Genomic DNA, 64,610 nt, shown 5'->3' with positions numbered 1-64,610 from the left:
ATTTAAGATGAACACGAGTTCCTTTTATTCAACTAAAAAATTTCTGCTTTTTTGTCGTAGTTGAGTTGCTGTAGTTCTCATAAATTTAGGATTAGTTTTCTATAAATAAAGTCATGCGTTGATTGTTATCATTCAAATATTATTTATTGCACAAGTAGTACAAATTTCTAGGGTTATAGAATACATTATATTTGTCAGATCTCTTTTGTGCGATACACATTATTTTGTTGCAAGTGATTCCCTGCTCTTATGGTTGTTTCATCAACTCCTACACATATTTTCTTAATGCATGCTCTAACAAAATCAACTATGGGTTAATATTTCCAGGTGGAAATAGTATATGCTAGGGAAGAATGTTATTTATTTCCCAACTCACCCAATAATGCTAGAGTGCACTATTTTGAGGTAGTCTTTTAAGAGGCCTAAGAGCGAAAGAAAACGAAAATATGATGGAGTAGTTTTTAGAGTTCATGACATATGGAAATGTTTCATCTGGACCTATATATGTTTCATTCGGGAGAACTCAACATTGTTTGACCATGCCAACCATTGGATCCTGAACTAACAACTTTTGAATAATCCAATGATAGGAGTAAATACATCTAGGGCCAGCTAATTCCCATCTTCAATATACCCATTGAGACTTCGGGGCCAATTATAAGGCTATACTCCTTCTTCAGGCCCTACAAAGCCTAGGTAGGTTAACCTCAGATTCGTTCCTATGGTACCAGTTTCAAAGCATACAACTAAATCTAGAAATAGTAGATAAAACCTTTATTTCTCCTATAATTATGCAATGACAAAGGCATGCAATAGCAAATTTCAAAAACCTATGAAATCCACAAATTGAGTGAGGGCATCCTTTCAACTCTTAAACGGAAAGGGAAATGGATAATTGACTAAAGTTTGATATCAACAAAACCCAAATACAAAAACATGAACATGTTGATCTTGTAACTGATTAGCGCCTTATCTATTGAGAAATTCCATAGATCACAAACATACATCCATGATACCAATGACATATCCCATGCATCAAGATATCATACATTAGAGTTTATAAAAACTTCATACTCATGAAATATCCTTCTCATGTAACCAACAACCCTATCAAAATAAGTAAGCAATTATTTGGATCTTTGTTCTAGTAGAAAACCTAACAAGATATAGAACCTTAAGGAGCTGCAAACGGGTTTAAGTTCTTTGTTTTTAAACCACAAAACATTGCAAATAACAGAGATAGGAAACAGGAATCAAAATGAAACTAAGAAATTTGTTGTTCCTTGTTTTCATTTCTTCAAAACAACACAGTTAAGATGCATGTAAATATCTAAGAAATAGTTTCATAGACCATAACACTCAAAATGAAACTAAGAAATTTGTTGTTCCTTGTATTCATTTCTTTGAAACAACACACTTAAGATGCATGTAAATATTTAAGAAACAGCTCGATAGACCATAACTAGCTTATTATTGTTCATACAAGAGAGAATGTTGAAGAATGGTAGAAACTCAACTGAGAGCTTGCTCAAAAAACTTGGGAACCAACCCTAGAGATAGAAAGAAAGAAGAAAGAGATAGGAGAGCAAAGAAATCCCATTTTTTATCTGGAAGAGGGACATGTCCACTTGAATCTCCATCCCCTGCTGCTGTAAAACATTTCCCTTCTCTCTACAACCAAAATTTGAATGGAATCTCATTATTGTGTTTTAACAAACTCAAAATCTTCTCCAAGTGATGAGAAAACCTCATTCTGATAAAACAATCGGGTATGCATTTAAAAATTTGATAAATCCTTCACTAAACTGATTTGGAGGTGAAAAAAATCACATACAGCTCCACTAACTTTGGTGCACACCCAGTTCATCATTTCACCAAAAACCAAGTTTGAACTGCCATACCAGAATACAATTGAAAAATAAGCACCATGAACAAAACCTTGAATAGCTCACATAGTTTGCTTCTTGCACAAAAATAAATTGCAAATCTGGAAAGTTCATTTTGAGAACTTGCTGTCGGTATATGATAGTCATATACTAGCTTTTAGGACATGCCCAAGATGATCAAAAGAATTTCAGGTCCATGACTAGTATGACAGGCCTTTCAAATTTGCAAAAAATTAACATGTTCCTTAAGGTTAGAACTTTATTATATTACCTTAAGTTTATTTAAAATGACCCTACACGTACTTCCAAAGTTAAACAATTAAAATTTAAAATTTATGCAGTTTGAATTTTCCCTCTAGTCATGCATCAAGGTCAAACTTGTTTGATCGGACTTTTCGATCTGTTGCCATGGGATTGGTCCATCTCTGCTTTTTTATTGCTACCTGGGCACCACATGGCACCCTCTTAATGGTCAACTAATCGCCACTTATCATCTGATGCGTTGGTACATCACTGCCAAATGGTGTGATTTGATTAGTGGATCTATAACACTGCCAAGTGGGCCCACTACTACGTATCAACACGTCACTATGTTGCTTTGGTTATTCTTTGCACAACTTCAAAAAGTGACATAGCGACAACTGTCGTTCCTGTGCCACGTGGTGAAATCTTGTGTCTGTCTGGAAACTAACACCTTAGCCCACTTGCCACGTGGCGACGTGTCGCTTTGTCCCATGACACCTCATTCGATCGCCACATCATTGCAACATAGCAATGTCATGACACATGTCCCATTTTGCCAACTCATCACCTTAGAAAGCGCACCAGGGGTGGAAACATCTACCATGTGTTGCTCTGCTATTCTTTCTCGTGTCGCCACGTATCTACTTCTGATTCATTGCTCGGATCCACATCATCATCTTGTCACCAACATTTCCATTCAAAATTTATCCTCTGTGCGATCTAGTTATCCATTGGCCCAATGCATGCGTGTCTCCTTGTGTGTATATGTGCTCACTTTTAAGACACTTCTTTACTACTTGCTTGCACATAAAAATGACTAAGTTTTTACTCTAACCGCATGTCGGATAAAAGTTCATAACAATTCCAACATGTTCTTCATCTACCTCAACAGTGACTTCCTCCAAAGGTTCAAGCCTTTCCCCATTCTAAATTTTGTACATCACTTGTGGAGGAGACAAAGAGTTCAAAACCTTCACGATGCATATTTTCAATAAGTGTACCGAGTTGCATTTCTCCCCTATCTTGAACTTTGAAGGAGTCTGTGCCTGGAACCGCTAGAACATTTATAGCAAGGTTGCACTCTATTTTTGCTTTCAATCTCTCTCTGATTTTGGCACTAGTTAGCTGGTTCCCATCATGACTAACAAGTGAGGAGTCATTCACACTAAAAGGCAAGGATATTGTAGGAGGGTCCAATTCTACTCTTGGCAATGTAGTTGTCACCTCGACGTTGGATATTGTGTGACCAAGGGAAGGATTTGCTAAGCCAACAATGGAAATAATATCACCATCGCCAACATAATCATTCATACCTATACTTGTCCCCTTTTTTTTCATAACTTTGACAATCCTTCCCTAATCAATTTTTTGTGATCTCGAATCTATCTCACATAGCCCATGCACTTTATCTCCAACACGAATAGTGCCTGAAGTGACACGAACAGTTAATATTCAACCTAGAAAGACATCATGCTCCAACAATGAGACCAACATTCGGAATGGTGCTTCTTGATCTCCTTGTGGTGGAGGTATATATATCAAAATTGAATTGAGCAAGGTAGACATATTTCTCTGGTTCGCAGCTGGTTGTTTTGTGAAGGTTTGTGATGCCCATCATTCTTTGGCGGATGCATACAAGATTGGAAACTCCAATTGTTCTTGTGAAACACCAAGATTTGCAAATAAATCAAACATCAAGCTTTCTACCTCTCCACACTTTTCTTTAGACAATAAAGGTCAATCCACTTTGTTTAATAGAAGAATTGGATGAATCCCATGTTTTAAAGCTTTTGCAATAACAAATTTTATTTGTGCAAGTGGACCTTCACCAACATCTACGATTAAAATTGCTCCCTCCACCATGCCAACCACTCTCTCTACCTCACCTCCAAAATCTATATGACCTAGGGTATCAACCATGTTTAGCTCAGTTTCATTCCATGAAAATGAAGTAACCAATTTTTTCCTTCAAGTTTGCAATAGAAGGGAGCCGTTGTGTATCAGTGCCAATAGCTGTGCGCGAAAGCCCAAAACAACACAAAATAAAGACTTTCGTGTAGGGTATCTAAAAACATGTCCATGGATATATTCCCATCATGTCTCCTCTTGATCATCAACTATTTCTTTATTATGGGAATATTTGACAAAATCATTCTTCATAACATGCATTAGAATTGTTGCTAGAAATCCTATTAGAGTAGTACTGTCACACAAGAATTGATGATGGAAGACTAGTGGATTTCTAAATGCTGGGGCGAAGATGAAGACTTTGAATATTTCTCCACCTGTTTCTCAAAGGGAACCTCAGTTTCTGTCCACTTAACATAGTACATGTATTCAACTTCAAACTCCTCATCATTATTGATATCAACACTGAATCTTGGATCAGTGCACACATTGATTTCAATGACACCTTCTCTGTTATATAGGATTTCAAAATGGACATGTGTGTAAAGTATATATTTAGGCCCCTTTTGATTAGGCTTCATGTTCTTGTCAAACTTCCCTGTGAAGTCCCAAATTGCTAGATCATCACAATACATATGAAAAAGTTAATCAATCTTAACAGCTTCTCTAAACTTCACCAAATCCTCACTCGTCAACTTCTTTTTGCAAAGGGACTCAGACTCCTTGTTGACTTTAAAATAAAGCCTATATGGAGCAAATGGTGACCAAATGTTCATTGGAAAATGCTTGCTCGACTGATCTATACTGAAAGTCATCACATGAAAATGTGATGTCTTAAACACTCTTATTTGGCGAAAAACAAGTTGGACATCATTCCTGAAATATACGAGCATAGCACATTCTAAAACAGTGCATTTAGTCCTCTTGTAAAAAAGGCAATATCACTTCAAAATAATTCTTCAATCTCCATTTGAATGGTGTCTTTTCATGCCCATATTATCCTTTAAAATAACTCTACCTTATAAATTGGAATTCTGAATATTGTGACTCTTAACATTCTTCTTCCCCTTTTTAATTTGGAAAATGGAAGTGTCTCAAATGAAAATGAATAAGGCTTCCCAATGAGTAAAAACTTGGATTGAATCCATGGTCATCCATACCTACCATGCTTCATATTTACTAATCAAACCCGTTTCAGTCATTACAAACATAATCCTAACCATACCCACTTGACCTCAAAATGATCATATATACACACTAGAAATATGCAATCAATCATAATTGTTCTAACTTATTAAGATATATTCAATCCCCACAATGTCTTATTGTCTTGATGAGATTAGTCGAGCCCCAAAGTGAGGTCGGTTAAATATTTTTTTGAACTGAAATACCCAATCCTTTAAAATGATGAATTAATAACTTGGCACTGATTGGATTCATAATCAATCACTATTGCATAATTTGAAAACTCATTATACTTCTTTTGGCAAACTGTGATTTTCTAATAGAAAGGCCTATGAGCCAGCTTTAAAAATTGACTAAATCAAACAATTTGACTTTGAAACCAAGCATATTGATTACTTATTCCACATTCTTGTGCCGTGTCAGATTTCATGGCATGACGACATCTGGGTCATAAGATATTGATCGTCAAAGTTGCTCACTTGAAACTGCCTGGAAACAAACATGTTAGAAAATAATAAAGTGTGTTTGGTTTTGGCTTTGAAAATAGGTTAAATGGGCACTTGGGGGTACGAAAATTGGGGCATTAGTTCATTGTCACGAGGAGAGTATAGATTTGTGATTTGGGCTCCTGTCGAATAATTGGGAGAATTTGGCAAGAGGTCAAAGTGGGGTGCTTATAATTGTAGAACTAGGAACACTAGCATAAATACAATTTTTACAAATGGAATGGACCTGTGAAAGTGTGTAGACGAATTCGTTAGGACTTGAAAATTGGAACACTTAAAGAATTTTTAGAGTAGAACATTGTTGTAGAATCTATTTGGTCTCAACTATCACAATTTTAGAGTTATGACATCCCAAATAGGGGTTCCAATCAATTTGCACTTTTAGCAACCAGTAAAACTTCATAAATTGCATTTTGAATCGCATTTGAAAAATAGTCAAACAGATTCGTCATAGGCTCAAATTTAAAACATATCATCTATCTAACCCCTAGAATGCAATGCAAAAGAAAATTATTCATTTTGATCAACTGGGTCAAAGTTATAACTGGTCAAATAGGGCCTCCCAAAATTCTGAACAATTTACATCAGCACGACAATGATAAACAACAAACTTTGAGTGATTCAAAACCTAGTCAAACCATATCGAAACGACTTGAAATTTGAAACATAGGTTCTCTAGTATGCCTACTAAATACTCATGAAGCGGTGAGTCATGAAACTCTACTGGGTGCAAGATATTCAATTACAAACTAGGCTTCCTGTCGCTATTTGACACGTAGGCAAAAATGCAGATTTGAACAATGCTCAAAACGAAACTTCACAAAATGATTCAGAATGACAAATTGTCATTACCAAATGAATGCATATACTGAATGCAAAGTGTTAGAAACATTAAATTCTTCACAAGCATCAAAATGATGGTTGAGTTCACATGTATTAAAAGAACTCATAGGGGCTCAATTAAACTCAAAATTTATAATGGTACTCAAAATCAAGGCTTCAATTTTGAGTGCCAACACCAACATCAGATGTCTTTCGAGAATTCTACCAAAAGAGAGAAAATTAAAAATGAAAAGAAGCTTTTCTTTTTGTTTCATGATAGTGGAGAAAAGTTGATTGCCACATGTGAAGGTAGACATGTAAATTCTAGGGAATGCTATAGAATGAACTCATAGTGTAATTTTAAAGCAGTGTAAAAATCTAAGAGTGCAATCTTATATTGTGTTTCATGGTATATTTTTTCATAATATTGTATTTGTCATTTGAAATAGAATTGGAGAAAACCAATAGATTAGATATATCAATGTGAAATTATAGTGAATACTACTAGCTTGGTCTTATCTCTTTCAAATAGTAACTTGATCATCATTATATTTTTACATTTCAAACATATAGTCATTGGTACACATACACATGAGTTTCATAAGAATACACATAATTCAATGCTTAGTACATATTTTCATCATAGTCATCATAATATGCATACATTCCACAGATATAGTCACCATTACACATAAATACCTATGAATATGCACCAAAGTCTACAGAATATACATAACTATGCTAATATACATGTTCAACACCTTCAGATAGTAAGATGAGGGGAAAAATCACCATAAAGAAAAAAATAATAGTTCTTTCACAACTCTCATACACTTATTATTGATTTGACTAATCATCAACAAAACAAAAAATAAAGGTACATTCACACAAACACTAGATTTATGTGGAAAACCTAATGTGGGAAACACTACAGGGAGAATCTTGCTCAGTATATGAAATAAACAATTACAATTTTTTAGGCGAAGAGCCAAGGAACTCATTCTCCCTATAGTGTTAGGCATACTAACAAGGAACTATTCCAAGGAGAACTTGCCTAACAAATGTATATCTTGAAAAATTTCCATAGAGAGAATAATCTATTGTAGTAGAGACAAAGAAAATGATGAAAATGTTGAATCTGATGACTGACTTCTTTAGCCCTTTTGTTAGATATGACAATTTGGACTTTTGCACTTCCTTTAATTTATTCCTCACTCTTCACATTTGATCAATAATATTTTACAATAAGCTTAGATACCTTATATTTTAAATTCATCCATTTACCCATGCATATATAATATTTTTGTTATTGAACTCCCTAGTTAAGTGTGCTTGAGCTAGAGTAGTACTAAGATGCTTGACATCCCAAGAAGTCCCAGTGTGTCACATCTGTAAGCATCACTTAAATGCATCAGGTGCTAAGTGTTCCATTAATTTTCATGATAGACAGGTTTTTATGAACTACTACTCATGACAAATGGATTAATGAATTTGACATGAAAAACTACACAATTGATTGAGTAATGATAATATTATCACAATTTTGACTTGCTATGGATATATTTCTACTACTTAGAAATTATATTTTTGTTTAAAGGAATTTTAATAGTCACCAAGAGAAAAATAAGAAAAAATATAGCACCATTGGGTTGAGGTTAAAACTACCTTTTTGATGATATCATGTTTGTACATTTTTAACATTTACGATCAACTTATGGCCAAAAATTTGGAAGAAGAGGGAAGCATGAGGGTTCTATGGGGGAATATGTAAAATATTTATATAATATTCCAATTTTTCTAAAAAAACCCTTGCATAGGAAGAATTTAGTGAATTGTAGAAACTTTTAGGGAATGAATCTTTTTTTAGGTAGAATATGCTATTACAATATTTAGTGATTCAATTACACTTTGAAAAGCATTGATCTAGCAGCCACATGTGCAACCATGTACTATGTTTATGTAAGAAAATATGATTTTTAGACAAAAAAACACATGCCCACCAATATTTCACTTTTATTTTATATTATAAATTTTGTCAAACCTATGAAAATTAACCTCTAGAAAAGGGATTATAGGTTTTAACTATGTAGGTTTGAATAATATACTATGAATAGTAGTATAATTTATAAAATTATATGAAACTAAAAAAATCAACTTAATACTTTTTTTACGTTTCATGAGAAAAAATAGGTTTTGTTGGGATCCAAAATCCCTACAATAGAAACAAAAGATTTAGCATTAATGTGAGGCCTCGCCCCGACCCTTCGTAGCCTTAGTTGTTACTTTATCTTTTTGTTACTCACGACTCGAGATGTTGAGACATTATCAGATACTTGAACTTATTATATTATTTCATGTTATGTGATGTTACTTCTAGATATTTGATGTTCGTCATTTAAGGTGTTAGGTATATGTACGTTGATGAAATCAGTAAATGTAGGATTGATGCTTTGATTTAAGAGTTTTTAAATGGTTAAGGATTAAGTAGGATGAAGAAACCCTTATTAATGTATGTTTCAATTTATGAGAATTACTGATACGTATATATGTACATGTGATTTTCGGGGCTACTGATGTGTGCAATGAGTGTGCAGATATTTTGGTCGAGGAAACCGACGGAGGAACATAACTGATCCCTATGTGCTAATTTTGGAAACCTTGTTGTTCGTAATTCATGTATTGTGCTGTGAGATGTATGTATGTATCTTTCTGTGTTCAGTGAATGTTAGTATTCGTAACTGTGTTCTTTTAGTGTCGCTTGACACTCGTAGATTGGTTATGTTCTTCTGTATGCTGTTTAGGGTTAGTTGTGTAACCCATGGACCTAAGTCGGTTTAAGTTAGTGTCAGTTTGCTAATTGAGTTGTTAATTGAGTTTAGTCATCCCTAATCCGAATTAGTGCTTAATCTGCTTTTTAGAGTTGTTAGTTGGTCCTAATTTTATTCTTAGCTTTTGGATGACTCTAAAACTATTCCTAAGACTTCAAAACGTGTTATTATTATACCCAAGGGGTATGGGTATGGGTTGGGGGTCTTCTCCAACCCATAAGCCCCTTTTGTTGACTTTGGAGGCCACTCAAAAAGTCCCTTTTTGCCTTTGTGTGAAAATTGCTTTTTGTCATCATGAGTTACCTCACCTCACCTCCATTTAGGGTTTCACCATAGTGTAGGTTGAGTTAGGAGTTCTAGAATTGTAAGTGGGTGGGAGTAGTTATTGCTCCTTTTGGGTGGTTGAGTTGGAGGCTTATTTAGAGGCCTTCATTGGACTAGTGGAGGTTGTTACCCAATCTCTACATTTAGAGAGGAATGCTTGAAGGTTGAAGGAAGGAAAGGGATACTCTACTCAAATTTGTTCATTGCCATTACCTCTTTGTGAAGGTAGGAAATTCTCATCTCCCTTATTCAGTTTTTATGTTTTGTTTCATGTTCATGTTACCTTGTTGATGTTTCATTGTTTGTATGGATGTGGATATGTTGGGAAGATTTGATAACCATGTTATTTTGGTTGTTTTTCCTTTCTTGTTTATATTTGAAATTTTGAGTTTTCCTTGCATGGGTTTTGGTATTACTCACCCTTGGAGAGGGCAGAAGTGACCAATTTTGGGAAAGGTCTGTTTAGTTGGACTCCAACCAGTGTAGAGTCTCTTCTCAGGATGAGAAGAGGGATAAAGGGTAGGGTGTTATGGGCCCCTACCTGTCAGCACAAACCTGGTATGAGTATGGCATGTTTAAATGGAAGAACGGAAGTTCTTGGTTATTAGCCCCGATTGGGCATCTAAATTGGTGTTGTGCTTGACTTCTCCTGTTGGAAGAATCCACCTTTCCCTAGTCTTTATTCATTGTGAATCCTATTGTGTAAATCATGTATGAATTATGCATGTTTGATTTTCTTTTGGTTCTGCTTGGTTGTCACCCGATCAGTTATTGGTTTCCTCCATGGTTCTTGAAAAGAGATTCAGAAAAACATTACAAATTTCGTGATTTTGATCATGAGGAAAAATTTGATTTAATTGTTGAAATTTTGGGATTGAGATCCTATTGTAAATTGTATTTTAAACCTTATTGTAAATGGCAACGAAGCCAGGTTTTCTTCCTGGTTCTTTCCCGGCTGAGCCCTTGAATTAGGTTGTTAATGAAATAAGTGATTGAGTAAATTTTGCTTCTCTTGGAGTTTTCATATTTATTTCGTCATATGAATGTATATCAAAGACAGGATAAAATGAGGATGTTCAATTATGCAAGATTTCAAATTGTAAATGTATGATATCTCCTTTGGGTTTGATATGATTTAGTCCATGGTTGTTGTATTGAAAGTAAATTCGCAAGAAATTTGTGTGCTAGATACTCCCTTCAAACGAATAGAACATCATCATCCTGATCTCCTTATTTTCTCAATTGCCATAAGACTAGTTTAGTCACTATGTTATTCAAATTATGTGCTCCATCAGTTACAATAGACAGATAAATGAATATGTAGATGAATATACGAGGTAATATTCACATTTTGTTTTAATTGCCAAACTCTTTTAGGCCAGTTTTATACTTGATGTTTAGTAGCATTACTTTCAGATTATCAGATGTTGTTTTACACTCAATTTATTATATGATGAGATGACTTGGTACTCTATATTTCATGCATGTATGATGATTATTCAATGTTTTGAATTATCGATGATGATTAGTTAGATGGTTTATTATCACGTGTGCTTTCTTATGGATACTTACCCTATACTGCATGTGTATGGTGTGCGTGTTTGTTTTATTTATGTATGGTGTTTCTGATGTGGTTAAGGAAGGGAGTTGTAGTCACCTACTAGTCGGGATCTACATGATGCACCACTTCCTGCCATTGTCTGTTTAGCTTAGAATATTGTGTCTGTACATGCGTGGATTTTATGCAGGTTGTAGGTACCGGGTATCGACTTCCCTGAATTGCCAGGATGAGCGTACCCTATCGCATTATCTCAATGGTAAGAGAGGGGAGATAAACTCTTAAGTCCAATTCCTAAACCCTTTAGCCAATTGTCCTAATTGATAATTAGGGCAAGTATCTGAGTTAAGTACCCTCCGAATGCATCAAATGATGTTATTTCGTGATTATAACCCTTTTGTTTGATTTAGTATGTATTTTTCTATGATGGATTTTCGTATGTTGCTTTATGAGTCCTTGATGTATTTTCTATTAATTAAGTTTAATTAAAAGGATTAATTAATGATTTAATTTAATAGAAGATTATTATGATATTTTAATATTTGATTATATTTAATTAATTGAGAAATTAATTAAATAGAAAGGAATTAAATTTGGAGATACAAGTTTAAGGATAATTTAGAACATTATAATATTTATTTAATTTAATAATAATATATTTAGAGTTCATTTTTAAATAAATGCTAAATATTATTGTTATTTAAGTTAATTAAATATTTTATCAATTAAAGTTTCTAAAATAAAGTAAAAAGTGAAAATATATTAATTATTAAGAGTTGTAAGATTGCATGATGCGAGCATGTGTTGTAAATAAAGAAATAAATTAAAAGATAAAATAAGAGAAAATAATAATGTTATTTTAATTTCATAAAGTGCGCATGGGTTTAAAAGTAATAAAGATTAAAATAGAAGTCAAGTGGAATATTAAATAAGGTTATTTAATAATTCATTTATTGTGCATTAAAAAGCTAAAGCAAAGATTAATAAAAGTTAATTTGAGAGTTAACCGAGCTGAGCAAAGAGTCCTCTCAGGTGAACGCACAATTATTACCCCGATTTGAGGAGAAAACCCCTTATCACAACTTTGGGGTTCATTTTTGGAGGGAGAACGAATTTGGGAAAGAATTTTGGAGACAAGAATTTTGGAAGACATCTTTTGGACAGGGAATTTCAGAAGGAGAATTCTAAGAAAGTTTTTCAGAGGAAAGTTATTGAAGGGGAGCAAATTTTTCCTAGTTTTTCGAGGGTTTTGTATTAGCATCAGGATCAGGTAGGGTCTTGTGTTTTGATTACTGATTATTTACGCAATTTCTCTATTCCTTGTCTTCTTCGTGTCTGTGGATTGTAAATCCGAATTCTCTGTGATGGAAGTTTAAGCATTTCAAATATTGTGAATTTTTAGATGCTTGTCAATTAACTACTCTATACATAAGGATTGGAAAAGAAAAATGGAGAAACCCTCGTTTCTAGATTAAAGTATTATTGTATTCAATTGGGTGGGATCTGAAATTAAAAGGAAAATTCGTAGGGTTGGAATTACTTTCTCTATCAGAATATATTTACAATTGTTATTATATATATATATATATATATTATTGGAAAAGAATATTTTTTTGTAAAATTATATTAAAAGAAATATATTTAACTTCGAATTTTAAAAACATTACACATATTTGTATGCATTGGGGAAAGAGTTGTTTTAAGGTTTTTAAAAAAAAAATCCTAAATAAATAATTTTTTTTAAAAAACTATATATATGGGGTGGGGGATTTACCCACCCCCCCCACTTTTTCTTACCTTTTTTGCAGGCGGCTAAAGCTGCTGTTCGCAGCCGTACTTACGACTGTGGTCGCAGGATGACTGCGACAGCAGCCGTATACCGGCCTGCAGTGATTATAAATCGCGTAGCATGCGTTTCTTTTTTTATTAGTATTGTGTTATGTGAAAAAAGGTTATATTATATGTTATTAAATTGTAATTTTGTTATAAGGTTTGGTAACAGTTTGTTTAATAATAAATAAATTAAAAAATATTAATATATTAAAAGTTTATAATATTAAATTATTATATATTAATTTCATATAAATTTATTTAATATTTATTATTTTAATAAATAATAATTAAGTAACTTTAATATGATTATTTTCTTTTATATGAATTATTAATTAATTTAGTTAAATATAAATTAATTAAGTTTAATTAATAGTTTAGGATTAATTTATTGAAGTTTAAAATTTATTTATTTGTTAGTGTTAATAATTAACAATTTTTTTGATTTTAATAAACTTATAGTTATTTAAAATCAATAAATCGTTATTTTAAATAACTAAATAAATGAATGAGTTATTGGGTGGAGTTAACTGAGAACCTTATAAACTTGAAAACATACGTTCAACTGGAAATGGAAACATCACGTTAACTCATCAATATATTATCAATCAAATTGAACTATGAGACTATTTACTTGAACACAAACACTGGAAATTGAAACCTTATTATTTAACTTCAAATCAAACCTACTGTGAAACCATGATGTTTTCTATGTACTGGTTATGTCTGGGGTTTGGGTGGTCCTAGAGTGTTGGCCAGTTTAGGTTGTTACCAGAGGCTTGGGTGTTATGCAATTGTGATGTTATGATGATTTGGTCTCGATATTCTTAACCCGACCATGGTAATGTGATGGAGTGCTCTATGACATGTTTGCGATTATTGTTTGTTATTGCTTTCTAGTTTCCTGGCATGAAGCTGAAGTGTATGTATATAAGATACCTGACTTAACCATTTTTGAGTCATCGATCAATTATATTGGATAACCATTTTTTAGTCTCGATTAGTTATATTTGATACCATTTTTGAGTCTCGATCAGTTATATTTGATAACCATTTTTGAGTCTCAATCAGTTATTCTTGGATTGCTTTTTAGTCGCTTGAGAGGACTGAAGTGTTTGTTATGTTCTTGATGATGTCATGTGTTGACTTGACCATTTTGGAGTCTTTGATCAGTATTGTGTTTTATTATTGGAATATTTTCTGGTTGCTCATTGGAGAACCATTGGATTTTGTGATTTATCATTGATGCCTCCAGTTGCTGATACAGAACTGTTGTGATCATATGATTATTATTTGTTGCTTATCTGTTGCTCATGAAGAACTGATGTAATTTTTGTGGCTTATCTTTTATGATGTTTTTCAGTCGCTTGTATAGGACTGAGGTGATTTTATTATGATTGTTTAATTCGTGATTTCATGAGCCTAGGGTAGGTTATCTATGTGCAGTGTCGGGAAGTGGCTTGCAATGGGGATCGGGGCCCTAAGAGGCTGCTTGGAGTAACCCATTGTAAGTTGTTTTAACAAGTGAAAACATCTCACCTAAATACTGACTTAAATGAACCTAATAAGATAATTGTATGTTCTCTCCCATACCTTGAGTGCTAGTACAGGCTAGGATGGGGTAGAGAGAACGCTTGGTTACGACCTTGCATTCCGCAGTATGCCTCGTCAGTACGAGAGGATACTAGTGGCCGCAGGGATCACTAGGGACCCGGGATTCCTAAGGGATTGCTTGGGTAACTTCTACGTGACTTTTGCGATGACACTTTCCCGCTTGCATAGCAGGTTTCCTACGTGTCTTTGTGGTGCCTCTGGGTCTAGATGTCTATCTATGTTGAACCTTTGAGTTAGTATACTTTTAGGATTTCCCAGACTTAGAGAGTACTTGTGTTTTGTGTTTGATACCTTGTTTGGGACTTGAGACTATCTCCTCAGCGCAGTGGGAGTGGACCATTTAGGTTCCACGCGGTCGGGTGGTAGTGCTTTTACTCTTACCATTTGAGATCCGTCTGGTGCTACCATGGCTGGAGCTTCTTGGGATGCTTGTTCATAATGTTTACATGATGTGTTCTACTTTGGAGGATCATCTTATGCTTTATTCTTGCATGTTAGAATTCTTTATGCGTATGTGGTAGCATGTTAGATTTTTTTATGCATATAAGGTAGTATGTTTTAGGAGTGATGTCCCTATTACTATACTACCGATGATTTCTTCGGTGACTTGGGATGTTACGCGTGGGGGATGGCTAGGGCCCATGATGGTCTAATGATGTTATTGATGGTTGGGAGGAACCACACACTTAGATTAGTTGTGTTTTATGATGGATGGATAGTTGTATTTCATGTTGGATGTTTATATCTTTTATGATGGATGGACGTATCAAGTATGGTATATGGTTTCATTTATTTTACTGTACTTTGTATCATGGATTTGAGGATGATGTATTTCTATTTTTACATATGTATATTCTTTTAAGCCTTTCATACCCTGTGACATGTACAGTGGATGATTGGGCATTCCGAATTAATTTGCCAAGAGGCATTCGAAGTAAATGTATATTATGGACATTGGACTTTCTGATTATTCTTTGATATGTATGTGGTAGTTGTTAGACTTAGAATTAATTAAATTTAAATGTGACTCAACGTCTTGGGATCCTTAAGGAATGTAACTTGTGATGTATGTTTGTTGTTGATTACATGTTATTGCTTCCGCTACTATATGTTTGAGGTGTATGTTATACATTCTTACTTTAAAAAAAAAAATGTTTAGCAAACTTAGTGAAACTTTAGGTTAATTCTTTTGGATCCCTTGGCGGGGCGTTACAGGTAATTTGGGTTTCATTGAAATGCATGGCCATTTGAGGTTCATGGAAATAATAAATCAAAAATTCATAAGAGAATGCATACACCTATTGTTGTAATATAGTTGCAAAGAAATATACAATGAGTTTCAAGAGAGAGAGAGAAGACAAATTGTCAAATATCCACCTACAGGATGCTGGAGTTTGTATGAGAGAATGTAATAATTCTTGATTTGGAACAGAGAATATTCTTAATAGAGGAGGCAAACTTAATAGGTTTCACCATACCTCGTCTTAAGTGATCAAAATCGGTTTAGAAATAGGGAAATAACCCTTCACTTTCAAACCCAATCCATCCTCACTCTTAGTCCTATAAGAAATTAAAGGTTTGGATTTTTATGTTTTAATAGTGAGATCAAATTCATCTCAAATTTCTCGAAGTTTTTATCATCTATTCTATCTTTTCTTGGTTTTCATTGCTTAGAAGAAATCACTTGAAAACTTTAGCTATTAAGGTTTTTATGAAATGACAACCAATGTATAGGTTTTAGGATCTTGCAACATGACAAAAACCTTCATTTTATTTGAAAGCAAACAAAAAATATTATCAATGTTAGATCCTTAAAAAATATGGTAGGACCTTAGTAGAAGTTGAAGATTCATCCCCTTGAGTCCATGGATCATTTGTGAGCACACCAATCACCTCAAATCAAGATTTAAAAAGATAATTTTCTCAAAAAGCTAATAATTAATGTTGATGCATAAAAGAGTAATGTTATAAATAAATAAATAAATGCTTTATGAAAGACAAAATGAAATCCTATGCCAAACCTTAAATCAAGATTAAATTAGCTAACTCAAATTGTCACAATTATAGTGAATGAGACAACTTAAGCTATTATTAGCCTAATGCAATAAAAAAGAATGAAAAGTTTATCAAGAATAGATAAACCTAATTATGTAAATAATTTTAGTCAATGTCATAATTTATCCAACACTAAATAAAAGGGCTCCAGAATGGAATAACGATAGAGGGTAAATCTAGGACTTTGGGTTTTACTTGGAAACAACTTTAGTTAAGCTAGAAATGGTAGGGCATGTGGAACCATTGTGCACTTTGTCCAATAATTTTCTTTTCTTATAAATGTGATGAATTTTATCCACATAAGGAATCTCCTTTATAATAACATTCCCCATTTATACAAAATTAATGAATACTCACCATGTGGGGTTTGCATTAATTTTGGTAGCAATATGATGAATGGTTCTCCCCTTAATACCACAAACAAACAACAAGAATAGAGAAAAACTATAATTTTTGTAAGAATAGAAAATGGGTTTTTTATTATCTCCAATGGCATGAAATCACATATTTTTCAAAAAAATAATATACAAAGCTACACATGTAGTTTCTTTATAATATTTTTCAAGATAGAGCCATGAAGTGCGACCCCCAACCTACGTAGACAACACTACAAGACTACCTTATATAGATAATGTTTCATCGCTTGGGAAGGCTCTAGGCATTTAGCCCTAACCCTTAAGGTCGATCAACCCCAAACAAATATTATCTTCATATTTATAACATAAGGTCAACTCAAAATAATTACAAGTTGTACTTCTATGTAGCCCAACTTCTTGAGGTCATAACTTTTGTAAATCAACTCTAATTGGTTATTATAAGTAATTTTCAAAAACATTAGTTCCTGATCTACAATGACTTGACTACATAAGCATTGTTAGGCAAGATTCAACCTTATATTGGAGCCGTTTAGACCTTCAAAATTGAGCTCAAATATTTTGTACGCAAAAATCGCAATAATTTTTGCAATACATATGGTATGACAATGAAGCTTTACTAGCAAGATGATGTGACTAAGATGAACCTCGAGCTCATATGTCCTACTTACTAAAAATAGTTCAGTTTCCACAAATAGTAATCTTGTATTGAAATAGCCCTTATACCAATTTTTTTCAGGGTGATGCAAGATTCCCCTGACACTTGCAAGGATTCTCTAGCATGAGAAGTAACCCTGTCAAATCTCAGATGTTCAAATGAAAGAGAAGATGGTTAACCTCCTCCCTTGTTATCCATGATGAATCTTTTGCATGTCTCCCCTTCTATTTGACCAAATATTCTTCATATTCTATTCCTTGTACTTTTGCCAATATGACTGTCTAGTATCTCTTCAATCTCCCTTGTAGATGAAGTAGTTGCTTGAATACTCCACTGTGGTTATGTGACCTCATCTTCATTGCCTCCTTCATGATACTCTATCAAATATAAAATGTTAAATATTGGTGAAATATTCAACCTAGTAGGAAACTTAACTTCATAAGCATTCCCTCAATCACGTTTCTTCAGTATCTTGCATGGTCCAAGTTTCTTTATCGTCAACTTGTTATATGTACCTACTGGAAATCCCTCCATCAAATTAACCATGAATTTATTTTCAACCTAAAATTTCTTATGCATCTTTTTCTCATTTTTTTAATCCTTGTACTATGTATTCATCTTTGTGATGTGTTTCCTTACCCCCTCATGAATGTTCTTCAAGTGTTCTACAAATTCCTCGGCTTAAGCACTACTTATCTAGCTTTTATCCAAATTTCTCAATTCAAAAGCATGAGTACTTCCCTTAACATGATTATTGTATGAAAGTTCCACTAGTGGTAAAATAAAATTCATCCCATTGGCTTATCTCTAATCAAACACCTCAGTAAATTCTTGAAAATCCTATTCACCACCTCTGTCTTTCCATGGATTATATGATGAGATGAACTTCAAATCTATCTTCAACTTCTTCCACAATGTGTGCTAAAAATATCCAACAAACTTAATATCTTGATTTGAAACCATGCTCTTTAGTACACTATGTAGTCTCACCACTTCTGTCAAAAATGACTATGCCACATGAGAAATGCCACTAGTCTTCTTGCAAAGAATAAAATGCACCATCTTTGAAACCTATGAACTACTACAAAAACTGAACCATGCCCTTGTTGAGTCCTTGTTAATCCAAGGATAAAGTCCATGCTGACATCCTTCCATGACTTCTGTAGTACAGGTAATGTTTGATATAACCCTATATTTTGTTTTTCTGCTTTTTCCATCTAACATACTCTATATCTCTGGACAAAATTCTTGAAATATTGGTACAACTATTGCCTGTAATAATTCTAACTAGAGTAATGGTTTTATCTCTACCAAAATGTCTAGACAGTCCTCCACTATGCTTCTCCTTGATGATATTATCCTTCATAAAACTCCTTGAAATACAAAGTTGACTTCCTTTGAATAGGACACCATCCCAAATGACAAAATCCAATCACTTTGTCCTATCAAGTGTAATAGGTTCTATAAAAGCTTTTAAAGTGTCACCAAAGTTAGGATCAACTAGATATAAACTAGGATCACTACACAGTTCATAAGGCCTCACCTATTGGGGTTGTTAGCTCTCCTCCGATTTCTTTGGTGGTTGACTCAACTGGTGACGTTGGTGCCCTGGTTGCGGTCTCGTCTGGTATTGTTGATGCCCCTTCGATGGTGTCATCTTTTATTCCTAATCCTCCAGTGGTGGAGTCCCCTCCTTTTGTCCCCGCCTCGGTTAAGGGCTCCTCTCTAGCGGTTCCTTTTGCTATGGATGTTCCTGCCTTGTTCCAGTGTCCTCGGGCTAGAAGGGTTGTGGGGGATGGCTGCGTAGATGATGACTTTTCTTAGTAGAAGGCTGCCGGTTTGGTGGAGGACGGATGGACAACTGTCAAGAAGAAAAAGGTCAAGTTCTCCAACCTAGCTTTTGACATGGCATTACGCTCTCAAAAGGTGGGACTGAAAGGGAAATCTTGAGTCCCTGCCCTGCTTTGGCTCTCCTGGTTTTTTGGCCTGTTGTCTATTGTTATGGTTCATGGTTAGGGTCTTAATGCTAATCATTTTTAACCATGGGGTTCTAGGTGCCCGGTCAAAACTTAGTGTAGTGGCTGAGCTGTATTGAGTTATCTTTGTAGCCACCTCGGTCACCTTTTTGGTTGGTGACTTGTTTCTCCTTTGGTCTATTGTTACTATGTAATGGGGTTTCAGGGCCCTTTCAAATCTTGTTTTCCTTAATAAAAAACTAGATATAAACTCATGAGTTCCTTAAACCCAACTACCTCAATCTACATCCCATTTAACAAAAATTATCTCCAACTAAGAGAATTAATAACCCTATTAGACTTTCCACTCCCATGTTTTAATAAATGTGTAACTTTGGAAAAAATCAACCCATTTCAAATGGCTTCGGTTCAACTTTCCTGAGTATTAAAATATTTCAAAGCACGATGATCAATATACAAAACAAACTCCTTAGGAAGAAGATAACATTTTCACTTCTTCAATGCCTAAATTATAGCATAAAATTCCTGATCATGGACAAAATATTTCCTTTTTGCATCATATAAGTTTTCACTAAAAGAGGCAACAAGTCTACCTTCTTGGCTCAAAATAACACTTATTTTAGTGCCTTTAGTATGACAATCGACTTGAAACACCTTATTAAAATTTGGAGGAGTCAAAATAGGTTGTTCTTTAACTTTTTGTTTCAAAAAATTATAACTCTAATATGCTCTTGTAGTCCAACTAAAATCTTTTCTATTCCCTGCCATTGTTTTAGTCAAGAGTTGAAAAATATTGCTAAAAATATTATAAACATTTTGTAAAAACTAGCTAGTCCATGGAAAGATCTTGCTTTAGTATCACTCCTTGGAGTAGACCATTCAAGGTTAACCTTTACTTTCTTAGGGTCCATTCTTAGACTTTCTACTGAAAATAAAAATTCTAGATACATGAAATCCTTCACAAAACTACACTTCTTCAAATTAATCAACAACTTTTCTTCCCTCAACTTCTCAAAAACCCTACACATATGCATTATATGATCCTCCAATGTCTTATTACAGATCAAAATATCATCTAGGAAAAATAATGCCAAACTTATTGATATATTCTCTCAGTACCTCATTTATGAGCCTCATGAATGTACTTGTTACATTGGTTAGCCCAAAAGGCATGATTAACCACTTATTTAATCCTTCCTCTGTGTTGATAGAAATATTCCAATCATCTCCTCTGATTTGAATATGATGATATCCACTCTTTAGATCTATCTTTATGAAATATACAACAAGACTTAAACAATCCATAATAGAATCCATCCATGACAAGGGAAATTTGTACTTGATTATGATCTTATTGATAGCCCAAAAATATTTACACAACCTCCATTCTTCATTCTTCTTTGGTGCTAATATTTCTAGTACCAAACATGGACTCAAACTCTCTTGAATGAACCCTTTCTACAATAACTCCTATAATTATTTTCTCAACTCTTCACTATCTTCTACTGCCTTGTTTTGAAAAATAGATCCTAAAATCTAGTCTACTTGGTGATTGATCTTCCTTACTAGTGCTAATCCATCAGGAATATTATCATATACAATATCCCAAAACTCATCCAAAAAATATTAAACTTCCACAAGTACATCTTCTACTTCTTCCTTACCCTCTTTCAAAATTATATTAAAACACACATTCTCATGCCACATACCTTCTAGGAATTTACTTCCATCAACATACTGTATTTTGGAAGTACTACATACCTTTTCTTCTATGTTCTTCAGTGGATTCAACTTATGTTTCACTCCATCCTTTGTTAGAGAATAGGTGTCTACATGACCATCATGTACAACATGTCTACCAAATTACTACGACCTACCAGGCAACATATGACATGCATGCATGGGTATGGTATTACATAATATCTCATCATGGTAGTCCACAATCTTGAACTTTACTAGACACTATTCATTTATTATGACCTTGTGATCATGCTGCACCCAAGCAATGCAATATGGATGTAGATATTTATTCCTCTTGATCTTTAACGTCATGACCATCTCTTCTTACACCACATTGTCAGTGCTTCCACCATTGATAATCATACCACAACACTTATGTATACACTTGTGTTTGGTGTGAAACAAACTCCTCCTTTGATCTTGTTAATTCACACCACTTAGCAAGACTCTTCTGTTAACTATGATTTTTCATTTTTCAGCATCTTCATAATGTGATGATTTGACATCTTCATCTACATATGCAACTCTTTCTTGGACATTAATTCTCCTATCTTTCCTTCCTTGATGTCAAGGACATTCAAATTCCCTATGTCCTTCTCCATAGTAAAAATATGTTCCATGAAAGCCTCCTCTTTATGATCCTTATCCTCTTCCTCTTCCTCTCTGATATCTAACAGCCAATATACTAGTACCAATCAGGAAGGTTTAGTTACACATCTTGAATTGTTGATCTAACAATTGAGACCTGTGATAATACTTTGCATACTTGTAAAAAATATTCTTTTTGAAATCTGGAATAAAATTATCTATTGCATTCTTTTGTAACCAATTCACATGTAGAGCCTTCACCTCCACTTTTCAATGTATATTTAACTTTTTTAGATACTTTTTTTTTTGTAAAATTGACTTTCTAAAATTTTCTTCACAACCCTTATGAAATTATGAAACAAAGTTCACTAACCCACCATAGTTAGAGAACTTGTCAATTAAGAATTTATTTCTACAAAAGAAAGAACCATTGTCTCTAAGACATAAAATTGATCTAGCAAATGTCTTGATGACTTTGGAAGAGCACTTGCTGGTCACTCCAACATTTTTTTATTATGCAAAGTACAATGAATGATGAGTAAAACTTCATGGTGCATTAAAATCTCAACATGTGATTTGCAAACAAAGAAATTTTGAATCTTAAGAGGTACCAAAAAAAATGTCTTGAAGGTTTCAAAACCCATTTGTGATATTTGCAATTTTGGTTGTGTCTCACAATTTGTTTTGAACAACATTGTTTGACTCACCCCAGAAATAATGTATAGGATGTTGGGTACAATCTCAAATGCCAATTTCGAACTTCAAGATATCTTTCACATTTGGTGGCACACTTGAGTTATATTGCTAAAATAAATATGTTTGATCATTCACAATATTGGTAAGTTTCTTATCAGAATGTGGAAGTCTACCACTATAAGCCCATGTATCATTTTGGAGATGATCATCAAGTATTTATGTTATTTCAAGTGCTCTATCCAATGTTTTACAATTTAGGTTGAGTCAACACAAGTTTTTCTCATCAAATGATCCTTCCTCAAATGATGACTTACTAGGGAGGTTTTAATTACCCCTCAAATGATTGTCTTGTCTTTTAATATGGTAGTCTTCTCGATGGAATTGAAAGCACTAATTTTGTTTTCACACAATAGTAGCATTCCTCATCATTTTATCATTCACACAAACCTTCAATTTGACTAGTATAGGTCTCATCTTCTACATCTTTAAGATTTGCACAAGCATTTGACATCTCTCAACCAATGTCACGTGTCTAAAAAATTGATCAAAAAGTCTTGAAGACCATAACTGAATGGTTCTTTATAATCTCTTTCCATTTAAAATGTTCATTATTTTCTTGTCAATTTCAACGAAACATTTTTGTTTTTTTGAAGGCCTCAATTTTAAAGTTTTCTTTCTTCCTCGCAAGGGACTCTATTTCTCATATAACATGGAGATGTGTAACATTCATTTCATTCTTGTGCACTGATATCATTATCAATTCCTTTATTTTTAATTACTAGACTATCATTATAAATTCCTACAATTCCATTGTCCACATCTACGTGTTCATTTTTGAACCCTACATTCACATTTTTAATCCACACATTCTCATTTTCAATTTTATTATCATATATCATTTCAAAAGTATGTTCTTTTTCACTTGAAAACACATTTACGCATGGGCCAATGGTGTTGATATTGAACATACCTTGTTTCTTATTCAAAAGTCCCACCCTATCTCTTTCTCTATACACTTCAATCTCTTCATTTGCCTGATTCCTCTTTCTCTTATGCTTTCAATGACTGCTACCCCTATGTTGAGACTAAAACGGTGATAGAAAAGCTTGAATAATAAACTATAGCTCAAAAAATGGTAGAAAAGGGGTGTTTTTTGTCTCCCACTGCTACAATCTCATGAAATGTCTAAAATTGTTTTAGTTCTTTGATTGAGGGACCCAAAGATTTTTTGTGTTGTTGTCACTAACACTGTCAGATATGTAATACTATCAGCTATTCAATATTCCCACCAAGTATTTCATTTGAATAATTTAGGTTTATATAAAGTTTGTTTGAAATACTAATCATATATTAAGTTCAATAGATATATTATTGTATTAATAGTTCATAAATATATTATATTATATTTTGATATAAAATATATGTATTATATTATATTAGTATTAATAATCGAGTAATATTATTTAAATTATATTATATATATAATAATAATATATTATTGTTATTTATATAATATTCTATTGAGCTCTCTCTCTCTCTCTCTCTCTACCCCTGCCCTTCTCTCTCTCCTACTCTCTCCCTCCTCTCTCCTCTCTTCCCCCTTCTATCTATCTCATATACTCTCTCACCCACCCCTTCTCTCTCTCTCTCTCTCTCTCTCTCTCTCTCTCTCTCTCTCTCTCACATCCTACTAATTTATATAGTATAACATAAATAATAATAATATATTTATACTAATATTATGAAGTATCATACTATTATTAATGTAATATCATACTAATATTAATATAATATAATACTAATATTATATTAGCATACAATTGTAATATAGATAATAATGATACTTATTGATGATAAATAAAATTAGAAAACTAGAGACAAATTATTAAACTAATGATAAAAACAATTTTTTTTTTTTTTGAATATTCAAATTTATTGAGAAAAATTAGATATCCAATATAATATTGGATATCCAAAAATATCACATATTTGATACTATCTAATATCTAATTACCCCAATAAGCATGATATTTGTCTTGGATTTTGGCTTTGAAATGAGAAACATGAAAAGTCAACCCATAAAACTTGTCTAACATTATTCATCTAATCTCCAAATTTTGACCATGTAGCTGATGACATTTTTTTCACTCAAATTGTTGAACAATTTTTCTCTCTCAAATAAATTGCCACCTTTCCATCAATATAATGCCAATACTTTTTTTAGTACAATAAGCAATTTTTACTTCTTTATTAAATGAGTTTCCTCTAAAATCTCAATTGATAGATTGATTGAAAAACAACAATAAATTTTGAATGGCTTAACCTTTTTGAAATTTGCAATATACATCACATTCTATGCTTTTCCTACCATATAAAAAACAATTTTGTCAAGTTTTTAATTAGTTATGGTAATTAGGTTTTTTCATTCTAAAAAATGTGTGGTAGAGAATTTATAATTAATTATTTAGTTTGGGAAAAAATAATAAAAAATATGCATCACATCTAGACATGAGTCTACTACTTACATCTAGAATCTTGTGTTTAAAATATCATTATTTGATTGTTATTGCAATGGTTAGACATAAACATACTTTTTATATTTTTTCTTCAAATTCACATACTACTGTATTCAAATATAAAATTTTTAACTATTACATTTTTCTTTTTAGAAATTGACTAGTAGTTTAGAAACTACTTTCAATTTCCTATAGATTCTCTTCTTACTAGTTTTTGAGATAAGGTTGATAATATGTTCAACTTTCTTCGTCAACTTGACTTACCATAATTTTGTAATTTTTTATTGTCACTGAAGGCCATATCTTTGTATACCATAATCCTACACATATCCTTAAGAGAACCACCTTTTTGTAATTTTAGTTAAGTTGTTGTTGAAGAAACCTATAGTAAGAAGGGAGTCTTCCTTTTTGTTGAGAGTAGATTGGTTACATAACAGGATAATGATATTCTGTTGGCTCCATTTACTATTCAAAAAATTTGTAAAGTTGGGCCAGATGGTTTTTCTGCTTTGTTTTATCAAAGTTGCTGGAATATAATTGGTTGGTATTTATGGGAGGCTATGGAAGAATCTAGAAGGTCTAAATCCATGCTGAAATATTTTAACACTACAAATATTTCTATCATTCCAAAATTGAGGGATCCCCAAACTTTTGCAGTTTTTGACCAATATCTTTATGCAATTTATCCTATAAGATTATTACCAAAGCCATATATCTTAGGATTCAACATCTTATTCCTCGTATTATTTCCCCAGAGCAAGGTGGATTTGTCCCAGGCAGGGAAACCATGGAAGGGGCTCTTGTGGCTCATGAAGTTCTCCATTCTATTAATTCAAACAAGACTTCGAATTTTGTCATCAAACTAGACATGATGAAAGCATATGATAGAGTTTGTTTGAAATTCTTACTAAAAGTACTTGACAAAATGGGTTTTTCAAAAAGTTGGTGCAAATGGATTAAGGCTTGTATTTCAGGGGCTTGGTTTTCATTGATCATTAATGGGAAGCCTGAGGGTTTTTTTCCTTCTACACAAGGGATTCGACAAGGGGATCCTTTATCTCCAATATTGTTTATCATTATGGCTGAAGCTTTTAGTAGGGCCATCTCATGTCAACACTTGCTTAATAAATGGAAAGGAACTCTCATTTCAGGTACAAACATATCCATCACACATTCTCTTTTTGTAGATGATACTCTTTTGTTTGGTTTGTCAAATGTATAGGAAGCTCGCCATATTCTATATACACTTGATCTTTATTCAACAGTGTTTGGTCAGATTGTTAATGCTCAGAAATCCAAGATCTACTTTTTCAATACTATCAAATTGGTTTCTGATAAAGTTAAATAGGTCTTGAGTTTTTCAGAAGATTTCTTACCCTCAGTCTATTTGGGCATTTCTTTTTTCATGGGCTCAAATAAATCTTTGTATTGGTCTTAAGTTATTTAGCATATTCAGAGTTGAATTGCATCTTGGAATGTTAGATGGTTGTCACTGGCGGGAAGAATTTTGTTGATTAAATCAGTTTTAGTTGCTATCCCTAACTATTTTATTGCTATCCTTAAGATCCCACCTAAAGTACTAGTTACAATTCAAAAATTGATCAATGATTTCCTCTGGTCGGGTAACATGGATGATTCTCGAAAGATTCCTCTTATTTCTTTGCAAGATATGTCACACACTCCTAATGTTGGAGAGTCAGGAATCCACAACCTTTCATTCAGAAATGAGGCATTTGGTGGGAAATTGATTTGGCACATGTATTCTAAGTTTCAATCCATGTGGTGCAAGATTATGTAGCAAAAATACTTGGATAACAATGATCCCGCTAGAGTCTTAACAATTTCTAACCCCCCAAAAGGTTCCATTGTTTGGGACTTCATGATAGCTTCACGCAAAATCATAGTTGATTATATTTCCTGGGAAGTCAATAATGGACTAAGTATTAATTTTTGGAATGATTCCTGGAATGGTCAAATTCCCCTTTCTAAAAGTGGGATTTCTTTGAACATTATTCAAGTTGCTAAAACCCATTGGGGGACCTAGTTGAATCAATATGTCGAATTTGTTTATGAATTTTCAAAGAAAATTATTTTGAAAGACCCAAAATTTTTGCCCCTTTCATTTCAAGAAATTAATCAATTTCAATCTATTCTAAGCTCCAGAACAGTCTACTTCTTTGACGTCCAAGATCAGTTTTTTTGGGCTCCAACTAAGGACGATAACTATTCAGTGAAAGAGGGGTACAAAATTTTAATACAGAATGATTTTAATAAACCTACATCTAGAGCTTTTTCTTTTTGTTGGAATCTGGTTGTTCTTCCTAAAGCAAGTTGTTTCTCAAAAACACAAGATTTTAACTAGTGACAGATTACATAGATTACAAATTGTGAAGCCATTTAAATGTGTTTTCTGTGTGGAACAGGATGAAACTGTAGATCATTTGTTTGTTACATGTTCAGTTTCTTATCAATGCTGCTGTTTTATTTTGAGCAAGCTTAAGTATTGTACTCCCTTGCCAAACAATCTCTAGGATCTTTTTCAAGCCTGGCCACTTATTTATCAAAAAGCATTGTTTGCAAATCTCTGGAAATGTATTCCAGCCCTGGTAGTTTGGGCTATTTGGTGGGAAAGAAATAAGTGCATTTTCAGAAAGAAATCCCTTCCATTAGAAATTGTTTTGAAGGGTATTGAAAGATCTATTTCGGAAGTGACTAATTCCAGCTTGAAAATGATTAAGTTTAATCTGATTGTGACTCATTGGGACTCCCAAGTTGTCCAAGAATGGAAACTATTATTTATTCCCAATGGGTGGAAAATAAGTCCATCACCAGCTCATATTTTACTCAGGAAGAACACTTGGAGACCCCCATCATTTTGTTTTTGGAAGCTGAATTTTGATCGTGCATCTAGAGGAAATCTAGGTCCTTCGGGTTTTGGGGTATGTATTAGAAATTATTTTGGAGAGGTAGTAGCAATCATAGTGTCTCCTTTGCCTATTGGCACAAATAACATTGCTGAGGCTCATGCATTGTTGGCTAGACTTTTATTGGCTAAACAAGGCTATTTTAATAGGCTACATATATAAGGGGATTCATCAGTTATTATTGATGCTTGTTTTCATAGGCACATCATTTCTTGGAAACTTAAATATGTTCTTAATCAAATTTGGAGACTCCTTGATGAATGTTTAGATGTTTTCTTTTCACATATTTATCGAGAAGGGAATAAAGTTGCAGACTATTTATCAAATTTGGGTTGTGATGGGGTTAATGTTTCTACTTTTCACTCTCTGCCTTTTATTAAGCAACATAAGGTTTTAAAAACTCTTATTCATGATGACATGGAAGCATCTAATAGTTGTCATGTTTGAGGTGAGTGAATTAAGCTAAGATGTTGAGTAGATATGCTTCAAGTGCCAAGTTGTTCAGGTTTCAATTGCTGAGTTTCTCAGTGTTATCGTTCAGGTGTTGAGCTAGTGTTTATTAGGTAAATTTCAAGTGCCGAGTTGAAATAGTTGTTAAGATGCCGAGTAAAATTGTCTTGATGCCGAGGTTTTCAGGCTGACTTCTTCAAACAATAGGTGCCAAGCTGAGACAGCCGTAAGTGCCGGGCTGTTTAGGTTTCAACTGTCAAGTTTCCTAGTGTTATCCTTCAGGTGCCGAGCTAGTGTTAGGCCGAGTTCTTGAGGCAATAGATGTCGAGTTGAGCCATCAAGCAATAGGTGTCGAGCTGAGCCTATTGTAAGTGCCGAGCTATTTAGGTTTCATCTGATGAGTCTTTCTGTGTTATCCTTCAGGTGATGAGCTAGTGTTTAGTAGGCCAAGTTCTTCAGGAAACAGATGCCGAGTTTTGGTGCCAAATTTCTTAGAATGCAGTTTCCAAGTTTCTCTAGCAATAGGTGCTGAGTTTTTTAGAACTGACGAGTGAATAGGAATTTTTTAGGTGCCGAGTTGGCATAAAGGTAATTGATGCCGAGTTATTAGTTAGATGGGTCAGGTGCCGAGTTATGTAGAGGAGGCTGTCAGGTGTCGAGTTATCCTGTATTTACAGTTGGTGTCGTATGAAAGTGTATTTAATGCTACATGCTTTTCTTTAGAGCATTTATAATGTCTCAATTTCTAAAGTACAATTAGCATGATCCAAATCTTTTTTATTCCCTGACGTTACCCAACTTTGATGTCATGTTGCTGGATTCCCTCATGCAAACAAATCTGAGCCACTAAGGAGTTATGTTGTTAGTCCCTTTTCCAGGTTGGATAAGGATGAAATTGGTGAGAATCTACATGGAAAATGACATGTTGTGTTATGATTATTTATTTAAATTCCTCACACATTTTCACAAACATCCTACAAATTTTTAATTAGGAAAAATGAGTCTGAGGAGCTGTGATTGTGTCTCAAGATGAATTTTGGGTGGGATATATATTTGGCTTGCAAAATGTGTCATCAACAACATCATCTTGTTATGCCAAAAAACTTTCATATTTGGTTGATGCCGGTGTCAGATGAAGCTGTGTTACCTAGGCACATTACGGATGAGGTGATAAACCAAATGTTTATAATACATTCTCACTCGGTCAGAATAGCTATTCGGCACATAATTGGTGAAGAGCTTCTTTGTCCTTCGGCACTTTTTTTTCTTTATCCCTCTCAAGTCATTTCTATTTTCCTATCCAATGCCATGGATCTTTTGCAATCTCCGTATATGTTCAAGTTTTAGCTCGTAAGGTAATTCTGCCACATTTCCTTGTGGACAATAAATTGGATATGACTATGAAGAAGTATGATCTATGGAATGGTATGGCTTTAGTAGGGGGTCTATTCTCACATTTTCAACTTTTGCAAAAACATGAATATTATGCTATTTTTGAGGCGATGAAGAAAGCCATAGATACTTGCAGTATCATTTATCTTAAACATGCTCTGCCTCCTGATCCATGCTTAATGGGTGTGAATATGGTGGATAGAATTATGTCAGTAGGCCTGGTCATGATTGGATTGCAAAAGAATCCTAATATTTTAAATTCTGTATAGTCGAATACACTAATAGTAAATCTGCAAGCAATTGAACAGAGTTTTTGGGATTCAATTGGGGCGGTCAACTCTGACCTAGATTGGCTTGTAGATAGTTTAACAGTGTAACTTGGCTACAAAATTTCTCTCGTTGATTTGGGTTTTAGATCCTCTATTCGTGCTTGTATTTTTGTCTGAGCATAATTGAAAGGCTATGTTGTTTTTTTGCAACTCCATGTCTAGGTACTTTATGCCAAAATTTTTGTATTTGTATTTTGCAGAAGTTTAGAGTGGGTTATCATCAGATTTTGGCATTCTGATGGGTGATAACCTTATGTAATTATTTTCTCAAAATATACAAATTTATGTAATCATTAGGGACGATGCTGGGTTTTCTTCACTGATTCTTTCCCAGTTGACCTTTTTGAATTAGATTAATAAATATTATAGTGGCTTGCCACTTTTGCCTAAAATAAAAATTAAAAATCTCATGAGACATTGCCTAAAGTCAAAATTTTGTAAGTTGTGGTCATAGCGACCTACAAATATTTTAGCCAACAATATTTTGGTGCTTTCGTTGAGGACATCATAGACATTCAAAAGCCTCACACTTTTGTTTGATGCATACTTGCATCCTATTTATTGCAATTTATTTATTTTTTTGAAATATTTTACCAAGGATAGGTAAATGACTTCCAAAGGTCCTTGAGGAAATACCTTTGGTCTACTGAATCTAGCTATGCCTCTACATGCTCTTTTTGATGGTGTAGAAGAGAATTTTCCTATTTCATTTTATCATGGAAAATAATATCTTGATGAATATATTAATGGGTTTTTATTGCATATGATGTTCGTGATGTTAAACATAAGAAGACATCTGAAGGATTTGTTAATAGAAAATGTCCAAGGTGTGGCTATTGATTGGTTTTACCATTCTCCACCACACACTATAAAAAATAAGGAAACTCTCATAGCCAAGTTTGAAGAAATATTCAAGACTCCAAAGAAGGAAACTCATATTCCTATGCAATAATTTGTTTCTTATTTCAACAAATTTACACAAATCATTCTAGTTATTTATCCACCTAGAACTACAAATTTGAAGTATTCTTTATCAATGCTCAAATTCCCAAAGTCATTTTCCTATTTAGAAGAGCATACCCATCTACTTTTGTATCTATGTAAACATTAGAAATTGAAATGTAAGATGATGTTATTCTTGTTGAGAAAATAGAATAGAACCAAGTTGATTTTAAGAAAATTCTTATTCTTTTGATTTATCTTATTCCATAAAAAAGACAAATCTTTTGGTGCAGACGTTAGAAAATGAGATCCTTTCCCTCAAAAAAGGAAATATCTCAAGGCATGTTCTTTATTCCTCACGAAGATGTCCAAATAAATCCTCTTCCAAATATTTTTTATAATTATATTAGTGGGAATAAAAAAAGTTAGTTTCATCACCATAGAATCTTTCTATTAAGGCACCATCAGTAAACGAGGCATCAAAGTATCCTAAAATTGAGGATGGTGATGTTCCTATTCTCTTCATAGAAAATAAAGAATACTATAATATCTCCACTATTAGGATTAGCTTGGGACAAGTAATACCTACAAAATAGATGTCACAATTCAATGATAATAAGTTTAAATATACTAATCTACCCTCTAATTTAATACCAATCTTAAAGATATCTTTAGAGTAGGTTTTTTAATCCTTAGTTATTCTATCATCTTCTTAGAGTGCAGCACTTAAGGTTCTTCTTGGATGGGAAACCCTCTATCCAAGGCCAAGTACATATGCATATATTAACATCATCAAAATATTATGGCCATGTTCTCATCTAACCATTTATACAATGGTTGTATTGAACTCTTGTATTTACATGATAAGAAATTTATATGAGGGTTATGCTAACCTCTTGCACTAGTATAATAGCCATATATACGAATGATAACCACATATATGAAGATTTTACTATCCTCCTATATTGGCACTATGAGGTTTAATTAATACAATCTTATCCATTTATGTAAAGATGATCCCAATCTCTACTTTGATACTTAGCCATTTATATATAGTTGAGCATCATTCCTATAGAACAATATGAGAACTTGCTCATATTGTAAGAAAAATATTGATCTTTGCACAACATCATTAATTGAAGTTTCTAAGGTTCAAACATAAATGGCTTATCAATACCTTCAACACACAGACACACACAGACACAAACACACAGACAAACAGACACATAGACACACACACAGACACACACAGACACAAAATATTTAGAATAAATGAGAGGTAGGAGGATGGGGGGTGAATCAGTTATCAAAGGTCTAGATGTATCAATTGAACAAACAAACACTCAAACTATGTAAGATCTAAACATCCATTAACTTGCCCTCTATAGTAAAATTTTAGTAACATAAACTAGCAATCTATTATCCTAAATCTAGTAAAATTACATGATATAAATGTTTAACTGTAAATTATCACAAATATTCATCCACACAAGTTTGACACTAGGCTTTAACATGGAAACACAATTTGGGAAAAACCACTAGTAAGATATCACCAATTTTTACTCTTTTGAAGTGTGTTGTATTAGGAGCCAACCCCATTAAAGGTTACAAAAGACAATATTAAATGTGACCTTGATAAAGGATTTAATCACCCTATTTGGAGTGGCCTTGTTAGAAGACTTAAGAACATTCTATTAGAATGCCACCTTGATTAAAGGGTTTACATATGATTGTTAGGTCAACCTTGATTAAAGGATTTCAATACATGATACAATGGTTAGAAAGTAACAACGCATTTTGATTTAAAAAATACAACTCACTTTGCAACTATAAATCATAGTTTGGCTCAAATGTTAATCCACTGATAGGCCTTCATTGTCATATTAGTCTTTGATTCACTTAGAAACCCTTTAAGAAATCACTCTTCACCTCTTGTTAACTCTTTGCAACCTTCTACTTAAGTTCATAAATTAGTAGAATCAACAACTGTTCTAACCCCTTATTTAGCCCCTTTACCTCCTAAAATAGGTAATTTTGTTCTTTTGCTACTTAAACATCACCACATATCTTAGGGTTATGATTAGATTCCACACAAACAATGAATCTATCCACCTTCTTATTCATCCTCTTCTTTTCTAGAAACTTATATTTCAAATTAATCCATTGATCACTTACCTAATCCTTTCCTTGTATTAAATATTCCACATCATCCATCCTTATCTTCTACACACTTTACATAATCTAAGAAATTAATTGTATCAGCTAGAAATCACGATTTCTCATAAACTGTTAAAATGGTGCCCCTTATCCAACACTTTGTTCTATCACCCGATCATCAATGGGTTACTTAATCACTACCACCTTTTCTCTTTGGTAGATATACTGACACTCAATCAATACTAATACATGGTCCACACTACTTCTGCTTGGCATATATAGGCACTTTGTCAACAATAGCATCACTCAACATACATTGTAAGTTCCTTAATCTTCTGCCCTATTCCTAGGTAAAGCCTATAAATTTGGTCAATCTTTGTTCACTTCTTCAAGGCTGCAACACATTTGTCTTCTTCACTTGTAACATAATTTAAACAATCACTTTATCTTGTCAAATTCTAACTAATCAAATGCCCACTTGTAGTTTCTTCTTATACCTCAACCTTTTCTCTAGGTTCTTTTGTTATGACCAACTTCACAAATCCTATTCATCTATCATCTAGATATGACAGTCTCTTAAGATATGAATCTATCTTACCAATGAGGTTTGATGTCAATGATAATGTAACAAGTGTCTCAATTGTAGTTTCCAACAATCTCCCTCTTTGGCATTGTGGCAATACCTCTAGTTACCATGTAATCTAAAACATGTACTGCATCGAGAAAACTTCCTTTGTGTATAGCAACATATCTTGACTAATATCCTTAGTTTCATTTTGGTTCTCATCCATGCAACTCTGATATGCAACACATAAGCTCTCTCTATCATATCAAATCATGAAATCAATTAGATTCTTTTGTGTTGTTGGAAATTTGGCTAGTTCTATGAACTCCTTCTTGCTTATTTAGTCTCTCCCTCTTGCTGGTCACTTCATTGGTAATTAGATTACATCTTCTTCCTCTTTGATGACAATGCCAAAGATACTTTATCTATCTCATAAATCTTGATCATGTAGATATCTTCATGTTAGTATTGAATTCATCATTTATCATTTGTATATCCTTCCTCCTCCACTGCTACTCTAGGAAACTCCTAAAGTAGGATTGTCTGCATCGACTTGTAAGATATGCTCATCAACACCTTTGATCCACAGAAGCATCTAGACTTAAGTATCCTTGTGTAGGGGAATTACACCTAATTTACCTCTTAGATATTCATGAGCATCCTTAAGTAAGGCTTTAGTGAATAAATCAACTATTTAATCTTTAGTATTCACATACTCCAATCTCAATTCTTTGCCTTGAAATAGCTCTCTCAAGTAATAATACTTTATAGAAATATTTTTAGTCTTTGTGTGCATCACAAGATTATTTGATATGTTAACACTAGTGTTATTACAATATATAACAACTATATCAATGGTTTCCTCCTTCATTGCTTTCAACAATTGCTTGATCCATATGATATTTAAATAATTCACTACTCCTGCCACATACTTAGCTTCAGCTATTGATTGAGAAATCTAGTTTTTCTTCTTTCTTGTCCATGTAACTAGTCTCTTTCCTAGAAATAATGCTCCTCTAGTTGTGCTTTTTCTATCATCAACATTTCCTGCCAATCTGAATTAGTGAACACATGTAGTTCAAACTTATCATTCTTCTTGTAATACAATCTATAGTCTTCTGTTCCTTTCAAATATCTTAGTATGCTTTTTAGCCATGATGTGATTCTCCTCAGGACTTGTAGAAAATATTGAAACTATTCCAATTTCTAATGCAATATCAAGTTTGCTGTGAACAACATATTGTAGTTTTCTAATCATTGATCTATATACAATGTTTGGTTCACATAAGTAGAATCATCATTATTAGATAACTTGTTTCTAGTGGCCATTTATGTACTAATTTGTCTTGAATCTTCCATTTCAAAATTTTTCTAAATCTCCTTGATGTGCTTTGTCTGAATAATAAAAATACCTTGCTTCATTCGCTAGACTTGTAAACCAATAAAGAATTTGATTTCACCAAACATAGATATTTCAAATTCCTCCTTCATTTCATCTGCAAATAACTTCCATAATACTTCCTTTCCTTCAAATTTGATATCACGAACAAAAATTTCAAATAACAATACCTCATTGTTATTACTAGTTTTCAAGTATATATTTTTGTTCTCATTAGTTGTATCAAAACCAATCTTCACCAAATAATTGTGTAGTCTTTCATACCATTCTCTAGGGGCTTGTTTCAAACTATATAGAGCCTTGTGTAGCTTACATACCATGCTTCTCTTGCTGGGGTCAACAAATCCTTTAGGCTGCTCAATGTAAACTTCTTCAAGTATTTCATTCAGAAATGGAGATTTGACATCCATATGGTATACCTTAAATCCTTTATAGGTAGAATATGCAAGTAGTGTTCTAACTCTTTCTAGTCTTGCAATAGTAGAAAATGTTTCCCCATAGTCAATTCCTTCTTCTTGTGCATATCCTTTGCATACCAATCTTTCCTTGTTCCTTGTAACTTCATCTTTTTCATTTAGCTTGTTCTTGAATACCCACTTTAATCCAATAATATCTTTGTCTTTAGGTCTAGGTACTAGTGTCCATGTTTTTTTTTTCTCTATCTGCTCAATTTATTCATTCATTTCTTGAATCTAGTCCTCATTTTCCAAAGCATCTTTTACCGAGTCGGGCTCAAACTCACAAAGTAAGAATGTATCACTTATGAGTCTCTTTTTTATCATAACACTGTATTCTTTATCTCCAATGATTTTCTTAGGTGCATGATGTCTTCTCACATATTTTTTGATGCAGAGCCCTTGTGACCACTCAGACTGGATCCTTCAACCAAGGTTACCAAAAAGGGCTCTAGCAACTTGAAAAAGAATCAAAAGGGGGACTTAGATTCATTTAGATGAGTTCCATATCCCTCTTCATTTTGGACAACTTAGGCAATGTCCAATTCTACAATGTTTCCTAAGACCACTCAACATTCACATGGGCACACTACCCAAAGAGGTTTGACACACCTTCCCAAGGTAATGATGGCTTCTTACATATTTAAATATGGTTTTCTAGACATAAATGACCCATTCTAGCTGTTAGATGTGAGTAATTGTGAAGGCAAAGTGTTGCTACTGTAATTAGGCCTATTAAGCCTAGTAGCCCTGTTAGACTAAAATTACAAGTTTTCTTCTTATTAATTCAAATAACCCCTACAAAAAATTGTGTATTTTGACTCCTTCAAATGAGGCACTAAACATGTCAAAAGGTTTTGAATAGGTTTTACTCCTAAAGGTCAAAAACTCCAATTTACAGAGTTGGCCTAATTGCCCCAGTAAGTCACTTTAACAAAGGAAGTGGGTCAAATACTTGCTGTATTGGAAAATTATTGATTGGAACATGGATTGGGCATGGAAAAAACACATATCACCAAGTCACAGACCTTGGTTACAACCCTATCTTCAAATATGGAGAATGCAACAATTTTTAGACTTGGTGGCCACATGGAATTGTCCACCTTAGATCATCAAACCCTCAGTATTTCTTACAATTTCCTTGTAAATGGACATAAAAATATTAATGTACATTGGTTTCCCTTTCTTCACCCCAAAGGCCATGAAATTCCAATGGTGGATCAGCAAGATAAAGCCTTTTCTTTGTCAAACCCTTAGTAAAAGCGTTCAAACAAGTCACCTTCAGAAAAATTCAGATTTCTCCCTCCTCTGGGCGAGTTAAGACCTCAAACTTGAAGCATTGGAAATCTATCTCAAATCCCTGTTATATTTTATTAGTTTTATGACCTTTTGGTGTACTCAAAGTATGGAAAAATGACTTCAACCATGAAATTACAGGAAAAATCACAATTTTTTTTATTGATTTTAGTGCACAAAACTTGCATACAACTTCCACCTCCTCTCTCCAAGGTGTGCATTTGAATTATATAGCCTCCCCAATGGTTATAAACCATATTTTGAACCAAAAATGGTGGTTGGGGAGAAGTTTCATAATTAAACCAAAAGTTGTATTTCTAGATTGAGGACATTTACGTAGCAATGCTGAGTAGGAAAAATATCTTTTCCTCTGCTACCATAGAAGATGACATTTTTTCACTTGATTATGCATCCATAAGCTGATTGCTACATTGCAATAAAAATAATCACCATAACTTTTGCAAGAGGATTGGTTGAGAAAAATGTAAACACTTCCATCATTTTAAAAAGGGATTTTTTTTTTTTTGAAAATTATTGGAGAATAAATGAGGTAACTCAAATTTCTAGAAAGCTAAATCTCATTGTGTTTTTATTTTTGGCTTTAATAATAGAAACATTTTTTCATAAACCTGTCATAGGTAATCATGCTTAGGGTTGTTAATGTGCCATCTATCCATGTGATTTTTCACTCAATAAATTTTGACCTATATAAGCATATACCTAGGATGGTACACCTTATGATTGGCCTTGAACATATATCAAGATGGTTGTTGAATAGTGAATGTACATAACCTTGTACATTCTGACATATTGATTTTTGAATTGTGAATGATAATATATTAAGACATATTTTGCATGCTTTTTTCTAGTCTCATTAACAGACTATATTTCAATGATTCCTTTTTTAATTCACGATCCATTTAATTCATATATTTCAAGTGTTGGAAGTGGCTTGATCTAAATAGGGCCTAAGGATTATTATAGGCTTATAAATCATTTGATATGATAGACATATCCAATACCAATCATAGTCCAAAGTTTGGTTTTTTAGAATGCTTGTAAAAACAATTAAATAAGAGTTAGGAATTCAGATTTTAGAAATCTAATGATTAGTTCAAGATTATGAGGGAAATATGATTTAAGGCCTTTAATGAGTTTGTAATGAATTGAAACCTGCATGGATTGGTTGGGACAATTGAGAGACACTTAACATTGCATGGTCAAGGCATGGGATGAAGGGCAATGCAGATTGGATTGGAATTCAAATGCAATATAGCAATTGATTTTTTGAAGGCATGGGATAAAGGGGTGTGTAGACTGGACTGGGACTCAAATGCTATAAACCGGTTGATTTTTGCATTTTTCCTTTGTGATTTTGATTTGTTTCTTATGAACTTCTAGTAATACAAGGAAAATGTTCCTTCCCTCTTCATTCTCTTAGGAGTTCCTATGCATGTTGCGCTTTTGTTGTTGATCTCCATTCTTATACTCTTTTGTGGGCTGTCAACATTTTCTTCATTAATTTCTCTTCTAAACTTGATCTCATCTTTTCCATTTTCACCTGCCACACACCAAAAATTAGGACTTGTAAAGGATTAGGGTTTAAAATGGTGTAACACCCATTTGCAAATGGTTGTGAATGAACTCTTGTTCAAGTGAAAAATGGAAGTTACTGTGAATCTTTGTATTGAGAAATCTAATACATCTACAACGAGAACATAATATAATATGATGCTTTTATTCTTGATTCCATCTACTATGTCGTCGATGCACATGGGAATAGGTAGTCATTATGTTCATGGAAGTGGACACATATGCATAAAACTATGCCAACCATGAAAAATAAATGAATTAAAAAAGAATGCACAATTTTAACTCAAGTTTGCTTGATTCAGATCTAGCTTTGGCACTCTCGAGTTTTACCCAAGCTTTAATTCTTACTTCTTCTTCTGAGTTACAAGACAAGGCTGAAACTAAGCGAGGAAGAAGCCATAAATATGTCATGTGCCTTCTAATTTTACTTCCTTTGGTAGGAACTCTTGTCTTTTCTCTATTGTTGGTAGGGATTTTATCCATGGAAGTGTTAGAAGAAGGTGCCTGTGAAGGAGGAGGAGGGTTTTGGGATGTCTCCCATGATGTTCACTTTAACAGAGTTGCGATTAGCAACAACGAATTCAAGCATTTTTCCTCCTATAGCCTATGGAAATCTAGCCATATGGATGTCTCCCATTGGTATAATCTCTATATTGGCTAGATTTCCATTGCATCTTTTGTGACAAAAAAATAAAAATTGTCCCAGCCTGATAATGATTTCACACTTTTAAGATCAAACAACATCCGTTTCATGGATAGATTTGTTAAATAATGCAAATAGAAGCTCATCATATAAGTTGAGTTGAGGAAGATCCAGATGATCTTTGTCATCATTATGACTATGATGCCGTTGTTGATTATGAGAAATATCATCATAAATGCTACCACCAATATACTATGAATGTGATATTGAATAATGTGGGTTGAATATGATATCATTTTTCATTTCAAAATTATTTGAATCATCATTGTGATGGTAGACCATAGAATGTGATTCAAGCTTCTCTTCTCTAATCAATTTATTGTGATATTAATTGATCATTTGTAATGGGCACCCCTGAATGTCCCAAAAACTAAACCAAATTGCTGAAAGGAATTATGTCAAACAGTTTGCATTCAACCTCTTATTTCTCCGTTTAATGTTTTAAACCCCTTATAACTCCAGAAATCAAATGTTTATTTGTTTGTTGTGTTTTGTGCATGGAATTGGTATCATACAACATAAACAAGAAAGAAACTACTATAATATGCAAAGTGGAAATGAACTGCTGCCAATAAAATGTTATTTTCAGAATTCATAAAATCAAATACATGGCAGATTTATCAACTCACTAATTACTTCAGCATTATTGACATAATACTCCAGCCCATGCTTTCAAACTTGCTGCTACAGTACTTTGTCCTTCAATCAGTCCACTACCTTGGTAATATCATTCCCTCAAAGCGGCATAAGCATTGGATAAGTAGTGAAGAAAATATGAGCAAAAAACCAAATCTGCCTGTAGCCAAAAATGCAACTAAACTGCCTGATAATGAAGCCGATAACAAAGAATTCCAAAGGCCAAACCCCAAGGGAATGACATCTAGAATGTTACAAGAGAGGATAAACATCCTCAAATGCCAAGAACGGAGCTGCAACTCACACAACAATTTCTTCTCATATTCAACCTCCCTAATGAAGCCACAAATGCTTCCTTTTATTCTATTTCCAAGGGTCCACTCAACTCATATGGACAATGTGGGATAAAAGATGTGTAGTATATAAAACATATGTTAAAATACCCCTTATGTCTCCCTTGGGTACACATCTCCATAAAATAAATATTAAAGTAACACTTTGATATTTTACAATTAAATTAGATGTTACTTTAATAAAACTTCAGACATTAAAATGTATTAGCAATCGGACTCCGAATAATGCGAGTGATAGCTCATCGAAAAGCTCTCACCGAGGAGTATCAAATCCAATCACCAAAATTGACCTGCACTGTGTCCTGCCGACTTACTAAAAATAGTAAGTATGCCTGAAACTGAGTAAATCAACTTCATTTTGGCCCAAACTGGAAATGACTAGGCCAAAACACTCCAGGATCCCATTAAACCCTTTGTTAGCCCTTGGGACCATGTAGAACAAGGCTAATGCACACACACTTGGTCAACTGCTAAAATGGGGACATTACATCATAGGTCCAACACATGAAGCTTCTATTTCATGTGCATTATAGAGTTGAGTACATTGGTTGCCTGCATTAAAATCTTCAATTTGGCATTGTGAAGAGTATGCAATGCTTTCATCTACTACAGAATGAAGAACCCAAGTTATATCATTTGTATTACCAACTGTCTAGTAGTTTATTGTGTCTCCAATTCTGTTTAGAAAATTTCTTTCATGTGAAAACTATTGATTGATTATAGAATCCATAGTATTGCTACCTTCATTGAATACATTAGTATTTGTGAACTTTCCTACACAAGGAGATGAGTTTTCCCACTGTGTATTTTCCACCACATAGTCCCCCATTTTACCACATTCTAATAGTCCATTAAAGGGCTTTAAGGTGTTTATCTTTGTGATGGGTGACACACAAGAATGTGTCTTGTGGGTTATGTGAAGGATGGAATTGTGATGGAGTTTCTTGCTCAAATGTGAGTTCCAATAGTTCTTTATTTCATTATTAGTTCTACCAATGCCAAATTGAAGATTTTAATGCAGGCAACCAATGTAATCAACATCATATGAACTCTATTAATATTTCCACCCTCATGGCATCCTTTGCATACTAACTTAAGCCTTTCGGGGTGTAAAATAGGCTAAGTGTCGTCCTTGGCTTAGATAATGGAAGGAGACATGACAAGTGTAGTGTTAGGGGCCAACATTCTATTATAAACTCTTAATGCACATTCCTTTTCACTGTATGCATAAAAAATTCATGACAACATAGTTACTTCTGTAATGTTACAATTCAAGGGATCTTTGACTCTTAAAGATTTTCTTAATATTGGTTCTAGATGACTTGTCCTATAACTTGGAGTAGGAGGGATAGTCTGCTAAGTGTTTTTCATTATTACTTTAGTGATATCAAATAAAAAATAAACCAGATCATTCCTGACAATTGTATGAGAAAATGCTTTAATTGAGATTGGTGTGTTTACAAATAACATATCTTCCATAAAATTGTATCGAGGCCTTTGGGCTTGAGAAGAGTACAATTTATTGTGTTGAGCGTTTGGTTTGTTGCTTGAGCATTTTTAGAGAGGTTCTCGCAGACTACTGCAATAGCTTAAGTTTTTGACAAAATATCCTTGCAAGAAGTTGTGTATATTTTGGTTCAATTCTAGATAGGAATCTTATACAACCACACATATATGATTAAATAGGCCTTTTATTGTCAGTTCATTTCATGCATAACTAATGACAACTACTTTTACTATTTTGTTGCCTAGACCAATTTAACATCCAAGCCAACATAGATTCTTGCAGCAATGTATAAAGCATAGAAAATTGCAGTGTCTACATTTTTGCAGGGATAAAGTTCTTCAATAGTAAATCCTAAACATTTGACGTGCAACCCCAATGTTACAGTTGGCTTCTATTTGAACTGGGGGATGTAACTAGAAAGGTTAATGACAATATTGACATCATATATTCCTATGTGAAATACATACACATATGAGAACAACATATGTATGGTTTGCTATAAATTCCAAAGTTTCTTTTTAATTGAAAGACTCAGTACATTTGCATTTGGGTTATATGTCCCAATTTAAAAATGTTGTTACATCATTATATTCTTTATGATAAGAAGTATTATTTTTGTTTATTATTTATTATATATGATTTCAGTTATGGAAACTGAGTTGTTGGAAAAATCACATGTGAAACATAATGGCATCACCAAGATTATTGTAAATTGAGACAACTAAGCATATATTTAGGCCTACATTGTTCTAACCCGTACATTTAATTTATGGTTGTCTAATTATAGTGCCAAAGGTTAGGATTGTAGAGCAAACATCATGTGGAAAATGGTGATAGAATATAATGAATGTTTGTTACATGACTTTTTAATTAGATCGAGGATTTCTTTTGACTGCCTTAGCATACACCTTAACAACTTGTAACACTAAAATATCATAAATTTAAGAAACAATTATAGGACAACATTTTCCCAATGGAGGTGGAGACTTGCTCTACGCAAGAGGATGCTTGTAAGTGGTCTTCTTGCTGCAATTGCTGGAGTAAGGGTTGGAAGTTTGATATGCCCCCTTCTTCCCATCCCTTCCTTTTCTATTCCTAAAGAGGTGGGCTCTTTTATATTGAGGTGGGAAGGAGGTTCACATAGATGAACTAGTTAAACTTTGGGGGTGACCCTGCTCTTATGGAAGATTTTGGGTACCAATTTAAAACCCAAAGTTAAGGCTGGGGAACCTTTCAAAATTCCCTTTTTTTTTAGAAATCTTAATATTTCTATTGAATGTGTGCCCCTTGTAACCTTAACTTGTAATAGCCAACACCCATGTTCATATGCTGTTGGTAGCATTTCTAATGATACTCCTCATAATCAATATTGACATCATAGACATAATGATGACAAAGATCATCTAGACCTTCCTCAGCTAAACTTGTATGATGAGCTTTTGTGTGCATTATTTAACAAATCTACCCATGAAATGGATGTTGTTTGATCTTAAAACTGTGAAATCATTATCAGGCTGGGATGATTTTTTGTTGTTGTAAGTAAAGTGGTCTCAAGAGCAAAAGAAGCAATTTCATGACTTTCCCTTTTGAGGGATTCAAGGGGAGTGCAAATAGATGCTATTTTGTGAAGGAGGAGTTTTAAAAAGCTTTAGAAGGTGGTGAAAAAGTGGGGACAACAGGGAGGCTGCCCAAACCCTTAAAAACCCTCATTTTTAACAACTTTGCTGTACAGTCATTTGAAGACTTGAGACCTCAAAAATCCTTGAGAATGGGTCTAATGTAGCAAATTTTCTTTAGAGCAGGTGAGTTGAATCTTTGAGGGGAAGGAGTTGTAAGCCTTACAAATTTGGAAGGAGGCCAAATTGGAGCTCTTCTAGTAGCCCTATTTGTGAAGAAACTATGAAATCGAGTATGAATCCATTCTTACCATCAGTTTAGACATGCTAAAAGTGTTCCAAATAACATCTTAGATCTCATGGTAACCTTGGTTGGATTGGAGAATGTTGTTGAACGAAGTTGAAAAAAGCCAGACATGTTCTTTATGATTGGCATTTTTTTTTGTTTAAAAGATTAGAGATATAAGATGAATTAGAATTATAGTTACTGTATGCTCATAGATATTCAAGTCATTTTAATGGTTAATTAGGTTTCTCATTCCTAATTCTAGGTTAACTGTTTAGCTTCACATTTCCTTTCCCAACTTTTTTGTAATAGCTTTTACAACTTATTTAGTTAGAGTAGCTGATGCCTGGACCATAATAGGTTTAGGCTATGACATTGTCATTGGATCTCAAGCTGGTCAAAGATGCTATCTTTGGGTTCTCTTTCAATCACCATGACTTTGTTTTATTGCTGCACTTTTATCATTGTGCATTTGAAAGTAAATATTTTGCTAATAAGACTACAGCTAGGGAGCAATTTGTAGTGGTTGAAATGCCCTTTTATTTCCTCTTAATCAATTCTTCAAAGGACCAAACAATATATCTTAGGAAAATTGCTAATAAAAACTTCAAATGAATGTGAATGAAATTTGAATATAGATATAATACACCATGGTTATCTCAAAGTCCGGTCCTACTAATGGACCAGAAAATATGGTTTTGTATTTTGATTCTTTTGTCATCAGTTATTGTGATTTCTTTGTAACATTATGGATTGTGGAATATTGAAGTGTCCGAGTATTCATTTTCCCAAAATACATCCATATCCTTGCAAATGTCAAATTCTCCATAAGATGGTTCCAATATCATAGATACATGTTTAATCTATACAAAATCTCTTAGCACTAGGGTATACTGTATATTTATCCCCGCCTGAATGTGTATGATATTTTATATGAGTTTTTTTAGATTTTCACAAAGGTATTCTTGAGAACACAAGAGAAGAGTGTGTTGTTGATGTTATCTCTCTTTATAGACACACACACAACCTTATAGATATCTGCACTTAGCACATCAAACTTCAATGGAGAGAAGATCCTTTTTAATGCTAGGACATCTTTTGTATTCTTCATTTGTGAATAGTTATCAAATTATTTTTTAAAATTCTTCTTCTTTTATCAAATGATTTAGGTTTTATCTTCTGTTTCACTTTTTTTTATATCTAGTACTTTAACTACATCTGTTAGTCTTGTTTTCTTGATTTTGTTTATTGATGGCTAGTAGGGATCATTTCCTCACATGAATCTGTATAATTTGTTGGTATAAAATCCATCTTTGTTGATCAAAGAGGGAACTAGTAACTATTTTATTTTTAATGTAGAAACTAATGGCTGTGATAGATCAGTAGAGGACTTGGTGGGGAATATGAAGTATTGCCGAGGTCTAATCATCTATGTATACTTAGGTCAAATTATTTTGTATATATATACTTCTAAATTTCTAATGGAATTTTAAATTTTCTTGAGTACATGCTTATATTGAAGTTGTTGAAGGAATGCTGATAGATGATTTCAATTCTAACAAAGCAATTGGTTTACATGGGGCTGAATTTATTCTATGCCAGACCAACAAAACTCAGAACCTTAATGTTTTGACTCATTGTAACACTAGAATTTGTGACAAAAATTCAATAATATGTTTGATGTATCCGCTTATTTGTGAACTCTACATGATTCTAACATAACTTAGTGATGTGTTTGGCCAGTCTTGCAATTGCTGGATATGGTACTACTCTTGGTGTGATTCATGCACTTCATTCTAAGGGACTATTAGAGATTGCTTTTTGCATAGAGGCGAGATCATTCAACTAGGTACTGTGGATGTTCTTTGTTAATTTTTGTGACCGAAATCTATATTTTAGTCCATAAGAATTCACTTCATGTCAAAAATTTTCAAGAAAATTGTTCAATGTTGTTTGTATCTAAATTCTAATAATCAATGTAACATGAAAAATTTATCATAAACAATTTTGACTCAAATAGTTATCATAGATTATTTCAATTTAAAAAGTCATCTACTTTAGCATATATAGTGATTTCCACCTACCAGTTGATTGCTTTTTTTATGTCAAGAGATTGTTCTGGTTATTATTTGATCAAGGGTCCTCTCTAAACATAGAGAGTGTATTGATGGTTGACAATTTAATAGGCTTACTGATTATTGAAGAGATTAGGCAGAAATTTTCACAATATTTTATTTTAGCTAGTTCTGCTTGTGCTAGTATTTTTGGTTTACGAAAGAAACATAAGCTTTTGATTAGAATTTTCCCAAGAAAATTCCCTCTTGTATTCCTCAAAGTTGATGAAATATGAAAAGTGATGAACATTTTGATCCAACTCTGCATTTTATTGAAATTCCATATCTTAACAAATTTATTGTATATGATTTCAATATCAAGATTTATATTGACTTGAATATTTGTTGCATTTCTTTTAGGGATCAAATCTCACCACATATGAATTGGTCCATGATCACGTACCTCTAGTCCTTATAGCAGATTCTATAGCAACAGTATTGTAGAAGTTAGGTCGTGTAGATGCTATATTTGTAGGAGCATATAGACTTGTAGCAAATGGTATGTAGAATTACTATTAATATTTTGCAATTTCTTTGCTATGATATTTGAAATTGATGTTCATCAAATTAAATCTCTTTAGATGATTGGCCAAAAAAATTTTGCCAATAACATTTGTTCTTGTATGTTAAGGCTTGCTAAGTTGGTATTATATATTTTCGTAGGTGACACAACAAGTAAAATAGGGACATATAATCTGGCACTCTCAGCTTTCCAACATCATATCCCATTTTATGTAGCTACTCCTCTGAACTCAGTGGATCTCTCAATTTTCTCTGGTAAGTATATAATAATTAAAGTGAGGTCACCAAAAGAACTAACTCATGCTCTTGGTGGCCAAGTTCAACAAGTAGCTCCATCTGGGATTTCTGTTTGGAACCCTGCTTTTGATATTACCCCTGCAAATCTTATCTCAACCATTATAACTAAAAAGGTGCATTGTCATATCTACTCTTTTGTGAATAAACTATCATTTCAAAAAAAAAAACAATTTGATCTCAAACTTGGTTTTCTTCATTTCATACATTGTACAAGTGCAACCATGATATATGTTTTGGCATATAATATTTAAAATGTGTTGTGTAAAATAAGGCATCATTACAAAGAAGGATCCAACTTCTATGTTTGATATAAAGGAGTTCATGGAGAGCATTTCTTAAGGAGCAGACAAATGATACATTGGACAAGTGCACTCTCCAGTCATTAAATTCTAAAAAAGAGCAAAATGACTGCAAAAGTAAACTTCAAAAGTAGTTGTTCTAGTGCTAAAGTTCTTGTGGGATAAAATGTATAATTTTCATATAGTGGCATTCAGTTTAGGATACTTTTCTTCTTCAACTTATGTACTGTACTGTACTGTACTTTGAAAATTGACTGTCATGAATATGAATTTTCTTTGTTATTTTGATTATATAATATATCATTATTCATAGTTGAAATTTTTTTGTCAACATTGGCATTATCAAGAGTGCATAAAGAGAAATGTTACAATTCAATAGTTCTGCTTTTGCTTACATTCTTGGATGCTTTCATTTCAAAGAATACATGTCCATGCTATATGTTTATGTTCTTCTTTGTTCCATGCTATATCGAGCAATTGTTTCTTATGTAAGACATTTAATTTGTGACCTTTTAAATCTCTGCAAAGATAAAGTTGGAGTAGGTGAATTTTTCTTTTCAAAGGTGTCCTTTGATTGTAAAGTAGAGCTTGGATAAGAAACAATTGCTTGATACAACATAATTTTTTTTCTACCAAACATTGGTGGAAATTTTGACCAATTCTTGATAGTTTTTTACCAAGAATTGGTCAAAATTTCCACCAATTATAATTTTTTTTGATCAAACATTTGTGGAAATTTTGACCAATTCTTGATAATTTTCTACCAAGACTTGGTCAAAATTTCCACCAATTATAATTTTTTTTGACCAAACATGGGTGGAAATTTTGACCAATTCTTGATAGTTTTCTACCAAGAATTGGTTGAAATTTCCACCAATTCTAAAAAAAATTCGACCAAACATTGGTTGAAATTTTGACCAACAATGACAAATCAGAGCTAGCAAAAATTAATTTTTTTTGATGAATGTATTGGTCAAAATTTTAACCAACATGCAGGTTGATCAAAATTTCAACGAGAAAAATTACCACAAATTGCTTGGTCAAAATTTCAACCAACCTATGTTGAAATTTCAACCAAAATCATCAAAAATTGAGTTTAAATTTACTAGTGGATGGTGAATAGAAGCTTGGGTAATCTTTTGAGATGTTTAGTTGGAAATAAACCATATAATTGGGAGTTGGTATTCATAGAAGACGAGTTTGCATATAATAATTTTGTGAATAGGAGTACAGGGAAAACACCTTTTGAGATTGTTATTAGAATGCAGCTGATAGGAATATCATATTTGAGGGATGTTATTGGTGAAGAAAAGAAAAGTACTATAGGGGAAGAATTTGCTGATTTTATGGATTCTTTGCATTATGAAGTGAATTTCAGGTTTGAACAAAGTAAATAAAAGTATAAGGATAATGTGGATAAGTCTAGAAGACATCATGATTTTGAAGTTGGTGATGAGGTGATGATTCATTTGAAGAAAGGTAGATTTCCTAGTAGAACATACCGTAAGATGAAGATGAAAAAGTTTGGACTTTGTAAGATCTTGAAGAAGTTTGATAGTGGTAATTATTATGAAGTTGAGTTATCTGATGACATGGATATATCTCCTATATTTAATGTTGCTGATTTGTATAAGTACCATGAGTCAAATGATGAAGTTTCTATATCAGATGATTATCCTATGAAGCAGATTGAAGAGGTTGAATAGATATTGGGTCAAAGAGTTGGTTAAATCACAAGAGGAAAATATTGCTATGAGTATTTGGTGAAGTGGAAGAATAGACCAGTTTAAGATGCTACATGGATTTCTCAATCTAAGTTAGATTCAACTCAGGTTGTGACACTTGCATGATTCAGGAGAATCATTTCTTTCAACTCTGGTTGTCTAATGCAAGAGCATCTTGGGTTGCATTATTATCCTTTATGTTTTCATGTTTCTCTATTGCTGCTGAGTTGCACTACCTAGCATTTTCGAGTTCCTTATTCCTAACGAGTTGTCTATTGTTGTAGAGTTCCTTGTTGCTACTGAGTTCATAGTTATTTTTGAGTTCTTAGTATGTGTCAAGTTCTGTTGGTGCCAAGCTCGTCTATGCACCAAGCATTGTCAAGTGCCATTTTTTTCCTTGGTCCTTCGTTGACCAAGTTGTCTATGTTTAGTTCTAGTTTGGCCCAACATTGCATATATTTAATTTTGTGATTAGTATTTAATATTTGTTGAGAGCTGAATTCTGCCTTGGTTATGCATTTAATGTAAGGGTTTATTTAGTTGGTAATTTGTAACAAGCCGACTCGTGACCATGCACATATTTAAAGGGGTCTTGGGTAGAGTCTTAGGGATGATTATTATCATTGGAGAAAAAGTAAGGAGGAGGATTAGAATGCAAGGATCATCCTTTCATATCAACTTTTGAATTGTATTTTCTGCCATAACCTTGAAGGCCTCACAACTGAGCATGTAAGTTGACAATCTAATGAATCAATAAGTGTTTTTCTCTTCTTTCTCCTTTGGTTTATGTTCCCTGTGTTGTGTTTCCATCGTGTTTACTCTTGCAAGTGGCTTTGGTAGCTGGGTGTGCCTTTGGCCCTAGTTTCCTTCGATCTCCCTACATGAGGAAATCATAATTTCTCATAAACTATTAGAATGCTGTCCCTCAACGAAAATTATGTTCTTTCACTCAGTCATCACTGGGTTACTCGGTTGTTACTACCTTTTCTGTTCAACATATATACTAACACTCGGTCAATATTGATGCATGATCAACACTACTTCTGCTTAGTAAAATAATGGTACTCTGTTGACACTAGCATCACTTAAAATACATTGCAAGTTCCTTAATATTCTTCTCTATTTCTCAATCAAGCCTATGCATCCGTCAATCTTTGTTCACTTCTTCAAGGCTTCAACACAACTATCTTCTTCACTTGTAACATGAATTAAACAATCAATTTATCGTGTTGAAGTCTATCTAATCAAGTACCCACTTTTAGTTTATTCTCATAACTCAACCTTTCTTCTAGGTGCTTTTTTTATGACCAACTTATGAAATCCTCTTCATCAATCATCTAGATATGGAACTCTCCTTATATAGTAATCCATCATAGCAATAAGGGTTGACATCAATGTCAACATAACAATTGTTTCAATTGTAATTTCCAACACGTATATAGACATATAAATACACACACACACACACACATATAATATAATGTTTCATTCTATAAATAAATAAATAAATAAATAAATAAATAAATATATGAAACATTATATTATAATATAAATAGAGATTTATATAGATATATATACTTTCATGTGCCTCAATAATGCAAAGGAAACCATAAATATACATACCCTTAATTTACCTTGTATTATGTGTGGGGTCCTGTCTTCCATGCACCTTGAGCATGACTAGCCTTGATAACATGTTCCTATTTAGATACAAGTCTTTCTTTGTACTTGCCTCCTTTATTTACGGGTCCTTTGCACTTATAAAAATTGGCTTATATATATATATATATATATATATATATGAAACATTATATTATAATATAATACAGATTTATATAGATATATACTTTCATGTGCCTCAATAATGTAAAGAAAACTTTAAATATACATTATTGTGAGACCTCGCCCTGACCTATTGTAGCATAGTGATACATTTTTTTTGGTACTCATGACTCGATATGTCGAGACACTATCGAATACACCGAACATATTATATTAATTCATGTTGTGTGAAGTTTTACTTTTAGATATTTGGTTTCATCATTTAAAGATTTATGAACATGTGTACTAAAGTAAGTGAATGCAAAATTAACACCTTGATTATGAAATTTTAATGATTGAGAATATTAGTATGTGATTTATGGAGCTACTGATGTGTGCAATGAGTGTGCAAGATATTTTAGCCGAGAAACCTAATGGAGAAACGAAACTAAACCCTATGTGCCATTTGTGGAAAACTCCATTGTTTGTATTTTAATTATATTGTGAGATGTATGAATGTATCATTCTATATTCAGTAAATGTTAATGTTTCATTATAGTGTTTTGATGATGTCCCTTGACACTCATGAATTGTTTATGCATTCCAGCATGCCAGTTAGGGTTAACCAAGCAACCTTTAGACCTAAGTCGGACTAAGTTAGTGCCCTTTTTGCTAATCATCTTAATCAAGATTAATTACCCCAAATTCAAATTAGTAATTAATCTACTTTTTGAAGGTTGTTAGATTGTTCTAAAATTCCTAGATTTTGTGAGTTCCCAAATTTATCCCTAAGGCCTAAAATCAAGAAATCTTAATACCCAAGAGGTATGGGTATGGGTTGGGGGCATTTTCCACCCCCCAACCTCTTTTGTTGACTTTTATGGTCACTCAAAAATCCAATTTTTTCTTGGTGGCGAAAATAGATTGATTTCATCATGGATTGGATGACCTTAACTCCACCTTGAGGTTAGCCTTAGGTTTAGTTGAGTTAGAAACCTCTAGAACTTTAGGCAAGTTGGGGGGAGTTATTGCTTGGAGAGGCGGTTGAGTTTAGGATCTTATTTAGAGGCATTTTTGAGAAAGTTTGGGTAGTTCACCCAACCTCTAGTTTTAGAGGGATTTTCATAATTGGAAGAGAAGGAGAGGAAAGCTAGCTCATCTCAAACTTATTCATTTGCCATAACCTGATTTCTTGAAGGTAGGAATACTGCACCTCTTTTTGGTTGCATGTTGTGCTTCATGTATCAATTTCATTGTTTATGTATGTATGTGTGTGTGTTGAATATGTTGGGAGGGATTTAAAACATGTTTCTTTCAAATGTCTTTCCTTTGTGCTTGCTTTGAATTTTGAAGTTTTCTTTTATGGGTGTTTGGCATTACTCACCCTCGAATAGGGCAGAAGTGGCCATTTTTGGGGGAAGGTCTTTAGTTGGACTCCAATAGTGTAGAGTTTGTTCTCAGGACGAGAAGAGGGAGAGAGGGTAGGGTGTTATGGGCCCCTACCTGTCAGCACAAACCACATATGAATTTTGGTATGTAGGAATGGAAGAACAGAAGTTCTTGAGTTATAGCTCCGATTGGGCACCCGTTTTGGTGTTGTGTCTGACATCTCTTGCTAGAAAAATCTACCTTCTCCCTAGTTTTTTTTTTTGGTTCAATGTTGAACTTGTTGTGAGAACCTTGCATGGGAAATTGATGAAGGACTGCTCTGCTACCACTGACAAAGACACGCTCTTCTAACGCTGAAAAGGTATGCTCTGATACCACTGATGGGGAAACAACCCAAGCACAGAATGGACACAACAGGAAAGGGAAAATTTTATTAACTGTGAAAAAATGCTAATACATTCAGTACAGAGAAAATAGACTTCAAAACATGCCCTAAGGGCTTACAACAATATAAATCTGGAGATAATTTCTCCTTTCAGTACCTGCTCTCAAACTCCACTTCGAACTGCCTTTTACAATGCCAAAAATGTTCTTAAATAGACCCCAGAGGGTTAAGGATTAGGAATACATTCTAGAAAGTGCTAGTTGGCATCCACCAACCAAATAGAAGGCTCTAGAAGTTGCATTAGAATTCAAAACAAAATTAGAAGAATCTAGAAACGGTAACCGAACTTTCGGGAGGAATAACTTTTGTACTGTAGGTCTGATTAATGAACCGTTTACATTTTCGAAAAGCTCTCGAAGTGCTCTATAGCCCTATGGACTAGCTTCACTTGTCCCCCATTTTTTGGCCCTATTTGAGGTTATTTAATTCCCCTAACTTGACTTTGAAGCATTCTTAGGATGTCTCAAAAAATCGAAAAAACTGTGATAACTTTCAAACTGTGGGGCCTTTTGACCTGATTCTTTTTTTGGAATGCTCTAAATTACAATGAAAATCTTCCGACCAATTTACACCTTCTAGTTCACCAAAATGATGGCTCAATTACATACTCCTATTTTTTTGGCATTTACACGTATCCCAAGGTGTTCAAATACTCTATCCTAGAACACTGATAGTGGAACTGTGAGAGTTGGAACCTTTATTTGACCCAAATGGGTATCCAAAAATGAAAACACATGAAACAAAAACTAAGTCTAAGTACATTTTTTTTTGGTTGAGACAGGATTGCCCTTATACCTTTGGATGCTCCTGCATCAGACACCTAGGTCTAAGTACATTTTTTTTTTGGTTGAGACAGGATTTCCCTTATACCTCTGGATGCTCTTGCTTCAGACACCCAGGGTAGATTGAAAAGTGACCCTGTCACTTTATGAATGGTAGAGTAAATCCCAAATGGGAAACCTCAGTTGCTGAAATCCAAATTGAGTCCTCTATCGGTCGTCCTTTCCACTTGACTAGATACTCTTCATACTGCCTATTTCTGGTACTCCTACCCACACGATGATCTAGAATGTCTTCTATCTCCTCCTTCTTAGAAGCAGGGATTGGACATGGCTCTAACATCGACTCCTCATCTGCACCATCATCATGATACTTTGTTAAGTCTGCAATGTTGAGAATGGAATAAATTTGAATACCATCTGGCAACTCCACCTCATATGCATTTCTTGAGTCATGTTTCTTCAAAATTTTGCAGGGGCCAAATTTCTTCATTTTCAACTTGTTGTAAGTACCGGCTGGAATTCTTTCTTTTCATAAGTGTACCATGACTAGATCCCCTACTTGGAATTCCTTATGTCTTCTCCTTTGATCAACCCTAGCTTTATACTCTTGATTCATCTTGGTAATGTGTGCCTGAACCTCCTCATGTAGATGCTTGATATGTTCGACAAATTCTTCAGCTTCAACACTTGTCCTCTCCCCTTGCTCTATCTTCCTCAATTCTGGTGCAGTCCTTGGGCTACTTCCATATACAATTTTGAATGGTGATTTTCCAGTACTCCTATTTATAGAGTTATTGTAAGCAAACTCTGCTTGTGGTAGAATCAAATCCCACCCCTTGGGCTTATCCCCAACTAAACATCTCAACAAATTGCCCAGACTTCTGTTTACCACTTCTGTTTGGCCGTCAATTTGCGGGTGATGTGTGGAATTGAATTTCGAGTCTGTTCTCAACTTCTTCCACAATGTTCTCCAGAAATACCCTACAAATTTAGTATCTCTGTCAGAAACTATACTCCTTAGAAGACCATGTAGTCTTACCACCTCTCTGAAAAAAAAGTTTGCAATATGGAAAACATCATGAGTTTTGTGGCATGGAATGAAATGTGCCATTTTGGAGAACCTATCAACCACCACAAATACTGAGTCATTACCCCTTTGTGTCCTCAACAATCCAAGAACAAAATCCATACTTATGTCCTCCCATGGCTGTGATGGAAAAGGCAATGGCTGATATAGTCCAGTATTGTGACTAAATCCCTTGGCAACTTGACAAATTTGGCAATTCTGTACAAACTTCTTCACATCCTGTGACATTTGAGGCCAAAAATAATGTTCTTTGAGAATGGAAATGTTCTTATCTTGACCAAAATGTCCCGCCATCCCTCCACTGTGTTTCTCCTTAATCAGATTTTCCCTCATGGAACTCCTTGGAATGCATAATTGACTACCCTTGAATAACATACCATCCTAAATTAGATAGTCTAACCACTTAGTTTTGTCTATAGCAACAGGCTCTTTACAAGCTTTTCACGCTTTAGCAAAATTAGGATCCTCAGGGTACAAATTCTTGAGTTCATTAAACCCAACTACTTCAACCTGCATTACTGTAAGCAACAACTGTCTCCTACTTAGTGCATCTGCAACCCTGTTAGATTTTCCACTTCTATGCTTCAACACAAATGTATAACTCTGCAAGAATTCTACCCACTTCATATGCCTCTGATTCAATTTACCTTGGCTATTTAGGTACTGTAATGCCTGGTGATCAGTATATAAAACAAATTTCTTTGGAAAAAAATAATGCCTCCATTTCTTTAAGGCCTGAACTATTGCATAGAACTCTTGATCATAAACAGAATACTTCTTTTTTGCATCATTCAATTTCTCACTAAAATATGCAATAGGCTTACCTTCTTGGCTTAATATAGCCCCAATAGCACTACCACTAGCATCACAATCCACTTGGAACACCTTTCTAAAATTTGGAAGTGCCGAAACAGGTTGTTCTGTCACCTTCTTCTTCAACATTGCAGCTGCTGCAGTCCATTTGAACTCTTTTCTATCCCCTCTTATTGTGCCAGTCAGGGGTGCACATATGCCACTGAAATTCTTAATAAACTTTCTATAAAAACTAACTAGACCATGGAATGATCTTACCTCAGTAGCAGACCTTGGAGTAGGCCATTCCAAGATGGATTTTACCTTCTCTGGATCCATTTTAAGACCTTCAGGTGATATAAAAAACCCCAATAGACTAACTCCCTTTTTGCAAAGATAAACTTCTTCAAATTAATTAATAGTTTCTCTTCCCTTAACCTTTCAAGGAAACTACAAATATGCAATAAATGTTCTTCCAAAGTCTTGCTGAAAATTAAAATATCATCCAAATAGACAATAACAAATTTTCCTAAGAACTTCTTAAGTACCTCATTCATAAGCCGCATGAAGGTGCTCGGGGCGTTCGTTAATCCAAAGGGCATGACTAACCACTCATAAAGACCCTCCTTGGTCTTGAAGGCTATTTTCCACTCATCTCCTTCTCGTATCCATATTTGATGATAGCCACTCTTGAGATCTATATTTGTGAAGTATTGAGCTCCACTCAAGTAGTCCATAAGATCATCCATTCTTGGCAAAGGAAACCAATACTTGATGGTTATCCTATTTATAGCTTGAGAGTCTGTACACATCCTCCACTCTCCATCTTTCTTTGGTGCTAGTACTGTAGGTACTGCACATGGACTCAGGCTCTCCTAAATCAAGCCCTTCCTTAATAGCTCCTGAACTTGTCTATTTAGCTCCTTAGTTTCAGTAGGAGTCATCTTGTGAGTAGCCTTGTTAGGAAAACTAGCTCCTGGGATTAAATCTATTTGATAACTAATTTACCTTACTGGTGGCAATCCTTCTAGAACATTATCAAAGATAATATCTCCAAACTCACCTATTAAATCTGAAACTTCAAGTGGTATTTCACTACTACCTTCTTTATCTTTCCTAGGAATCAAAGCATAGCACATACGTTGATGTTTCATGCCATCTAAAAGCTTCTTTCCATCAACAAGACAAATCCTAGCACTACTACATACCTTTTCATCTTCCTTTTTCATGGGCTTCAGTTTGTGGCGAACTCCATCCTTTGTTAGGGAGTAGGTGTTTGCATGACCATCATGTACTGCATGCCTATCAAATTGTCACAGTCTTCCCAACAATAGATGGCAAACATCCATTGGAATAACATCACAGAGAACTTCATCATGATAACTCCCAATTTTGAATTTCACTAAACATTGTTCACTTACTAGGACCTTATGATCATCTTTCACCCAAGCAATCCGATAGAGCTAGGGGTGTTTCTCCCTTTTGAGCTTCAGCTTAGAGACCATCTCTTTTGATACCAAGTTATTAGTACTACCACCATCAATGATCACATCAAAAAATTTATCCTCACACTTGCATTTGGTACGAAATAAACTCCTCCTTTGTCCTGGTTCAATCTCACCACTTAGTAGGACCCTTTCATTTACCAAAGTCTCTCCTCTTTCTGCATCTTCTGAATGTGATGATTGTGCATCCTCATCCACATGAGCAACCCTAGCTTGACCCTCAACTCTCCTATCTATCCTTCCTTGTCATTGAGGGCATTCAAAGGCACAATGACCTTCTTCATTGCAATGAAAACAAGTACCACAGAAACCTCCTCTTCCTTGTCCATGTCCTCTACCTCTCCCTCTCTGATTTCCAAAGTCTTGATCATGGGAGTGGTTGAAACCCTCATTCCTCTGGTTCTTGCTAGTACCCACATCTTCATTTTTCTTTTGAGTTTCATTTCAGCCTCTAGATGACCTACCACTACCCCTTCCTCCTTGACCATGCCCTCTTTATCTCCCTTCAAATCTTTTATTTAGCTTCTCTTCAACTCGTAGGGCAAACTGGTATGCCTCTTCAACGCTGGTCATTCTTACCAGACTTAATTCCTCTTGGATGCTAGGTCGCATCCCACTGATATAATGAGCAACCTTCTCCTTATTTACTTCTACATGCCCCACTCTAATCAAAAGTCGATAAAACTCCTCTGTATATTCTTGGACTGATTTTCCTACTTGCTTTAACCCATGCATCTTCTTAAACAAATCAATCTCATAATCAACAAGAATGAACTGCTTCTTCAATTTTTCCACCATACGATCCCACCTTGTGATCTTATCCTTTCCTCTTCTATTTCTTTCCAATTGAACCTCTTGCCACTAGATTTTGGCGTGGCCTTTCAGTTTGGCCTTTGCAAACTTAACCCTATCTGGATCCCTAATATCCTCATACTCAAAGTACTCTTCCAGTTCATTGATCCAATTGATCAACTCATCTGGTTTCAAATTTCTTGAAAATACACCCACATCAATTGTAGTTCTTTTCCCAAACTTAGTAATGGCCCTAAAAAGCCTTTCCTCTACCTAATTCAAAACTTCCCCATCAAATTCTCCTTCTGGTCCAATTTCTTCTTCTTCATTGTCATCCTCACTTTCGTCGCCTGCAGCAACATTTGTTCCTCTATGGAGCTCCTCCTGCAATGCTTGTACCTACCTTTGGAGGGCTCTAACCTCCCTAGGATTAATAGCTTCGGCCCTTCCACCATGCTTTCTTCGTGGATGCATCTTCTTAATTCAAATGCAAAACCACATAGTCTTGGTGCAAACTGCCTCACAGTCGACACTCTGTCTACACACTTAGGAAAACTAGCTCTGATACCACTGATGAAGGACTGCTCTACTACCACTGACAAAGACATGCTCTGCTACCACTGAAAAAGGTATGCTCTGATACCACTGATGGGGACACAACCCAAGCATAGAATGGACACAACAAGAAAGGGAAAAATTTTTTAACTATGAGAAAATGCTAATACATTTAGTACAGAGAAAATAGATTTCAAAACATGCCCTAAGGGCTTACAATAGTATAAATCTGGAGATAATTTCTCCTTTTAGTACCTCCTCTCAAACTCCACTTTGAACTTCCTTTTACAATGGCAAAAATGTTCTTAAATAGACTTCGGAGGGTTAAGGATTAGGAATACATTCTAGAAAGTGCTAGTTGGCATCCACCAACCAAATAGAAAGCTCTAGAAGTCACATTAGAAGTCAGAAAAAAATTAGAAGAATCCAGAAAGGGTAACCGAACTTGCGGGAGGCATAACTTTTGAACTGGAGCTTTGATTGATAGACCGCTTACATTTCTAGAAAGCTCTCGAAGTGCTCTATAGCCTTATGGACCAGCTTCACTCGTCCCCCATTTTTTGGCCCTATTTGAGGTCATTTAATGCTCCTAACCTGACTTTGAACCATTCTTAGGATGTCTCCATAAAATGAAAAACTGTGATAACTTTCAAACTGTGGGGCCTTTTGACGTGATTCTTTTTGTGGAATACTCTAAATTACAATGAAAATCTTTTGACCAATTTACACCTTCTAGTTCACCAAAATGATGGCTCAATTAAATACTCCTATTTTTCTGGCATTTACATGTATCTCAAGGTGTTCAAATACTCTATCCTAGAACACTGATAGTGGAACTGTGAGAGTTGGAACCTTTATTTGACTCAAATGGGTATCCAGAAGTGAAAACACATGAAACAAAAACTAAGTCTAACTACATTTTTTTTTGGTTGACACATGATTGCCCTTATACCTCTGGATGCTCCTGCATCAGAAATTTTGAAGGGAGCATTTTGAATTATAATTTATTTCTTATCTCCACCTTGGTCTAGTCGATAGTATGAAACTAGGATAGGTTTTGAGCTAGAATCAAAGTCAAATTTAATCAATGCTAAGTTAAGCCATGGTCCTTTTTGATTGGCTAGGATCTCTTCTATATTATCTCCCCTCCATGCTGGTTTGTCACCTCAGATGGTCTTGGTTTGCATGAGGTTGGAAGATTTTTACCTAACTAGCTCTCCCCCAAAGTGCTATTTCCTCCTGTTCATTCAAATTCTACCCTGGCTTGCCCATCACCAACTCGAACTGCGTGTCCTCCATGACAAGGAAAGCTCACATGAGCCTAGGAGGAGGTTAGGAGTAAAATATTTATATAAAAAATAGCAAAGGTTGTGAATGCATTGAATTGGGATATAGTCAATTTGATAACCCTTTTACTCCATAACAATTCCCTTGGTAGGTGAGTAGGATTGAGGAGAGGGCATTTATTGTTTGGTTTGCACTTGGTTTAGCGAGCCCCCATCTTAGGATAGCTGTTGATGTTAGTTAGGTTTGTTTTAAGTTATTAATTAGTTTTAGTAGAGTGGTATTAGTATTAATTTAGGTTTTGGATTTAAGTTAGGTGTAAGAAGTAGTTGGGGGTTAGTTCTCTTTTTTATTTATTAAGTTTTAATATTTAGATAGATTATGTTATGTAGTTTAATTTAATTTAATTTTTTTGTTTAAGTTAGTTAAGTTTTATTCATGTAAATTTAGTTTTATTTGAAAAAAAAGTTAATTATTATGTTTTAAATTATAAATTATCTTAGTATAATTTAGTTTATTTAATTTTAAATATATTACTATTATCATTATTATTATTATTACTTTAGAATATATCCTAAATTCAAACAAAATTGATATTAGAATAAGGATTTAATGAAGTTTGTTTAAATTTTGTGATAGATGTTATCTTATTATCAAGTTCATTTTCAAATGATTAGACTTATATTATTTAAATGATTTTTTTTGAATAAATGATTTTTTACTATTGATTAATGTTGTCTAAATAGATTAACAATTGATCAAAGTTAATAGGACTTAAATTATGGTAAATTATGGTTTTACTATTGTTCTAAGGGTGTAATATTTAAAGTGTAATTAAAAATAGTAAAGTATGAAGTCTTTTAATTAATTGAAATTAGTTGGTTTAAAAACTGAGTGGTAATCTTAAGATTTGATAGGGGATCTCTTATCAGTCTTTTAGAGTACATATATTTTATCTCTTGTAAATCAAACACATCAAACCTAGTAAGTTTAATTATTATCTTAAAAAAAAAAAAATTGTTTGTTTGAGCCTCGTATTTTTGGGCATGACAATTATCTTACTTCTTACAATTGACTTTGATTGGTGGCATGTGTAATGTTCTTGGTCCCATATATGCATGGAATATGAAATCCACTACTTCCTCCTATGTCCTCAATATCCTTCTCTTGCCGATTGTCATGCCCACAATTCAACAAGGAAAAAACACAATTTTTTTTTGAAATGTAGAAACTAAAGGCAAAACTACGTTAAGATGTTATGGATGTGAACCCTTAATCTTCTGCACCCAATATGAGACACCCTAATGTGCAAGTGAGATTTAAATTTGTGTTATTGTAGTGATAAAAGTTCTAAGGATTGTAACGAGAAGGTGCTTTATCAATTAATCATTTTATTTCTATTAATATTAGGTTTACGTTTATTTTTATATTTTCATTATTATTATTTGAAAACACCTATACCTTCTATGTTTAATATACATCTTTTATTTTTATTGCTAACATTATTATTATTTAATACTAAACTAAAATTACTACATTCGCAAATAATGTTCGATTAATTATCAGGTAAAACGATCATCGAATCCTATACTACCTTACTACAAATGCATCCATTATGGATAATAATAATAACAAGGCAAACCATTCAACTAGCAAGATAGATTTATTTATTTTTTCTGTTACCTATCCTACCTATGCTACCCTTAACAAATAATCTAAATAATATATATATCTATTACACTCCAAAAATTTCTATAATCAAAATATTTGAAAATAATATATATATATATATATATATACATACATATACATACATATACATATACATATACATATACATATACATATACATATACATATGTATATACATATATATATATACATATACATACATATACATATACATATACATATATATATATACATATACATATATATATACATATATATATATACATACATATATATATACATATATATACACATACATATATATATATACATACATATATATATATATATACATATATATATATATATATATACATACATATATACACATACATATATATATGTATATGTATGTGTATATATGTATGTATATATATATATATGTGTATGTATATATATATATGTATGTATATATATATATATATATATATATATGTTTTAAATTTATCTAATATACTATAATCAAGATAAAATCAAAATAAACTATAATCATAATTATACAAATCCCTAAATTCAAAATATAATCAAAATGAACTAAAATTGAAATATACAATCCCTTATATATATATATATATATATATATATATATATATATATATTCAAAAAACACTCTAGTCATTACACCCTACCCCATCTACCCCACCATGTCCTAGGTCCTAAACCCTATGCCCCCCTCGCTAAATACTTTCCTAAACTACTTCCTATCCCAACCATCGCCCACCCACCCTTCATCTCTCCCTTCTCACATGGAAAGAGGAGAGGAGGGTGGCATGGGAAACATGGCATTCCCCTCCAAACAATTAATGCCTCCCTAATAAAAAGGCCACTAGGACATGTGGGTGGGGTGGATTCGTCCCCCCCCCCCCCCCCTTCGCACTTGTACTATTAAATTATATATATTTTAAAAATCCCTTGACAATAATTAAAGCCAAGTTGCCTCTTCCTTAGAGAAGTTTGTTTATTTAATTTAATTTATTGTGATTATTTTTTTGTTTATGACTATCTAAGGTATGAGTACTATAGGATGATCATCCCTCTAAGTCTTTCATATTAATGAGTGATTGACTTATTATTTTTTTTGTAATAGTTTATATTTGTAAGTATTATTTTATTTAGGCTGATTATTTTAATGGAGAGGGTTATTTTTCCCTTTCCCATACATTTTCCAAAATGTGAAATGTACATGTACAGGTCTATATTTGAGTTAAACTATTTCACCCTATTTCATTCTAACTCAAATTTGATGTTGGAGGTTGGGTTGATGAATACTTAGATACTAGTTAGTTCGTTCCAAGGTATATATCTAGATAGTGAATCTATTGATGGTCATGTAGCAAAACTTATTGCATCAACATGAATTAATAGAACAATTCTTCCTGTCAATGTAATTTTCATGGTTTTTTTTTTCTTTCTAATGAACATATTGAAATCTACTTGCATGGAAACCTCAAAGAACATCATTATACTAAATCCATTATCGAACTTAATCCATTATTGAAAATTGAATACATAGTTGAAAACTAATACATTTACAATAGCTTCTTTCTATATCTATTCATCATTCAAGATTGAGCATGAATGCATCTATTTTTCCTATGAGAGTTGAGAATAATAGGATAACCAAATGAGATAAACTCCTTCACAATCTACAATAATGCTTAATCCATTCCTTCTACTCAATGAAATACAAGTAAATGAAGCTATAATCACAATACAATATGGTTCTCTTTCTTAATCCTCTCTTTAGTTCCATACAACAATTTTCACAAGAATGAACATAGGGTGGTGGATTCTCCATTAGAATTACACATGGAAAGCTTGCTACAACACATAGTAATTCACAATTCCTTTCTTACACTATGGTACACAACACAATAGTGATCTTTCCACCACTAAAATAAACATGAATACAAGAAGGGTATTGCTTCACAAAATGACATATCTTCTTCTTCTTCAATTCAAGGGAAGTTCTAATAGCTCCATGAATCCAAGAGCATAACTTGAACTAAAAATGACAAGGAACCATGGAGGCTCACCTCCCAACCTAGGCCTCAAGGAGGCCACCCACCGAGCTTGGGGAAACAAGGCACAAACGGTTGCACACTAAATGTTCACATAACATGCATGATCACTACAATACAACAAAACACTACACAATATATTATAAGACAACCCAACCCAAGGCTTGCACAAAGATTCAATAATTGAATCAAGTTATAGGGTGAAGGTAGGCTCTCTCCTCAAGGAGGATTTTCAAACTAAGATTCAAAAATATGCACATATTCTCATTATCAACATTCCCTTTCGAGGCTTACAATGCCTTCCCTCTTCACACACTCCCTTATACCTCCCAAAATGCAAGTAAACAAGAAGTCCATATTCCATTAAACACATAAAAAACATCATCTCCAGACATAGGAGAGTTCCTCGACTACATGGGTGAGCCCAACTAATGCCTTCACGCAAGCATCTCTTCCCTCCCAAGGGTGAGTGATGCTTCACACCCATAACAAAAACACACAACATGAAACAAAACAATATTCAAAGAGGAAATCACATAAACTTCTCACATGCAACACTCAACAGAAAAAAAAATCCTTTTTCCACAAACCACATCTACAATACACCATATTTACCATGGAATGAAGAACAACATATCAACTCTACATGCAAATTAAGAACACCATGGATCATGGATACCAACCTCACTCCAAGTAATGACAATGAAAAGTTGTAGTAGAGATCCTTGTCCTCTTCCTTCAAACCCTAGTTGTCACTAAAGATAGAGAGTGGCCAAGTGAGTTTCTAATTTGGCCATGCCTCTATATATCACTCTCATTTTTAGATTCAATATAAAATGCATTCTTTTTGGGATCTCCTAGGTCTTCTAGGCACCCTAGTGGTCATTAGCCCCCTAACTTAAACTATTAACATGGGTAGGGTTTATTTTTATCACAAATTTACCTAAGAACTACTTAATGGCCCTCACAATGCTATGTAAGTTCAAATTTCAAATTTTCTATGGTGGTAACCTTGTGCTCTTTACTAATTTAAGGCAATAAGTCAAATTTCTCTATTAAGGTATTTAAGTTGAGATAAGGTGGCCACATGATCCATCATCAAAGAACATGCCATTTTCACATAACGAGTACAAGTGTTAAGTGACACACACAAAATTCACTGTACATCACACATGACACATTCAGAATCTACACATGAAATACATATGACACACATACATATCATGTTTACAACATAAACACATCACAACGAGGTTTATGAATCTTATAAAGATTCACCTTGGTAGTGTCATATTAACATGTGTTTATGCCTTGTTTCTCCATTATATTTCCATGGTTCCTTTCCTGCACACTAAACTCGAGCATCAGTAGTCCAATTAAAGGCCTCATATAAAATACATATGAAAGTAAAAGTACATGATAACTTCATTATTCTACCATTCACATATAACACATTCTGTAATTAACTTCCTATTCTCCATCATTTACATATACAACATTTAATCATTAACCCTAAAAAACAAACTACACATTACTAACTTTCTTGCAAGATCAAATTAAGCATTGAATCACATCATAATTCCATTTCTTATCATAATAG

The 64,610-nt window shown here is 33.6% G+C and overlaps 2 pseudogenes; one reads left to right on the top strand and one right to left on the bottom strand.

Moving 5' to 3' along the window:
- Positions 1–4,097: 4,097 nt before the first annotated feature.
- Positions 4,098–5,752, bottom strand: LOC149569319 (transmembrane 9 superfamily member 2 pseudogene; annotated as a pseudogene).
- Positions 5,753–13,116: 7,364 nt separating this feature from the next.
- Positions 13,117–47,182, top strand: LOC149569318 (methylthioribose-1-phosphate isomerase-like; annotated as a pseudogene).
- Positions 47,183–64,610: the final 17,428 nt, after the last annotated feature.

Source organism: Cupressus sempervirens, chromosome 3, assembly GCF_028749045.1.
Source record: "Cupressus sempervirens isolate cs-2001-9-10 chromosome 3, ASM2874904v1, whole genome shotgun sequence".
Lineage (NCBI taxonomy): Eukaryota > Viridiplantae > Streptophyta > Pinopsida > Cupressales > Cupressaceae > Cupressus > Cupressus sempervirens.
This window is presented reverse-complemented; position numbering and strand designations above follow the sequence as displayed.